The sequence below is a fragment of the Lytechinus pictus genome, chromosome 3 (assembly GCF_037042905.1).
Source record: "Lytechinus pictus isolate F3 Inbred chromosome 3, Lp3.0, whole genome shotgun sequence".
NCBI lineage: Eukaryota > Metazoa > Echinodermata > Echinoidea > Temnopleuroida > Toxopneustidae > Lytechinus > Lytechinus pictus.
Window position 1 is genome coordinate 22,777,283 of NC_087247.1, and position 72,089 is coordinate 22,849,371.

The 72,089-nt window shown below is 35.0% G+C and overlaps 3 protein-coding genes across 5 annotated transcripts; 1 reads left to right on the top strand and 2 right to left on the bottom strand.

Moving 5' to 3' along the window:
- Positions 1 to 475: 475 nt before the first annotated feature.
- On the bottom strand, positions 476 to 16,809 carry LOC129257603 (juxtaposed with another zinc finger protein 1-like). Of its 2 annotated transcripts, none has more exons than XM_054895973.2 (5): positions 16,233 to 16,809; positions 13,443 to 13,515; positions 12,286 to 12,386; positions 11,512 to 11,747; positions 476 to 10,392 (listed from the first exon to the last, which is right to left on the bottom strand). In XM_054895973.2, the coding sequence occupies exons 1-5, from the start codon at positions 16,342 to 16,344 to the stop codon at positions 9,907 to 9,909; spliced, it is 1,008 nt and encodes a 335-aa protein (XP_054751948.1). In that variant the 5' UTR covers positions 16,345 to 16,809; the 3' UTR covers positions 476 to 9,906. The 2 variants fall into 2 exon arrangements, with proteins under 2 accessions (XP_054751948.1, XP_054751947.1); XM_054895972.2 differs by having other exon boundaries at positions 11,512 to 11,750.
- Positions 16,810 to 28,418: 11,609 nt separating this feature from the next.
- Positions 28,419 to 36,758, top strand: LOC129257602 (ATP synthase F(0) complex subunit C1, mitochondrial-like). Its single transcript, XM_054895971.2, has 5 exons — positions 28,419 to 28,606; positions 28,813 to 28,904; positions 33,461 to 33,528; positions 34,423 to 34,510; positions 35,845 to 36,758. Exons 2-5 carry the CDS (start codon positions 28,860 to 28,862, stop codon positions 36,109 to 36,111), a joined length of 468 nt encoding a protein of 155 aa, XP_054751946.1. The 5' UTR covers positions 28,419 to 28,606; positions 28,813 to 28,859; the 3' UTR covers positions 36,112 to 36,758.
- Positions 36,759 to 46,597: 9,839 nt separating this feature from the next.
- LOC129256451 (ileal sodium/bile acid cotransporter-like) lies at positions 46,598 to 59,471 on the bottom strand. Of its 2 annotated transcripts, XM_064096652.1 has the most exons (5): positions 59,375 to 59,471; positions 59,097 to 59,182; positions 57,595 to 57,908; positions 50,662 to 50,872; positions 46,598 to 49,780 (listed from the first exon to the last, which is right to left on the bottom strand). In XM_064096652.1, the coding sequence occupies exons 2-5, from the start codon at positions 59,166 to 59,168 to the stop codon at positions 49,262 to 49,264; spliced, it is 1,116 nt and encodes a 371-aa protein (XP_063952722.1). In that variant the 5' UTR covers positions 59,169 to 59,182; positions 59,375 to 59,471; the 3' UTR covers positions 46,598 to 49,261. The 2 variants fall into 2 exon arrangements, with proteins under 2 accessions (XP_063952722.1, XP_063952723.1); XM_064096653.1 differs by lacking the exon at positions 59,375 to 59,471 and having other exon boundaries at positions 57,595 to 57,931.
- Between the last annotated feature and the right edge of the window lie 12,618 nt (positions 59,472 to 72,089).

Sequence of the window (72,089 nt, forward strand, 5' to 3'; positions counted from 1 at the left end):
GGCTGAAATTCCACCCCAAAAATGTGACGTCATCACTTGGGTACTCTACATATGAAATTATCTCCACACCCTGTTTCTGTCCGTTTCTCTCTCTCCATCTGTCTGTCTCTTTGTCCCCCTCTATCTCTCTCTTTATATGTACATTTATCTACCCAAGATCTATCTCTATATTTTGCTCGTAGATCAGACTATTTATATGGATTATACTGTAATTCATACTTGTAAACTAACAAAAAAAAAATGCAATATATAAAGTTATTGATAAAAATATTTAAATCTTACCTCTGTTCAAAGATTTTTGTAATGATAATTTAATGAGGTTATATTATACCCACATGCCCAATGTGAGACGTAGCATCCAAAAATCTTCACTTTAATTTTGTTGTCTGCAAGATCATACATTTTACAGAGCGCCAACTAGACATGAATAGACAAGTAAGCAGAACACGCATTGATAATGAAGAACAATAAATAATTTCAGGGTAAATTTATCCTCTTTAATTTACTCAAGTAAATACATGTACAAATACATATACAAATAAATCCATCTTGTTTCTCCCTATGATTATGCCTTGTACATCAACATGTATACAAAGAAACTTCATTCATATTAACAGGCATTGTTTTATCATTTTTATGAAAATAAATATGCTTAAAAGAAGAGGGATCATCAAAGTGCTTTGAGCAGATGAAAAATGAACTGCAGGTGCATGCCACAAATTTTCAAACTCTATGAATGAGAGAGAGAGAGGGGGGGGGGGAGCTTGTCTACTTCACTTTTAAGATTTACCTAAATGGCATGCATTAATATTTTCCCTTTCAAACTCAGTAAATGATAAAAACTTTAACATAGCAACCCCCTCCCCCCACAAAAAAAATGATTTGGTATTGCTCACAAATAAAATGAATAACAGTCAATGTGTTGAGCAAAGAGTTTTCATATTGATCATGTAATTCAAACAATTATCTAAAAAAAAGCAAGAATGGCCTTGGGGATATGATCTTTATCAAAGAGTAATTTAAAACTTATACCTTGGAACTTCTTGTATACAATGTGGAAAGACATCCCTGTTTATGAAGATCTTTTGTTTTTCCTTAGTAGTCCAGGATAGAAGAGGCATAACCTTGTTTTTTTATATATACAATATTTTTTGATGGTTTCTTGTCAATTCGAGGGTGCTGATTACGAATCTGAATGATGCCACTCGTGTAACCTTGAGCATTTTCCACAAATTAGCAAAATCCAATATGGCCGCCAAAATATGCAAATTACCCATGAAAATCATAAAATTGTCCGCACATTGGCTATGAAATTCATGAAATTGTGTGGCAGGAGTGAAATACTCTGTCAAAAAATTATTTTTGACAAAATATTTATTTTCCTGATATTCAAAATGGCCGCCATAGGCCCCTGTATACTCTATTATGTACAATATGAATAGGGAAAACTAATTTTCACAAAAATGAGCACTAAACTGCAAAAAATCGCGATGTACGAACGAAGTAATATATGCAAATCATCATTACTAACGAGATCATTTATTATGTCATATATGGGAACATTGATGTATTTTGATATCTAAAATAGCCGCCACTGGCCCAAACAGTATTGCGTATAATGGCAATGGGGGCCAAACAATTCACAAGAGTGATCACTAAAATGCATATTATTAAGATTAAATGAGTGGAATACTGACTTAAAACATAATTGTTTACGAAATATATTATTAATATGCCATGTATGTGATGAATGTTGTATTTTGATATTCAAAATGGCTGCCAGGCCCTAAAAGTATTATGCACAATGAGAAAGAGGAGCAAAGAAATCACAAGAGTGAGCTCTAAAATGCATGTATATGTGATAAATTAATGGGATACTGTCTAAAAACGTATTTTCTAACAAAATATATCATTCAGGTTTCAAGTTTGTGTTAAATACTGTATTTTGACTTTCAAAATGGCCGCCATAGATATTAACTGTATTATGTACAATGCAAAGTGGGAAACCAATATTCACAGGAGTGAGCACCATAAATGCACGTAATAGTGATCTATGAGTAAAATATTGTCTGAAAGCATAATTTCTATTAAGATATATAATTTATTCTGCCAGTTAGGTGATAAATACTGTTATTGGAAAGTCAAAATGGCCGGTACAGGCCCTTACGGTATTATGCACAATGTCAATGGGAACAAATAATTTCAACAGATTTTGGCTTTGCTTGGCCAAATGGTGATGTATGAGTGAAATATTGTCTGAAAACATGATTTATAACAAAATGTATCATATCTTATGTAATTTAGGTGATAAATACTGTATTTCAACATTCAAAATGGCTGCCATATGCCCTTTTTGTGAACATTATTTGTCTCCATTCAAATTGCATATTATACACTCTAAAAAAAGAAATGATAACTAAACATTTTAAAGGTTGGAGGAGTGACAGCATTTTCTAAATGTTGCATTTACCACTTTAAATGGTTCTACCCAACACTTAAAATGTTTGATTAAGCTTTATACAAGGTTGGATGTAACATTTTGAAAAGGTTGTCACTCCTCCAACCTTTCAATTGTTGATTTAACATTCGAATTTTTAGAGTGTACGATAAGGGCCTATGGTGGCCATTTTCAATTTAAAAATGCAGCATTTATCACCTTAATTACACAACATTATGATATATCTCGTTAGAAACCATGGTTTTAGACAATATTTCACCCTTAGATCACAATTCACAATTATATGCAATATTTAGAGTCAAGCAAAGCCAAATTCTGTCAAAAGTCTATGTCCCATGTTACAATGTACACAATACTTTCATTTAGGACCTATGGCAGCCATTTTGGATTTCAAAGTACAGCATTTATTACCTCCACGACCAATATGTGATGTATTTAGTTAGAAACCATGTTTAAGACAATATTTTTACTCGTACATCACATTTATATGCATTTTATGATTCTCACTCTTGTGAAAATTAGTTTCCCTATTCGCATGTTACATAATATAATTAGGGCTTGTAGAGGTTATTTTGAATGTCAAAATACAGGTTTTATCACCTATATGGCAGAAGAAATGCTATAATTTATTTAAAAAAATATGTTTTCAAATAACATTTTACTCATACAACAGGATTATATGGATGTCATAGTCAAGCAAATCCAAGTTCTTACAAAATTATATGTCCCCATTCACATTGTAGATAATACTGTTAGTGCCTATAGGGGCCATTTTGAATTTCATAATACAGCATTTATCTCATGCATGACAAAAGAAATTATATGTCTTGCTATAAAACATGTTGTCAGACAATATTTTACTCGTAGATCACAATTACATGCATTTTATGTTTCTTACTCGTGTGAAAATTAGTTTCTCCATTCGCATTGTACATGATAAATATAGAGCCTATGGCGGCCATTTTGAATTTCAAAATGCAGCATTTATCACATAAATGGCATAATTATTAACAATTATGTTTTTAGTCAGTATTCCACTCTTTATCTTAATAATATGCATTTTAGTGCTCACTCTTAATTGTCATTTTTTTGGCCCCGGCCATTGCCATTGTACATAATACTGTTTGGGCCAGTGGGCTATTTTAGATATCAAAATACAGCAATGTTCCCATATATGACATAATAAATGATAAATCTCGTTAGTAATGATGATTTGCATATATTACTTCGTTCATACATCGCGATTTTTTGCAGTTTAGTGCTCATTTTTGTGAAAATTAGTTTTTCCTATTCATATTGTACATAATAGATGGCCTATGGCGGCCATTTTGAATATCAGGAAAATAAATATTTTGTCAAAAATCATTTTTTGAGAGAGTATTTCACTCCTGCCACACGATTTCATGCATTTCATAGCCAATGTGCGGACAATTTTATGATTTTCATGGGTAATTTGCATATTTTGGCGGCCATATTGGATTTTGCCAATTTGCGGGAAATGCTCAAGGTTACACGAGTGGCATCATCCAGATTCGTAATCAGCACCCTCGAATTGACAAGAAACCATAAAAAAATATTGTATATATAAAAAAACAAGGTTTGGTCAAGTTTCTATGGGGCCTATCCTGGACTATAGAAAGAGCCATGATTAGTGAAAAAAGTGATGAAAAAAAAGGAAACTGTACATAGCCTACAGACCGCCTGCCTGTAAAGATTGCCTTTTTGAAGTAGTGTCTGATTTGGAAAACTTTTCTTACACATCTCCACAAAAACGAACATGTCCGGCCTCCATGAAGCCATTTCATAATTGATGAAATAATTATTCAATGACCTCCATTATCAAAAGAATGAAAACAATGCAAATAAATCATTTCAGTGGATATGACATATATGTACAATATCAATATACAGTATAAATTGCACAGAATGTTAAGTTGAACACAACTATCAAGCCAATAATAAAGGGCTGCTGAAGTTTTGTAAACATAAAGATGAACAAAAAATACATGAATTTCAAGCTTCTCTCTTTTCATTTGAATATTTCCTTTCCAACAATGTAAGTCAGAATTTATTCAAACTGCACCACTTTGTACTTCTTTTGGGTGTAACCTATAACTTAGATATTGAGAGTATTTTAGTATTTGCTGGAACCCAAAGAAAAAGCTTTAAAATCAATGCTTAAACTAAGGAAAATTTCAGAAAATGTGACGAGCGCCTGTCTCGTTCATATACCTTAATATTTACTTCTAGATAGAGGTATTTCTTTTTAAAATATCTCAACCTGCCCATAAAGACTACGATCTTAAAGTACAGGCTTCCTGTGCAAAGAACCCAGTCAAAAAGTACATGACCAATAACTGCTGTGATTTTTTTTTCATAGTAATGAAACATTCACATAATAAATATATGGTATTACGTAAAGTCAATGTACATGCTGCAAGAACATGAAACACAAACAACAGTGTGTATGTAAAGTGAAGAGATAAATAGTGAAACGGCAGCTTCACCTTTACCTTTGTAATTCAATATGGCTACCTAATTACCCCCCCCCAAAAAAAAAAAACCCTACTTTTTAATGACAATACTTGTTTGGATCGTTGCAATAATAAGCTTAATGTCCTACTATATATATTTTCATAAATACATGCACAGTCAACCCAACAAGATAAGCATAATTAAGACTGTTTTGAGTTAATTGCACTTCTCCCTCATTAGTCTTCTACAGCTTAAGAGGTCTTAAGGTAAATAGAAAAAAAAATAATAAAAAAGTTTGACAAGGTCTTAAACTAATAACAATTATAAACAGAAAAATATGAATAAATAAATTGACAAATTAATCACTTGAATAAATCAATGAATAAACATTGTGAACCGACAAAGTATGTAAATCAATAAAATATGAAAAAATAAATAAATGACATAAATTGATAAATGAATAAATAATTAACAAAAAATTAATAGATAATTACAAATAAATAAATAAATAAATAAAAGTAAAATAATAAGTACATGAAGTGAGTGTAAGAAATTAGTTTACGTTTAAGTTCCTTTACATTAATAGTTTGACACACAGTAATTGTTGAGTGGTAGAGCAATGGCTTTGTCAACTGTCAACATGATATCCCAGGACAACAAAAATCTTTACTTCCAAGTCCATGCAAGAGGACTTCAAGCCATATGTCCCCTGGTTTCTTATCTTTAGTACATACACACAGGTCATGACAGACCAAACTATAAAAAAGTAAATTTCTGCTGGTATGAACTGTACACATATCAACAAAAAACAGTACTTGAAACAGAAACTTAGTGCCCAACATCAGTGTCGCTGTCCAGTATCTGTATATATTACCAATGATATTCCATGGAACATCAAAGATTACTTCCACAAATAAGCCACGTTCTCCATGTTTGAACTGTTACAATTCAATTCACAAACATCCTGAGTCGAAATAAAATACAAATTTGTAATGAATGACACGCATACTTGAAGATAAATAAAAATACATGTAAGACAAAATGACAAAGTAAAGCATATGATACTTGACCAGTGCACAACATTTTCATACATTGTACATCTACGAAAATGCATATCAAATTTTTCTTCATACTAAAAATATATAACTATATTAATATTTACAAAATATCTACATTCATATCTTGCTCTTTCACTAGTGAGCCTGTTGTCGTATGGTTACTTGGTGACATTCTATGAACAATACAATCATATAAATACCAGTTCTGAGGTTGTTATCTATGATATAAGCTGACATGTCTTTATGGTGTAATCCAAGATTTGCAATATGATATAATTATGAGCATCGAGGCAATAATATACATGGCAGTGATAGTAGCCTCTATATTACAAGAATTTATTCTCATTGTCAGACCATGCTAACTAACTTATCATGTAGTATCATTAGCTTTTTCATCTTATCAAACATGACATCTACTTCACATTGTTCATTTGTACAAGCAAGTTTACCAAAGTAGTGTTAGTTCCATTTCTAACTAAAACTATTCATAGTAAATTCATAATGTGTTATTGTTAATTTGTTGCTGAAACGGGAAGCCTGTACAGTTTTAGAAACAGTATTCACAAAGTGCATTGCAAAATTTCTTTGTTGCTATGTTGGGTATCTGCTGAACAACAATTGCGGTCTAAGAAGATAATTCTTTTTCATGAAAAGTTATTACTTTTGATGGTAAAACCTTTTCTTATGCAATTTCACTAAACCAATGGCTGCTGTAAATTGCTGTCTAATCTCCTCAAGAGTTCAAAGACAAAACAGAGGAATCCCTAATTAAAAATTAAAAAAAACCCATAATATGTATAGGAGGTTATGTGCCTATGGTGTAACTGATGAGCCTTACATGCACACAGTGTTCCTAGTCTCTTAACATAGAGCTGACATCCAGTACATGAACTTGAAAGAAAGGCACATACTGAGGCCTGCACTAAAGGAATCTTGCAAGGAATATAAATTAGAAGCATTTGGGTTTGACTTGACCTGTGTACATATGGATCGCTATCACTTTACATAGCCCAGTGTTTACAGAGCAAGCTCTCATTCCATGATAGAAAATGCTGGATGAGTGCAACATGTTAACCTGCTTCTTCTTTCAGGGTGCTTATGAGATGGATCAAGAACGCATGGAGATGTTTTGCTTCTTTGGCAGACAGAAGGATGTTAATTCACCTTGAGCTAGCACTACAGCCTTTGTGTTTCTCATTAAGACTGACTGCATCAGAGACTGCTCAGATTCCCCCCCCCCCCCCCCCCCCGCCAAGATCTCTTAATAGCTATTGAGCATGTAACAACAAAATTTTGGCACACATATCACGTAGGATGTCCTCTCCAAGACTGGATAATCGACTTCCTGAAATTAACTGATACTTAATTATAAACTACTTAATTATGCTAATTTATGCATAAAATCAAAGATTTTGTCAAATTAAGTAAATGAGGCCCCATACTGCTATTCAAATGTTCTATTCACAGACTCTGATTATGATCAAATGTGCTTTTTGAAAATTCGGTATAACAACTGTTTTCTTATGTATTCATTGTTTTTAAATTCATGTATTTCTTTGTTTTTTTTACTTTCTGTTTTTTTTTTCCACGAAAATTGTCAGCAACTTTATTCAGATCATAAACAAGACAAAATCAATTAAGTTTAATCAGTAAAATTAGAAATGATAGATTTAGGAATTTGGCTGAAAATCCCACAATTTTCATTGGATTTGTACATGAATTCATGTTTTTGAGCAATTTTTAGTCTGACATAAACTTATGAAATGTGGAATTTCAGGACATCGCAAATATGATCTCAAAAATTGTTCGAGACTTGAAAGAAAAAAGTCATGAAAGGATGAGGCACCAGCTTTATGCATTACAGATTATGAAAAATGTTGGAGTGGATCCACCCCTCCCAGTCTTTTTAGAATTAAGTATGAATATCATGGTAAGACAAAAGTTAAAGTTGTGTGAAAATAAAGTTTTTTTCAAAAGCTTTCCTTTGAAGGACAAGTACATCCCAACAAAAAGTTGACTTTCATAAAAAGAGAAAAATACAATAAGTATAACACTGAAAATTTCACCAAAATCGGATGTAAAATAACAAAGTTATTACATTTTAAAGTTTCGCTTAATTTCACAAAACAGTTACATGCACATCCTGATCGGTATGCAAATGAGGAGACTGCATGACGTCATCCACTCACTATTTCTTTTGTATTCTATTACATGAAATATTCTAATTTTCTCCTCATTGTCAAGTGAAACAACGATTAATTCCTCCCTCAACATGAGGAATTAGCATTCTCAAGTTGGTCCTTATTGTCAATTCTGCAAAAAATGAAATATTTTATCATTCAAATAATATTAATAGTGAGTGAGGCACATCATCGTCTGTCTCATTTGCATGTCACTGAGTTGTGCATATCACTGTTTTGTGAAAAATAAGCGAGACTTAAAAGTGTCATAACTTTCTTATTTTTCATCGGATTTTGATGAAATTTTCAGTGTTATGCTGGTTTGATTTTTTTTTATTTATTCAAATCAAGATTTTTCTGGGATGGACTTGGCCTTTAATAAAAAGACAAATTAAGTAAAGCAATAATTAACAAATATTTGGATGTAATTGCGAATTCAAAGGTACACATTAAAACTATGGGAAGAAAATGACTTATATTTTAAATGCAGGTATCAATATATGTTGAAATTTGCAGACAATAGCAATTAAATGTGCCTTGGCAATATTTGTACAAGTGAATGTAAACAAATAATGACTTCAATTTGTTACTTAACCATATGAATTTTGTCCAATATATCTGATTACTGAACTAAATTGCACTATAACATAATTTGTTTTGGAATATCAGCTCGGTGTAACATTTTTTAATGGTTATATTTCACTGTAGTTAGAAATGCAAGTTTGATGGCACCATACTCTATCAACACATATTGATTCAGGACCACATGTACACAAATTTAAATGAGATGTCTATGAACCTGTATTTGATGGTTAATGGAGAAAATCGCCACCTGTTAAACATGCTATTAAATATCGCTCAGTTCTAGATACATCTTTAATTTCATTTTCTACATGTAAGTAGATTATTTTAAGCTCTTAGGATAGACCTCCAAAAAAAAACTCTAAATATTGCATATACCAACGTCTCATATGCAATTTCTAGTAGTCTGAAGAAAAAAAATACCCTCGACTTGAAAATTTATACTACCATTTTTACCAAGTTAATATTACTATCAGCCATGCTAACTGCCCATAGATCATCCAAAACCAAATCATTAGACAAAATAAATATCATGAATAAATATAGTTTATATATGTACACTGCATATTAAAAAACAAAACATGTGCATCTTCTGATAATCAGTGTTTCTGTTTCTGATACATCCATCAGTGAGGTATGATTTCATAAACTCTCAATTTATTGTTACCCATTAGGTGTTTCATATAGATCATTTCTGAAGTTGTATTTCTCATAAACAATATCACAAAGTTGCTGAAGGAGTTGTTGCAAAAACAGAATGTTGAAACGAAAATGGTGGCAAGATGAGGTACAGAAATTTGATTTGAGATGTATTAATGGAGATGATAAGTGGAGAATGTCCCTGCAAAAAAATAGCCACATAATATGGAAAACATTCCCTTGAGACTATACTGAAGATTGATTGTGATTGATTATACTGTATACAGTAAGCAGCAATAAAAGCTATAAATGTTCCTCCTTGATGACCTCAATCTCCTTCAAGAATTTCAGTGAAAAGTCTATCCCGTCCAAATAATGGTGAAATGAATGTTGCACAAAATGAAAATGTACATATAGCTACCCTCTGTCAGCATTGCAAGGCATCCAATTGCATTCCCAGTTCATAAATGCTCTCCTATCCGTCAAGGTCCTCAAGAATTTCATATTGCACGATTCAGTCTTTAGCATCCCCCTGGATGTGGATCTGTTTGAATTTGACCTTGTTGGCAGCGGCCAGCGAGGCCTTGGCGAGGTTTATGCTTGTGGGTTCCACTCCAGAGGGTAAAGTCACTATAAGGCCTGTCTGCTGGGCCTGGGCCATACTACCAAGAGCTGCAGATGCCGTGGACACCCCAGGTTCCATGATGATGCTGCCCGATGAGATTGGGGTGATGGATTCCAAGACGATGCTTCCGTTGGCAAGGGACATCCCAAGGGGACTGGCAAGGAGAGGAGTGGCCTGCTGGATGATGGATGCTGGTACCGTTGACGAAGCCAAACTACTGAGGGCGCTGCTTACTTTCGATGTTTTAATTTGTTTGTTACTGGCAAGAGAACTGAGAGGCAAGTCTAGTGAGTTGGTGTGTGTCTGTCTGTGCTGCCTAAGGCCCTGGGCAGTCTTGTAGCTCTTACCACACTGACACTTGAAATTCTTCTTCACCTGAGTTCAGAACAAAAACAAAATTCTTTGATTACTATGTATCCAATGGCAACTTCACAGTGGCTTCCTTTACTTGGTCTTACCAATTTACCATAGTTAACAATGTGTAAATAAATGTCCCTATATTGCCTGAAACTTCTTGACAAGGCTAAAACTTTGCATTAAATATATTCTCTGTGTCATACATATCTCCAATCTTCAATAAATATATATTTCTCTCAATTTTTGGAGATCCTTATTCAAAGAGTACCATAAAAAACAGCAGTCAAGTATAATACATGTGTACTATATAATACTATATCTAAACAGCCAGGAAGCTGTTTTAAAATTGACCATAAAGTTACACTTGATTTTAGATATAATGATAGGAATATGAAGTATTGTTCCTCAATGGTGACTTTCCCATTGATTTTAATATTTTGGCAAAAAAAAACAAAATTTTACATTAAAAATATTAATCTGAACAGCACATTTCAACTTATTTGAATGCAACTAAAATGATGAAGAATTATGTTTGGCTTGACATGTTCCCACTTTTTGTAAAGTTATGCAATATGCATGACATTATAAACAGCTTTATGAAACATTTTTACACTTAATTGAAACAGATATTGGCAATAAATGTTATTGAGACACAGAGAGAATACAGCTTCTTCCTAAAATGACATGTTCTGATTGCAAGATAAATTTATGCAACACCATGATTCAAATGTATGCTCCAAGATCTATGGAATTCATCTACTTGAAACAAAAAATTGCCCCTTGGTCTAAACCCACTTTCCATTTGGTCCACTCTCACCCCACATGGTCTAATCTTACAGTTTGTCTACAACCACTTTGTCGACTAACCATTTGGACAATTGTCATTTAGCCCATCAATCATTTTATCTGATTTCCGGCTGCGCTATAACCATTGGTCTAACACCACATAATCCATATGACGAGATGAACTGTTTATTAACCAATTTTGATAAATTGTAAAATAATGTAGAGAAAGTGGAAATTACACACCTGGGCATTGGAATCAATATGTTAGACCAAGTGAGTATTAGAACCAGTAATAGTTGGACAAAACTCAAATGTTTAGTTAACCAAGTAGATACAGACCATTCAACATACCTTTTTTTCATTCCGATGTCCATTCTTTGCATGATACTTCATCCCATTGACGTTCTTATATCTCTTCTTACATCCTGGTACAGGACAGAGAAAGGGTTTATCGTCCCCCACCTGGGTGGCCATGGTGCGAAGGATAAGCTCATAACTAAACTCATCTTGTGTCGTCCAGGAGTTATCGCTGTCTGAATCGCTCTTGTCGTTGTCATCATCAAAGTCCCACTCGCCGCTGTTGACTGCTGCTTATGGTATAATAAAGAAAGAATTTCATAAAAACTTGAAAATTATATAAGACGTAATGTTAGTTTGATTTCATTGTTAAATTGTCCCGTATATTATTAAGTGTCTTTACCAAACTAAATTGATTTAATGACATCTGTTGAGAAAACTTGAAATAAAACGACAGATCAAGAATATGTTCAACAAAAACAGACAGCAACATTTCTTTCAAAATACATGTACCTAAATATTAACACCTCAGGTTAATTGTTTCTTCTAGGGAGATTTTCATCAACTTTTTTGTCTGACAATTTGTTGGATCTGATAACTTTCCTTGATTTTGATTGGCTGAGAAGCACAGTTACTATGAAAGTGTCGGATAAAACAAACTTTGTCAGATCAGATAAAACATCCAGCAATTCCTTTCATGAAACGCTCTCCTGAAAAGACAATCAAAATACATCTAAGCCATTCACTACATTCAAGTTGCATTTAGCTTTCAACATATTTTAAGTGTTCTTGAATGTAAAATCAGCAAATTAAAAAACCCAGACTTACCTACAAGAGTCTGTGCAATAGTCCTTGGACTTGATGTTGATGAACTGTGAACACGTGCCTTCTTCTTCTCATGTTGATGTTTTGCTGCATCAGTCACAAACCTTTCATTGCAAATAAGATTTGTAAAAACAATAAGAATATGGAAAGGTAAAATTGGTGATAAAAAATGAAAATGTTGGGAAACTGTACATGTACCTTGTAGTACAAGGCTTGTACTTTCTCTCTCACTAATTTTAATTTTAAAACGACAATTTTATCATTGCGATAGTTAGGTAAAAATATTCAAGTCAAAGGATGTGCATGTATGCAACGATAAAAACTAAAAAATTATTTTGTGATGATGGGACACATTATCACTTGGGAGAGATACCATTATCTCTCTAATGCAAAGATGAACAACCATCTAGCATATAATTAGTATTGGCATGTGGACGGGAGCAATAGTTTTCATTTATACCTAAAGCTGAAACCAAAATGATTATATTCTTAAATTACATGTACATTCAATAAATGAAAAAATACTAAATATTTATAAAAATATAAATGCATTTTTTCACTGATGTGAAGGTCCAGGCCAGGGTTTTTTATCCAAGAAAACCTTCTTCTACCTAACTATAGCGGAGTTTTTTTTCAAAATGATATTTGTCAAATGAAAAATGATGGCAATAACTACCTTGGTAAGGCATCCATGGGAATTCAGAATGTACAGAATATCTCAAACTATATCATACATGTAAAAGTAAGAAGAAATACATTCTTCCACGGTCCACTATAGGCCTACCTATCCATATTTTAAAAAGATCAGTGTATCATCATTTTTTTTTCTTATTGGGTGTATTTTGTCAAATAATAAACATATAGCTATACTTTGATTAAGGGCCCTACACTAATAGCATAAATTAAGTTACTATTATGGTATATTTGCCATACAATGATAACTTCTCTAAAATCCTTGATTTGGTTGGCTGTTGAGCATCATTACCATCAGTGGCGGACCGTGACCAGGAGGAGACAAAGCATTGGGGGGCACAGCATTGTTCACAAACAATACAGTGCCCCTCCAATGCTTTGTCTCCTCCAGGTCACGGTCCGCTACTGATTACCATTGTATGGCAATGTTACCATGATTGCAACTTTTATGCAGATCTTTTTCTCACTTGATCACATAGCTGAGAGGCAAAGATGATGGCTGCTGCAACTCTTGCTTCTCAAGGAACTTGGGATCATTGTCTAAAAATTCAACACAAACAAAAATAATACTTGATTTCATTCATCACATTATATTCCAATTAAACTGTTTTAAAATGTAATTGCATGATCACCCAATATGTTGCGTCCTAATGTATTTGACTTCGGTTGCTTTCTTTTACAATTTGTTCATTTCTACCTACTGTTTTTTACAATTAAACAAAGGAACAGTCTGAAATCATTTAACATTTAAAGAAGAACTGGTACTCTTTTTCTTTTTGCTTTGAGGCTATCATTGATTTCTTCTTCCTTTTTTTTTTTTTTGGGGGGGGGTTGAATTCCTATTTCAAGATTATTTGTTTGTAGCACATTGTGCAATTAAGTATGAATATACATGTATCAGGTGCTGGTATACAGTTTAAATCATGAAATAGATTAAGATTGTAAAGAATCAATTTTGTGCATGATTTTGTGACAGATGTAGAAGCACCTCTGAGGAAAATGGTAACTTAACAAATTATACATGGTTATACTTTATCAACTTTATATCCAAATTTTATTAGAACAAATTTCAGAATTATCTTGAAAATTAAAAATCTTGATCTTTGGTTAATTTTTTTTCAGGATCATACCAGTGTGTTGGGCTTAACAGGACCTTTGACCTTCACTTAGTGACCTGAAAATAAATCAATGATTTATTTGCCAATAACCATCATAAACAAGTCTCATGGAATATGAAATGATACTTACAGAATCTTGAAAGTAAAATATCTAAATCTTAATTTTTTTTTATTGATACCACACCATAGTCAAAAGTTCATTGAACTTGATTGACCTTTGACATTCATCTTCTAACCTGAAATCCATGCCACATAATAAATGACAATATCAGCTTTCAAAAAGTTCCAATTGCACATCTTTTTCCATGCTCAATATTTTAGTTACTTGGAAATTAAAGGGAAAAGCTCAAAAACTAACAAAATTTTACCATATTCTGTTATTTTGCGAAAAAACAAAGACATTGAAAATTATTAATACAATGGCAAGCCAATGTGATTGATACACAATAGTGTGTGATGATGAGGAGCCAGAACTATTAATTGAATGTGGTTGGTGGCTGGTGGGATAATATCAGATCTTACTGTAAAATTTACATAATTTTCCTTAATTACTACACATGAGATTAGGCATATTTTCATGCTCAAACTTTGCTGAATATATACCATTACTTATATACACTGTAACTACGTAAATTCCTCAAGTATACTACTGTATATGTCAAGATGAGATTTGAGAAATGCTATATCTATACATTATAGTGTATAAATTGACGAAAACACATACGTGAGCATATACACTTCAGGCAGTTCAGAAATTTGGTGTAGGATATCCCATATTCATGAACCAGTGTAAATCATCTGAAAAGCACTCTTAACAAAGATTTACAATCCTTGTGTATAATACAGTAGGAGGCAAACCAATCAACATCTACCCTTACTGAATTGCCAATTTTTGAAAAGCACCCCTACAACCCATAGTTCATTTTGAATTCTGATAATCATGTTCTCATCACCTCAGTGAATGTTATACACTTCTTGATTTTCAGTATTTTTCATATTTGTATGCATCATCCAGATTATCCCATCACTGACATGAGAAAAAATTATATTTTCTTTTCAACGAATATAACAATATACAGGTCTACACTACTGGCCAAAAGAACAGATTATTGATCACTAAAAAAAGAAACCAGACAATTAATAAGGGTACTTTGAATAAACTTGGGGTAAGTCATGTCACAATTCAATTTAGTGCTATGGGGTGGGGTGAGGGGCATTGCCCCTGTACTCTGCTCCCCCCCCCCCTGGACACCTTTCCTTTAGGATATTTTTTCTGCACCTACTGATCAAAATACAATTCACAATAATGACTAAAATACAAAATGCATACAAAATAATTGATCATATTCCAAATTATGACATACAAATAGATAATAGATGAAATCAATATTGTAAAATACATAATTAGAATGCAGGTGCCAGCTTTTTCATGAATAAGCCATTGCAGCCAGGCCAGGCATATATTTGGGTCTCATGGTCAAGGTCAATGAATGAAATAATAATACCAACTAGACTTTCTTTAAATTATTTTACCTCATGGATGGTGGTTAAAATAATGCTATTTTCTCTGAGCAAATCATCATCTGCCCAACTTCACAATAAATACGTTCCTATATAGGCTTATTTTGATATTCATTCAGAAAAGGTCGATTATCAAAATTTTCTTTAAAAAGTTTCATGCTCTGGATAAAAACAAATAGAATTAAATCTAATTTAATTGAAAAAAATGTTTGAAAGTAATAATTTCAAACAACCTTACCTCACATGAAAACCCTGACTAAAATACACCTGATCTGTCAATTATGTGTCAAGAATTATAAAATCCCCAGCTATTCATTTCATTGATCTCGAAATTCCAAATATCACTCTCAATCTCCAGTGAGATATACCGGTATCAAATTGTCATATTTTCCATTATTATTTTTCATATTGTTGCTTGTAGATTCTGACAGCTCAACATACACACAGAGGCTAGACACTCAACAAAGGATTTTGTACCTGACCCGAGTTCTTTGTTTTGTAGAATGCCAAAAGGCAATGCCTCAATCCTAAACATTCGCCTGCCTTGTCCCGTTAGCTTTTGTTTGGGATACCAACAAAAGAATCCTCTGTGTGTGTTTTAACGCACGATCAACTCACCAATATGTGCATCCTCTATGTGTTCGATCAGCTGACGAAGGGATGGGAAAGTCAGGCCACAGTCACTAAATTTACACACATTTGTGAAGAAAACGGCCATTATTTCCGTCATCCATTTAGCAGAATAGTCGTTCGTGGTAACTGCTCAGATCAATGATATAAATTCATACCTAATGTACCTCAACTACGGCAATATTTCCATGGTTTATTTAAGTTCTATTCCGCATCCTGCATAGCATCTCCACATATCTAACGTTACACTGCCTCCCCGTATAGCGAGACGCGCCCCGGCCGAGCTACAGCGGCGTCCGATTCCGTTCGTACAGTACCGGTGCCGGGCGTGGTAATTGCCTTTTCAAGTTTAGATTTGCAAGTTGAAATTGCAGCAGGAAATTCCAATTAGAATTAGCCAGGACCGAGTGCGTTACTTCAATAGTATCCGTGTATTAAACCAGCTTAAAACTTTCTTCAATCTAACTGTGTATTCAGTTTGCCTTTGCATAATTCTACTCCAACTTCGTCTGCTTCAGTTAGCTGACTCGCTCGCGCCACACATCTCCACTGCATGCACAATGACAATACCGGTTGCATGCGATAATACCGTACCAACTTGACGTAGGCGCTGGCAATTGGGCCAGCTGAGCGCCGCATAAAGTTTCTGAAATAGCAACCAACGAGGCAACAACCTGTATAAATTAAGCCTATAGACTTTATTTATTTTTCTAAATCGTACGGCTTCTTCCATCAAAAGCAATAGCCAATATACAGTGTCTATAATTGAATATGACTTCTCAATTGTAACACTGTGATACATCTCCCTGATGGATGTATCCCATATCTATCTCCATATTTTAAACTACTGTCTTCATAAGATAGCATTTTTGTGAGTTTGTTTTAAGAGTAGGCCATTTCTTTTTTTTTAAAGGACAAGTCCACCCCAGATAAATGTTGATTTGAATAAATAGAGAAAAATCAAACTAGCAGAATGCTGAAAATTTCATCAAAATCGGATGTAGAATAAGAAAGTTATGACATTTTAAAGTTTCCCTTATTTTTCACAAAACAGTGATGTGCACAACTCAGTGACAGGCAGATGAGTCGGTCGATGATGTCCATCACTCACTATTTCTTTTGTTTTCTATTGTTTGAATTATACAATATTTCATCTTTTACAGATTTGACAATAAGGACCAACTTGACTGAACCATATATTAATAAATAATGCTAATTCCACATGTTCAGGGAGGAATTAATCATTGTTTCACTTGACAATGAGGGGAAAATTAGGATATTTCATATTTCATATAATAAAATACAAAAGAAATAGTGAGTGGGTGACGTCATCAGTCTCCTCATTTGCATACCAACCAGGATGTGCATATAACTATTTTGTGAAATTAAGCGAAACTTTAAAATGTCATAACTTTCTTATTTTACATCCGATTTTAATGAAATTTTCAGCGTTAAGTTTGTTGGATTTTTCTCTTTTTATTCAAATCAACTTTCGGTTGGGGTGGACTTGTCCTTTAATTCATGCCTCGTTCTCAATCTCATTGCAGATGGCGATTTTATAGGCCTACATGTATGAATTCCCTATACCACAAGGAAAAGGTGTGATATGTTCGAAAGTTCGCAGGAAATTTATTAAATACCCCCCCCCCCCCCGGCATGATGCCGGAGCTGGCGATATTAAAAACAGCATGATGAGCCTTGAAACAAAATAGTGGGGAGGAATGTACAGGTTCTTGTATGATTATGTAAACATTAAAAAATATTTAAAACTTTTGTGTTCGGAAATTAGATGCACCGACTTCAGTAGTGTAGCCTAGGTCTTGATAATCGCAAAAATGGGTATTCAGTACATTATAATTTCAATAAAAGCGACACAGTATGGTTATTTTTTATTGTATAATCCTGCGCACGTTTGAATGTCAAGACATGCAGTCAAAGGTATATGTATCCAGTAAATCAGCAAGACGTTTGGAGGTAATCATCGACATGAGTAGGGGTAATATTTGTAAAAAGAATTTGCATGACTGTAAACATCATTTTCAGCAAAGTTAAAACTCAACGCAGATGAATTTTAGAAGCGGAATAATTCTGGGTTTGGGGTGGGGGCAAACAGTCCAGTGGGCTCGCTGTTTTCGGCTGCACCTAGACTGTATAGGCCTATTTTAACCAGAATTTTTCCAGGGGGTCGGTGACGAAATCAAGCAAGTGATCCGACCGAGCTTAATTTATCATAATGGCTGTTTGCATTGTTAATAGTAAAATGAATGATTTTTTGGGATTTTGATAAAATACTCAGAAAAAAACCGTGATTATTGGGGAGGAGGAAGAAGGAAATTGTCTTCCTGTCCCTAGATCAAACGTTTGTGTATGGGCTTGGAGGTAGCCTTACAATATTGCATAAAATAAAGTACCCCTTTTTAAAAACAATGTTGTAGATTGATGCCACCTCGATCCCCAACACATATATTACCAAAAAAGGGGCATATCCAGCATGGGGGTGGGAATTTCGGGAGGGGGGTATCCATATTTTGGCCGATCGGCTGCCAAATAAACTAAAAGCCGGGTTCAGAAGGAGGTATATCCTGATTACTACATCCTACTTATAGTTGTATTTCTACAAACAATAGGTATTTAACTATTATAGAAGGCCAGAAAATCTATAATGTGCTCGAAGCGAGAGCTGATTTGTTTAAATTTTGAAATGAAAATTTGATATTTTAGAATGAAATATAGGATGAAATCTCCACTAAAGACAGTTTGAATCAACATTATTGCCAAACTTTTGGGGAGCAATTCAATTCGCACAACCATCCTCGAGCAATATTAAGCAACGCGAGTACGGCGTATATACGACCTGACAAGTGACATTATTAGTAATTTTAAGCACTTTTATTGAAATAAAAACTACAAAATTACTAACTAAAATACGAGCGCGAAGCAAGAGGTGTTGGTAGTTATTTGTTGGTTCGTTAATGATTGGTAGTTTTGGAAAATTTGTCAATTTTTGCCTTCTAGCTTTTATGATTATTTCTTTTAAAATTCTGACCTGTAAATGGCACTTTTTTATAATAATGAACTTTCTTCTTGTTTTACTGCGGATCCATGGAGGTCGAAACGCATATAGGCGGTGGAAGCGGGGGGCAGGGGGACACGTCCCCCCTAAATTTTAGGAGGAGGGGACGCCCCCCTAAAAAGTAAGAGAGAAAGAAAAAAGGGAAGGGAGGAAGAAAGAGGAAAGAAAGAAAGAAAATAAGAAGGAAGAGGAAAAAGATAACAAGTAATCTGAACAGCTGAAACAAAGAAATATTAAAACCTATGTATAGAATAATACTTTAAAAAAGGCAGTTTTTACTATGGAAAATACACAAATTTTAAACTCGCTCCCAATGCGATTTTGTTCAGAAAAACTTTGGACAACCAACCAAAAAAGTTTTTTCGCACCACGAAGAAGAAACTATGTAAAAACAAGGCAAACGCCAAGCGTTGTCTCGCCTGCATATATATTGCAGTCATGAAGAGACTGCATGTCAAAACTACATGTATGCTATAAAATTATGACTTAGATGGACCTCTGTTACGAGTTTGGTGATCCCACCTCGAAGCCATAGAAAGTTATTATGTGTACAGTACAACACAGCACAGTGCCAGTCATGCAAGTTCATTGACCTTTGACCTTAATCAAATTCAACTCACATTCGAACTTGACCTGCACCTTCAAGAGATGGACCTCTGGTATGAATTTGGCGATCTCACCTCGAAGATATAGAAAGTTATTATGTGTACAACACAGCACAGTGCCAGTCATGGAAAGTTCATTGACCTTTGACCTTTGACCTTATTCAAATTCGACTCATATTCGAACTTGACCTGTGCCTTCAAGAGATGGACCTCTGGTATGAATTTGGTGATCCCACCTCGAAGATATAGAAAGTTATTATGTGTACAACACAGCACAGTGCCAGTCATGGAAAGTTCATTGACCTTTGACCTTTGACCTTATTCAAATTCGACTCATATTCGAACTTGACGTACTGTGCCTTCAGGAGATGGACCTCTGGTATGAATTTGGTGATCCCACCTCGAAGCAATAGAAAGTTATTGGGTGTACAACACAATTGTTGACGACGACGACGCCGACACCGGAAATAGTGATACCTATGTCTCGCTCCGCTACGCAGGCGAGACAAAAAATGGAGAAGAGAGCAAGATAAGAAGAAGAAAAAAATGTGAATAAAATAAGGGGAGGGGATAATTGGAAAATGAAAATAAATATCGAGTCCCAACATAAAAAATACAGTAACCTGCTCATTAGGATACCATGGAGCTTAGAATAGGCCAATTTTAAAGTCAATATGCACAAATTATCTTGCTTGCGATTCGAGTTTCCATTGCATTCTGTTCATGCTTACAAAAGTACTGAATATCAAAAAAAAATCAGCTAGCGCTACGCGCTGGCATTATTTGACAGGCAAAATGTAATGAGATACGTATTCTCTTCATGTATTACAGAAAAAAAGTAATTAAAGTGTTACCGTTTTAAGTCAGTATATCACTTATTTTCATCTCGCTCCTCGCGTCAATTTTTTAGTTACATGACCATCAGTGGCGTACCTAGGATTTTCCACAGGGGGGGCAAAACCGTCCACCCAAAAATTTGACAAGCAAAAAAAAAAAAAAAAAAAAAAGTCTTCGATCACAAATAAAGGATTTCGTACCAGAAAAAAATTGACAAGCAAAAAAAAAAAAAAAAAAAAAAAGTCTTCAAGCTCGTCAGGGGGGCATTAAAGGTCTTAAAGCTCGTCAGGGGGGGCAAAAAAAGGTTTCTCAAGCCCGTCAGGGGGGGCAAAGATACGTTTTGCATGGGTTGTGACTCGTCAGGGGGGGCAGAGTGCCCCCCTGCCCCCCCCGTAGGTACGCTAGTGATGACCATTCTATTCATCGTTTCAAAAAGTGCTTAGAATCCGAGGTTTTAGGTCACAATATTTTTTCAGCTCGCGCTTCGCGTTCGAATTAATCGTTTAGATAGATACCCAGCCAGTTCATGGTCACAATAAGTGTAACTAGAATTTTAAGGTTTGGATCGGAACATCAAAAATGTTTAGCTCGCGCTTTGCCCTCACATAAAATGTTAATTTAAAGGTCAAGTCCACCCCAGCATAATGTTGATTTGAATAAATAGAGAAAAATCAAACTAGCATAATATTGAAAAATTCATCAAAATCGGATGTAAAATAAAAAAAGTTATGACATTTTAAAGTTTCGCTTATTTTTCACAAAACAGTGATATGCACAACTCAGTGACATGCAAATGAGACAGACGATGATGTCCCTCACTCACTATTTCTTTTGTTTTTTATTGTTTGAATTATACAATATTTCATTTTTTACAGATTTGACAATAAGGACCAACTTGACTGAACCATATAGTATTAAACAATGCTAATTCCAAATGTTTAGGGAGAAATCAATCGTTATTTCACTGGACAATGAGGATAAAATTAGAATACTTCATATTTCGTATAGTAAAATACAAAAGAAATAGTGAGTGGATGATGTCATCAGTCTCCTCATTTGCATACCGACCAGGATGTGCATATAACTGTTTTGTGAAATTAAGCAAAACTTTAAAATGTCATAACTTTCGTATTTTACATCCGGTTTTGATGAAATTTTCAGTGTTATGCTTCGTGGATTTTTTCTCTTTTTATTCATATCAACTTCTGGTTGGGGTGGACTTGTCCTTTAAATAGCCATTCTGTTAATGATTACCAAAAGTACTCAGAATGTCCCAATTTTAGGTCAGATTACCAAAAATTTTCAGATCGGGCTTCAAGCTTAGTTTTAGATAGATACCCATTCCATTCATGGTAACAAAAAGTGCTTTAGGATATCAAACTTTGGGCCGGATCGATATAAAAAAACTTCGCGTTCGCATTATTGTTTAGATAGATACCCATCCTGTTCATGGTCGTGCACACAAGTGCTTAGAATGTCCAGTTTTGGGTTGGAATAACACAAATTTTGAGCTCGCGCTACGCGCTCGCATAAACTGTTTAGTTAGATTCCATCCCTACTCATGATGACCAAAAGTGCTTATAACAATTTTAGGTCAGAAAATCAATACTTTTTTAGCTCAGGCTTCACGCTTTCATGTTTAGATAGATACCCATCCCGTTCATAGTAACAAAAAAGTGCTTTAGAATTATATTGAATTTTGGTCCGGATCTATATAAAAAAAAAATTCAGCAATATACTGTATATACATATATATATATATATATATATATGGTAGATATTCCATGTGTTGGAGTAATATTAAGAGAAACAAGGTTGAAACTTTTATGCTTTAATCCAACAGAATTTATTGAAGTCCACAAATTTTCGACGAGTACATACCGTCTTTATCAAGTCTTTATTATATATATATATATATATATATATATATATATATATATATATGTATATATATACATATATATACATATATATATATATATATGTATATATATATATATATATATATATATATATATAAATATATATATATATATATATATATATATATATATATATATATATATATATATATAAGAAAAATAAAAAAATAAGCTTGTGCTCCGCGCTAGCATTATTTGATTGTTAAGGTATGAAACAAGGGCGGAAATCTCTCCCCAAAGGTAGGGGGGACCAGGGGCTGGAAAATTTGACAGGCAAAAAAATAGGTTATCACCCCCAAATGTCAGGTCATTTCGACCAAAATAAATTTGACAAGCAAAAAAAAAAAAAAAAGTTATAACCCCAAAAATAAGGTCATCTCGTCCATAATGTTTTATTTCGATTTCAAATGATATATTTCTTTCCATCATAAATAGACCAAATAGACCAAAAAAAATAGGGGGGACATTATTTTGATATTGTGTTCCCCTACTACTTTGGGTAGGGGGGACGTGTCCCCCTTGGGATTTCCGCCCATGGGTATGAGTCCCTGCAAACAGTCCTTGAATGTCCCTAACGTCAGAAACTCAGTATAATACAAATTTCAGATCGTGCTCGCATTCATTCCGTGTTTATACTTCTTGTTTAAAACTTTATGATTAGAAAAACTGTTTAGAATATTCAACTGTCAAGGTCTAAATACAGGTAAAAAAATCACCTTGCGCTCCTCGCTTGCATAGGCCTTTTTTGAGATACCCTTATTTTGTTTGTAATGACTAATATACCTAGTTCCAACTTTCACTATTCTCCCAATGATTGAAACGCTGACCTCAATCGTGAAATAATCGTACTGATCGTATCAGGTCAGTCGTGGCAATCGCACTGATCGCAGACAAAAATTAAATGGTTCAAATATTCTCGCGAGTAAATCGTTCATACAGAAGTATAGGCCTACTATTCGGTATACGATGCATCGATTATTCACTTTTGATATTAGTTCATGCTGCAAAAATAGGAATGTTAAAATAATTTGGAAACATAATCACAGTATTTCCAATCACACACCCCAAAAAATGAAATGAATAAGTAAATAAAATTTTAGTTTTTGGTGTGTAAAAATGACTCATATTACTCTATCTCGATCAACTATAACCACCTTAATAGATCATTTAAAGCTGTATTCAACAGAAGTTCAATAATTTGCAGAGGTGATTTCTCTGCTTGGAGTTATTTTAAAACAATATTTTATTTTCGAATATCAATAAATTATGTAGAAATCGGTTTTTTTCCTTCTTTTTTTTTTTGCAGAAATCAACTTTAGGCAAGACAAAATAAATGATAGCTTTTTTATTTCCTTTTTTTAAATGAGACGAGAAGAGTCAAATCTTCGTGTCCATTTTGATGGTGCCAAAAGCATATAAAAGTATACATGTATCACAGCATGCTATCGTATTAAATAAAAAGATACAATATTTCTATCAAATTCTATGAAACTTCATGTCATTTCCTTGCACATTCATTTCCTGTCTTGTTTTGCGCCCTCAGTTTGAAATTTTGAATGACTCTTAAGTTTCTTAATCATTCAAAATGAAGCGCTTCGTGATGAGTCAAAGAAATTATACATCATCACTGTTTTATGTAATTTCAATAAATGACAGAAGTTTCAACTTTTTGCGCTTTATTTTCCTTGTAATAAAGTTCAATAATCTTAGACAATCAATTAAATCAGAGCCGATGGGATATTAGATATCTGCATTTGATGAAACGTCCGCCCTTTGATATTTAATAATAATAATAATTGGCATTTATATAGCTCTTTATCAATCTACGACTGCTCAAATATTTCAGAGATTCATTGCTCTGCACGTGGAGGAATATCTTCCTCTCGGCATACCCTGCTTCTCCTCTGTTTTGTGAGTTAAATATATGCACTGTTGCTAAATTGTTTGTAATCAAATCGGATCTTTCCAAGAAAAGCATTCAATATATCTTAGAGAATATCTTTTACTTCCCCCCCAAAAAAAAAAAAAAATGATAAAACGCTTTTGCTTCGGCCCCTTCGGCACTTCGCGCGGGGTAATTAGGCCTTTATTTTATCCCTTTAAATCTCGTGCGTTCACAATTTTGAAAACAAAAATTACTGAATTGGAGCTGGTATAGGTACGAGAGACTAAAGAGACGGCTCCTTTTCATTTTGGGAAACTCCCCCTCCTGCACCACCCATTATAGGGAGCGCGCTTCGCGTGTATTTACCGTCTCCTCAATAATGAAACCCTACGCCGTTGCCAGTTGGTCCAATAGCCATTTAGTCCACATACCATTTGGTCTAATGCTATTTGGGCAAAATGAATGAAAATAAAATTGATATTAGACCCCGGGATTAAAGACCAGCTGGTTATGAGACGAAATTGTCATAGACGAACTGGTGATTGTAGACGAAGTGATGATCGATGGTGAAGAGTGGACGAGTTGGCAATTAGACGACTTCGCAATAGGTCAAGGGGGCACAGAACCGGGGGCTCTTCAGCCCTTCCCGGCCTACATTTCTTTTAAATCAAATTAATGTGTGTATATGGTGCAGTGTCCCCCCCCCCCCTCCTTTCATAAACGTTCCGTGGCCTCGATAAGAGGCTGGAATATTTTAGTAGATCCCATTCTCAGAATGGCATCACTTTGCATCACTAAGTCATGAATCCCAACTAAAATAGAGATCAAGATCTTTTTTTTTAAAACACTATCGTGCCCAATTCGTGACAGAGCAGTAAGGAACCCCCCCCCCCCCCCCGGAGGGCAGTAAAACTATATTGCTGTAAACATGCGTGACCCCCCCCCCCCCCAAAAAAAAAAAAAAAAAAAAAAAAAAAAAAAAAAAAAAACGCGTTTAAAGGGGTGTTGTTTTGTCAGTTTTGTATCAAAAACACCGATTTTCAACAAAAAAGGGGGGTGCCTTTGAATGGTCAATCGTATTTAGGGTGAGGTTTTTTTAAGACTAGCCAAACGTATGTGTAGTGTATATATGTTTTTTCCCCGGCCGGGGCTTTTTCCTCCTCGTTTCTGTAGTGTTCGGGTTCTTCCCGAGTGTAAGCAATAACCCTGGGAATGGGCCGGGGAAACGGGAAAATGGTTATTGTTAGAAATTTAGACAAAACTTGTTTAGGGGTCATATACTGGCGACAACTCCTAGGGGCCAAAATGTGTAATGAAGCCCGCGAAAAACTTGTTTAGGTGGTTAATTTGCACACAAAGAAAAACTCGTTCAGGGAGTGTTTGGAAATAATTTGGTCACGCATGTGTACAGCAATATAATTTGACTGCCCATCCCCCCCCCCCCCCCCCCCCCGGGTCAGAAGCCAGTTTTTCGAATGTAAACGAGGTGACGTGCATCGAAATGTATGCCACCGCGCCAGTTCATTGCATTAATTCCTATCTCTACTCTTTGGGTACTAAAGTTACAATCGGTCTCATTGGTGGAGCAAACCCTCATTTGCAAATAGTCTTTTACCAGTTGTTTCTGCTAAATTCGCAAATACCACAAGCTGTTGTGTAATTCAAAATTGTATAGATCGAGAAGGTCAATCATTTTTAGATAGTCTAAATCAAGGCATTTTAGTATTTAAATGTCATAAAATATCTGTATTGTTCATATTCCGGAAGGTGTCGCTTGGGAGGAAATACAAGTTTGTTATCCCTCCATAACTGATCTAGAGACATTGTTTTCACGGCTTCATTATTTTCTTTTTACTAAGTAGTTGATTTCGGCCAATGTTGTTGCAAAGGCATATGTGCTGATGCCTGGGCCGGAGGGTATAGTAGGGGATATAACGACCTTCTTTCAATTAACTAACATATTATATTTATAGAGTGCTCTTTGTTTATTCTAACTTTCGTTTTCAAGGGCGGGGGGGGGGGGGGTGGTAAGTAAAAATCACAGGGGTGGTCGATTCCCTGTTCTCACATTTAGGATTATACTCTTCATCATCCTTTATTGAGTAACACCCGACAAAAAAATAATAAATGAATAAACAAATAAATAAATGGATGAATAAATAAATAAATAAATAAATAAATAAAAATAAATAAATAAATAAATAAACAAATAAGTAAGTAAGTAAGTAAGAAAGTAAGTAAGTAAGTAAGTAAGTAAGTAAATAAATAAATGAATTAATGAATGAATAAAATAATGACTGAATCATGAAAATGCATGGCCGCGGGGCTTAAAGGCCAAGTCCACCTCACCTCAGAAAAATGATGATTTGAATCAACAAAGAATAATCAGACAATGATAATGCTGTAAATTTCATCAAAATCTGATGTAAAGTATTTTAAAAGTTTCGCTTAATTTCTCAAAAGAGTTTTAATTCATGCACAATTTAGTCACATGCAATGAGAGAATCGATGATGTCCCTCATTACCTATTTTCTTTTGTTTTATCGTTTGAATTATACAATATTTTATTTTTTACAGATTTGACAATAAGGACCAACATGACTGAACCATATAATGTTCAACAATGGTAATTCCACAAGTTCAGGGAGAAATGAAACTTTGTTTCACAGGACAATGAAGACTTTTCGACTATTTCATATTTCATAATTATAATGAAATACAAAAGTCTAGTGAGAGAGTGATGTCATCAGTTTCCTCATTTGCATACCGACCGGGATGTGTCTATAACTATTATGTGAAATTAAGCGAAACTTAAAAAATTAATGTCATAGCTTTTTTATTTTAAATCCGATCAGTTTTGATGAAATTTTCAGTGTTATATACTCGTTTTCTTTTTTTTATCAAATCAACTTTTTGTTGGAGTGGACTTGTCCTTTAAATTGGTGGTTCAGTTGCACTCCAAAGTTAAAACAAAATTCTTAACACCTACCCCCCCCCCCCCCCCCATCTATTTGGGTGGCTACAGGCTTGAAAAAATGTTACCACATATAATTATAACTTGGTCTATACATGCACTTGCTTGTCTAGGCCTGCATGAAGTTGCATATAATACTAGGTCGTCTATATAATCAGTTCATCGATCAACTATACAGTATAATCATCTGTTTTTTGTTTTGTTTTGTTTTTTGCCAATTCAACCCATTTATTATTTTGTCTAATTTCAAGTAGGAAACCCATTTCATCTAATGATCTAGACCTATATATAAAAATGAATCACCGGCTTGAATAAATGAATGAATAAATAAATAAATAAATAATTAAATTAATAAATAAATAAATAAAAACTTACTGACGTACGGTGGGAGGGGGCTTGGGGACCATGCCCCCAAATGTTTTTTTTACACTCTTTAAATACCGACAGCTGTTATATTTTGGCATTTCCTCATGTAATCGAATCATTAATTTGATCATGCAGACAGAATTAATTTTAAATTGCTGCCTATTTGATTTAGATGAATGATGCCATGCAGTCTGATTTGTACAATTCTGATCTTGTATTATGCTCATAATGTATAAAATACCGGGATCAAATATCAAACGTTTCACGGCAAAGATAAAAGAGAGAGAAAGCGAAAAGGAAAATAAAATGAAAGGGAAATGTGAAATATGATATCATTTTCTGACCATTATATGATTATAATATCAAAAATTAAAATTTTAAACGTCAAAAATTTGCTCCATCTCCCATATCTGGCCCCCTGCCTCAGACCACTGGGTGAACTACTTATTTGACCTAATTAAACCTAACTGAAAAATCACACTGAATAATAGACGAAGTGGAATTTTGGACCCAAACGGTAAATGACATCAAATGGAGTCTGTCGATCGATTACGTTTGACCACGCATTCTGTTACTTTACTGGATCAATTTTTATCCTCATAACAAACGTTTTGAACGGAACCTAATTTTCCACTATCGAAATTTGTCAGGCAAAGGTCATGCGCATGCGTAGCCATCCAGGAACGCCGGTAACCCTCAGGTAAGAATCATTTAGTCCCTAAAAATCGACCAAAATCTTTGGAATCGCACTTCTGTTTATCTTCTCAAATACTTTAAACGGTTCTTGGAATTACATTTGAAACAATTTGTTAGGAATGAATACTGAATGAAGTGTTTTTTTGCCGTTATTGATATGCAGTAATTTGAATGTCTTATCGACTAGAACATTTTCTTATTTCTTCACAGTTTTTCTCACAAGTTCTTGGCCTGTCTGCCGACCAAAAACTATCAAAATGAACAGCTGTGCAAAGATCTGCTCTTCTGCTTCACAAGCTCTGGTTTGTATTTTAATAATTATGTGTTTGAAGTAGTAATTTTTTAAGCAAGCGATGCGAGATCGAGTGTGAGCAGAGGGTATTTTGTGAGGCATGTAAGTTTGTGGACGTCTGTACCGGTACACGTACGTGCGCAGAATCTCGAGACTTCCAGACCTAAGACTAAGTCACGTCTAGATTTTGGTAGGGTTGGGGCGCTAATAAATGCAGTTTTGTACTGGCCGACTTCGCCAAATATTCCCACCAGTAGTCCAATTATTTGTGAATATCATAGTCCCTCAATCACAGTTAAACTTAAAGCTAAAAAATGCCCACCGGCGCGGCACTGCTTTTCTCAATATCGGAAACGACAGTAGGACTCTAGACTAGTCTAGGAGAATTTTTCCCAGATGAGTTTTTCAACATTTTTTCTTCATTTTTTTGGTCCTCTTTCACCTTTTTTTTGGTCCTCTTTCACCAGTAGAGGTGCACAGCCAATATGGGAGACTGTCTCCCAGTCCCATGAGAGAGATTGAATTAGGTTTATCGCTAATCAGAATACCGCATTGTGTTATGGCCATGGGACTGAAAAGGGGGCAAGCCAGCTCCGCGCATTGTGGACCGTACGCGGAGCTAGCTTGTTTGCCCCCTTTTTGATCCTGTAATGGATTGTGGTTCTGATTCAGATTAGCAACAAACCTTATTAATAATTATGTAAGAGACTTTTGTATAGAATTGTGACGTGATGTTTTCGATTTGACTGAATGGAGTTGAGTGCAGTTATGTTTTAGATTGTCTAGCTCTAGCGAAGTGGGGATGAGATTGTGATTTGTCGCTAGTAAGTATTTTGTCAAGAAATTTAGACTTCTCTTGGAAAGTTCATTCAATTGTCGAGTGCAGACACATGGCCAACACAAATCAAATGTGCTAGTCATTGTAAACATTGGATTTCATAACAAGAATGCTGCCAATCAGCTATCTTTAACTCACTATTACCTGTAAAAAAAACAGAAGAATAGATAGGTCAGAGAACCTATTTTTAGCACTCAATCTCGTAATTGCGATTATTTCCCGTAGGGAAAAGTGAAAAAATCAAAGTAATCTCACTTAATAAAGACGTGATTTGTCCTGGTTAATGAGAATATCCTTTTTTTCTTTCTGGGACTCGTTTAAGACCGGCACCTCTACTGTTCATGTGACCAAAAAATATTAAGTACCATAAAAACATAAAATTGGGCCAAAATGCCAGGAATCTGGACAGATGTATGTCTCAAGTCAAGGATAGTAAAGCAAGTATATACTACCGCCAGAGGAGCCGGGGGGTTCAAAACCATGAACAATGAACAACCATGAACAATGGATATCATAGTGACACATGCTAAAACTTTTTGTGGGGTGTAGCCCAATGAAGGAAAATGGTGACATTCATGTCTCAGGGAACTGTAGTTCAAATTTTCATCAAACCTCTGATGGCCAGTGGTCCGTTGCAGAAAGAGTTGCATTTAAACGCAAGTCAAAAAATCAATCGAAAGCCCCAAATGCGCGCTGTTGATTGGTTGAAAATAAAGTTGCGATTGATTGCAACTCTTTCTGCAACGGGCCCCAGGTCTTATTCAGGCATGATATTCTCTCATGTTTTTTATATATTTTCAGATTTGTTCTTTTAAAAAAAAATAAAGATATTTTTTATTTTATTTTTGTTTACCTTACATGAAATCTTTTGTCCAAGGACATTCTCATGCTGTTTTTTTTTTTACTGCTTTTTAAAGTCAAATGATAAAGCTATCACGCAGACTCGCCTTGAAAAATCACTTTCGGTTTCTTTACTATGCAAGAGCTTGTAACCCTGATCGGGGCATCTCGGAATTCGGGGGGGGGGGGGGGGGGACTAAGCCACCCTTGGCTGCTTTTCAGATTTTTTTTTATAGGGGAATATCATGCCTGTCTTATTATGTCCATCATTAGAAGAAAAATCAGATTGGAATAGTGATTCAATGAATTACAATTTTCCAGTCTTTTTGTGAGATGAAAGTATCACAAATTATTCACAAAATCTGATGAAGTTGCCTGATCACTATGTGCGTGTGCATAGTCATAAAAAACAAACTCTACGTTCATGTGTTGATGTAAGCTATGCCCATGCGGTAAATAGTCTGGACTTTTGCAACTCATCATTTTCTAGTATTCTTCACCCGTGACTGCTCATTATTTACCATTCTCTGCTCGTGATGTCAGATGTCTGGGGTTCATGGCATTTTTGCCAAAGTATGTGACGTAGTTTGGAATTATCTTTGGTCACATTAAAGTGTTCAGACCAGTCACATGTTTAAAGTTTTTAATGGATATAAGACCTGATGAAGTGTAAATTAACATTATTGTTTCATTCATTTCTGAAACCACCCAGTCTGGGAGTCTTCGGAACACAATATACTATAAAAAAAAAAAAAGTCTTTAATTCAATCATTCTTGTAACAAACACACTGAAAGCTAGTCCAAATCTTTGGTTTAAGGTCAATATTGTGAATTGCACTCAAGTATCATCTGATATTCCAATATAAAATGACAAAAGGAGTGTCCAAACAAAGCCAAACACATTTCACCAGTGTTGGTTTGCGAGAACAAGGTCAAAGTTTAACCTCGTACATTGGATTACCTAAGAGGCTTTTGAAGAGTAGCAGTAATTTGCATATCTGCAAGTCTTTTACTCTCCATAAGCAAAGCTGGTTTTACTATTTTTAAATGGTGCTACAGCTCGCTCATTGTATCCCCTCCAGATGCCATTTTTACAGTTTCCAATGTTTTGACTTGATCATGTGAAAATATATTCACTGAAGTCTCGGCACTTTTGGCAGATCTTATCATGAAAAGATTTTCTTAAAAAGTGGAGACAGACCTTTGTTTACCAGAACAGCTTCTCATCATTTGTCATGATTGTAATGTATATTTACCTATAATGTTGTTTGGGGATATGTGATCGTGATCGTAAATAAAGAAGACAAGACACTTGACCATTTCGTGCACACCGATGAATGCGAATTTGCTGAAATGTCCAGTCTTTCCCTTTTATTATCAGAGCTTGTGATCTTATGTGCTGCCAACAAAGATCTAGTAAAACCACTTATTGCCTCTGAGTGCCAAGTGTTTTTCATTTCATAATAAATAAAATGGGAAAATAATTAACACCCTCAAACTTTTTGTTGACCATGCTTTACATTCAAGAATAATGTGGTCTGATGTTGATTTCTGGAGGCCCTTTGGCATGCACTGCTTGCCCGATTGGGCAAGTGGTTGTTTTGGAAAAAAAACATCAGTAGACCCTCTAAATTTCAGTACCTTTTGGATAATCACAACTATCTCTCATATTTTGTCAAACCAGTAAAAAAAAAAACAGTGGAAACTGATGAAAAACAGCGCCAATTACCAATAATTTATCGCCAGGTACCTCGTTCGAAAAACCGTGCCATCGCATCTTACGTTCTATGTGTGCAATGACTGCGCATGCGCTACTATCTTGCGCAATTTGCTGATGCAAAAAAAAAAACACAAAAAGTGGCTAAAATTTCACATTTTGCAAACATCCATGAAATTGCCATCTATTTTCCATATTACTTTGAAATTGTTTTGATTTAGTTGGAAACTACCAAAAAAATAAAGAATATTCAGCTCTTTCTTGACTCAGATTTATGATGATGTTACACTCGGTCAATGATCTTTATTACTGTTGGTCCCACATGTAAACTTTCATGGTGTTGAACAAAAACCCCATGAAAGTCTACATGCTGGACTACAATAAAAACATTGACAGAGTGTAACATCATTAAATTATGAAGAAAAGACAAGAGAGAGGTGAATATTCTTAATTGTCTTGATAGTTTCCAACTAATTTTTAAAAAAATCAAGGAAATATGGAAATACATGACCTTTCATGGATTAACAGATGCAAAATGTGAAACTTTAGCCACTCCACTTTTAATAATTTTTTTTTTTGCTTTTACATCATAAAACAAACCTTTTCAGAGTCAATAAAGAGCTGAATATTTTTCACTGGCTTTCTTTATAGTTTCCAACTAAATCAAAACAATTTTAAGGATCCATGGCAAACAGATAACCATTTCGTGGATTTAAAATGCAAAATATAAAATTTCAGCAACTTTTGGTGAAGGTTTTTTTTTTTTAACCTTAAACGCCCATTTATAAATAGCGAAAAGTTTTCTTCAAAATAAACATAATGACTCAGGCCTGCGTTGCTGAAAATAAACTTTTAAATGTGTGTTCTTTTATACTGTACATGATTCTCAATCGTTATTTTGTATGACCTTTAAAAATCAGAGTAGTGCCGTCATAATAAAAAAAATATATAACAAATTGGGCAAGCAAATTTTTTTATCACAAATTTTTTTATCACTTGCCCGACAGGGCAAGTGACAAAAACAATTTTTGTAGAGGCCTGTCTTTATTTTGATCTTGCTAATTTATGGTGATGTCTTTCATTGCTACTTTCAATCTATTTTTCCTGTTAAGATTGGGAGCCTTCTTTGATTCGGTGTATTCACCTTATGTTTATATCTCTCCACATTCAGATCGCAAGGAATTCAAGAGCAATTGTCAGACCCTTGAGTGCAGCAACTAGCAATAATACAGATGTCAGGTAATACTTAATTGCTTGAATGATATGCATGTATTTCAAAGTTAACAAAAAATATGAAATGTAAACTTTGGCTGATTTTGGAGTACATTTTGGGGTGACACTGTTTGATTTATGGAATAAAGTTATTAAACCCAAATCAGTTTGATTTGTTATGGATTCCATGGTATAAAGTGATTCTACCCAAATTGATTTATTTTCTGGAGTCCATTGATGATCGGAATGTGTCATATGACCAAATGGTTCACAACTTACAATAATTTGGATGAAATTTTAATTGGCACCTGGGCAAAACAAAGTTGTGCAAGAGTTAAAAAAAAGGTTGTGGAACAATGCAAAGCTCTCTTGTTATGATTGTTTAGGAAAGTATAGCGGCCGTTTGAGTTTAGATTTAGTAGGCTTTTTTAGTGCCCTCTATGTGGAATGATTATATTTTCCTTTTAAAAGCCACCATTTGAGCACTTGGAAATTTAGTCACAGAAATCTAGACTGATATTGTTTGACTATTCCATGCTTTATAAATGGTTTGATAAAATACTACCAGTAAATTGCCATGTAAAATTACAAAATTCATAGAGAACTCTTTTTTTAATTTCATATCCCTAAGAACGGTTCTAGGGGTTACTCGTACATGCAATCTAGTAATGAATTTGGATAGTGACGATATTTGGGAGGATTAACCGAAACTGAAGATAGGTCTCAATTTTATTTTATGTGTTTGATTATTTTCTCCATTCATTAATCTTATTATCAGGGCCTCGAAAAAGGCAATCGCTTTTGATCATAATAGTCTACTTTTCCAAACAATGTATGTACATTACCTTCTGTATGAGCACAGAGCAAAGAGAATTGTACTATTGATATTGATATTTTTTTTTTTTTTTTTTTTTTTTTCAGTTCAAAGAGGACACTAGCCTCATACAGCAGCCTAGCAGGGCTCAGCAGTGTTACAAGTGTAAAGAGTCCAGAGACGCTTGTTAGTCAAGTAAGTTAAAGCAAGCATACTACCTAACATGAAGTGAAGGAGTCTTAAAGTTACTTAATGAAAGCTCATCAGATGTTCATGTAAATGAAATTTTGCTGAAAGTTAGGGCCTAGTCAAAGCAGATGGTCCACAATATCTTCTACACTGGTGCACCGCTAGGATAAAGAAATGAGAAAGTCGGTGCTAATGATATGATTCATGGGAGAGTGGGGTAAATAGGCCCTGTTTTGCATAATTCCAATCATATCTTTGTAATGCGTAGCAGTAGAAACGTCTAATACTAGGTCTACAGTAGACCTACCTTATCCAATAAAAATAGAACTAATTTCATTTTCATATTAATGAGCACTACACATTGTCAGGGGGCCTTGTTTGCCCCATTAAAATGGGGCAATTGAGGCCCCTTGATTAAAAATTATTTTGTGTAAAAATATATCACTTGGTTTGATACAATTACTGAACATTTTCTATTTACATTGTGACAATCACAGGATTAATATTTGATTATTTTCTCAAAGGCACCCATTTAAGCATTTATTTATTAATCCTATCCTATATTAGGAAAAAAAATGATTGTTGGATTGTTTTCTCAACTGTCACAGATATAAGATATTGGGAGATGTCTACACTGTATTTTAGTGTTTTAACAGATGTAACCATACAGTGTTATTATGTTTTAATCTAGGGGGCCCTCATTTGCCCCATCAGGCTTGCTGAGTTCTTATGCTTTCCAGTCAGAAAAAAGGAGCAAAAGTGGCGAATTTTTGTTTACAAAGTGTGAAAGGGGTATATAGGGATTGGCACTCGGGCGGGCACAGTCCATTTGCAGTCCACAGGTTTTTTTTCAAATTCTATTGAAATTTAGAACACATAGGTCTTGGAACAAAGATGTGCCAAACACGTTTTTCACGTTTCAGAATGTGTGTTGCCATGGTAACATTTTGGCAAAAATTTGGTAAAAAAACTTGTAGTTCAAACTACACTTTTTAACCGATTCTCCTGAAGTCTGAAATGAAATAGAAAGATGCTTAATGTCACAAAGCAGTTGCCAGTATGCACTGTTCATTTTGTATCATTTTGCATAAAAGAGAAAATATTTTCATTCTTGAACTTGAAGATTTGACAAGCACCCCTTGATTGATTTGATCATAATAAGTTATTTATGACAAGTTCACATAGGTCTCAAGATAAAATCAAGTTGTGCTTCAAGACATTGCAGGAAAAAAAAATGTTTTGTTAAGTATTAATAGGTTTAACATGGTCACTGAAACCTTGATTGTAGCAGTTTAATGATAACCTTGTTAAGTAAATTCTTAAATTCTATCATTTTCCAGATTGTAAGCCGTGGCTTCCAGACATCAGTACCTCAACGTGATGTAGAGGCCGCAGCAAAATTCATCGGTGCAGGTGCTGCCACTGTAGGACTCGCTGGATCAGGAGCTGGTATTGGAACAGTTTTTGGAAGCTTGATCATCGGCTATGCCCGCAACCCATCCCTCAAGCAACAGCTATTCACATACGCCATCCTGGGTTTTGCCCTTTCAGAAGCCATGGGTCTCTTCTGTCTTATGATGGCTTTTCTGATTCTCTTTGCATTGTGAGCAATGCTTTGTTGTACACAGTTTAGCCATGCCCTCTTGTTTCATAAGTATATAAGATTTTAGAGACCATATTGTGAATTACATTTTGCTTGATTGGTCTTCAAAGAGAGAGAGAGTTCTAATGAATATTCTGTTAAGGAAAATGTGAGTTCTGTGTAAATTTTATAGCATTGGTTATTGATGAAACAAATATATGATTCCCCCCAAATATCTACTGAGGCCAAGCCTTGTTGACCAATCAATGCACGGATGTCCTGCGCGTATTTAAATTGACACTTTCTGGACATGCAGTGCTTCATAGGACTGTTGACTGCATGGGCAGCAAGAGGTTCAAAGCATCTTCAATGAATTGTGTTCTGTGATGTCTCATTCTTTACAGTTTCTTTACATTGTCGTAACATCAATTTTCACTCTTGTTGGGAAATGCTCGGACAGGGAGGGGGGTCAGATGGGACATATGTATACATGTATAGCCAGTATATTTCCGGTATGATTCCTTTCAAACTCTACTGCAGTCCAAATACCTTGTGCGGTGGTACAGCTTGCAAGTGCAGTACTGCCTTTGTCAGAAGACGGTTATAAAAAACTTGTCTAAGAAATGTGGTCTTGGTTTATAAAGACGATTAAAGAGTGATTATAACTTGAAACAGGAATTGTTTGAGTTTTTTTGTAAGATTCTCTTGGTGATATTTTGGAAGTGATACATTTATTACATGATGTTTGATATGTTTTGTTGTGTTCAGTGCTTTTCCACTATTGAACTGCTTCTGCTGGCTACTTATCAAAAAGAAATTGTAGACTTCATAAAAATATTGGTTAATTTACAATGGTGGACATTGTTGTATCAGAGTGACAGAATAAATTAAAAAAATGTTCCATGAATAACAAATATTTGATAGTTCATTATATTTTGAAATCAATTTTGTGGTCAAGCCTTGACCATTGTTTGCAGTTGGCTTCCCCACCATGCCATTACAACTCCCCCTTTTATTTTACCAATTTAATAATACCCCTGTTGACCTGAGCACCAGCTTGGCTTCATATTTAATTTTAGAAATCTATTTCTGGACCATGGCACAATGAACAAATCTTGTTGGGGTTTTAACTTCCATCCCTTTCAAGATTTGAAGGGAACGTGATGCATTTGAATATAATATAGGAAGGAGCAACGCAAGGAAAAGAGAGAGGGGCAAGTCCATCGGGTTAGGTCAATTTTTGTGACATACCAAATCTAACAAATTGTCTCAAACTAGGAAATATCTTCCATTGATTACTTCAGCAAAAACTTGTGTCCCACAAAGGTTTGATCTTTGCTGTGAAATAGAATAGTTTATAACTATGTTACATGGACATCTTGTATTTTTAAACCCAACCCGATGGACTTTCCCAGAGATAGAAGGCAAGTTAGAAAAGTGCAAGAGGCAATATTGTGATGGGGGGGGGGGGGGGAGTGATGAGCATGTGTAGCTGATGAATTTTTTTTTTTAGTTCAAAGACCGTGTATCTTGGTGGAGGGCGTCAAGAAATGGATTTGAATAAACTTCATGCAGAGTAAAATAAGCATAACACTTGCAGTTTCGTCAAAATTTATCAAGTAAGGTGAAGTTGCACTTAGTTTCTCAAAACATGCACGACACGGGCGGTTTTCAAATAATGGAAGCGATGTTCGCCACTACTGTGATTAATAATATGAAATTATTTTCTTTTTTACTTTTCGCCATTATGAAAATAAAAGTAGATTCCTCCATGAACATGATGGAAGTGCCATTGTGATCCTATCAAGAGCCCCGCTGTCCAATCTACCAAAACTCGACTATAATATAATTCTTTATAAAAACAAATACAAAGCAATGAGCGTGTGTAGGAGGTGCCAAAATGGCTCTCCATTTGCATATTGCCCTTGTGCATTCAGTGTTTTTTCATCAGATTTTGATGAAATTTGTTACACTTGTTTATTTATTCAAATCCACCTTTTGTTGGGGTTCACCTGACCTTGAATGACAACCACATGAGCAACATGTCTGCCTCGGTTCATGTAGTAGGGGGATGGGAGAGAGATCTGTACTGGGAATATTCCTTTCTTGATGGGTGTTTCATAAAGCTGTACGCAGACTGGGCTATTTCGACGCCTATTAAGACTGACTCAACCCCCTCCCCTTATGATCTAGGCGGTCGATCGCGACGAAAATTGACACGCGCGTTACCCATGGCATAATCTGATCTATAAGATCAGATTTTACGAAAAACCTCAGGGGGGCAGGGATACGTCCTTTGCATGAGTTGTGACTCGTCAGGGGGCATTTTGCCCCCCTTAGGTACGCTTGTGGGAATGGGGGGGGAATAATATCCCCCCATTTTTTTTTTTTTTTTTTTTGGAAGGGGGTGGCATGTATAATCATCCCTCCACTTTTCAAGACAGAAAATATACTGCTGTTAATGCGTTGATTAATCTCTAAGTGCTTATATTTGCCAAATTTTGCATACTAAAAATGCAAAAAAAAATTACCCGGTCGCTCCGCTCCCGTGCTCGATCTAATCTTACAAGATTTTGGCCTTGACAAATCCCGATGTTTAGCTTATTGCGAATGTTATATCCCCTTAATCATGATAATGAGTCAATTTATGAATAGTATATGATACCATGGACCATGATTATACCAATGACTTTGAATTATTATGGTCATAACTTTGACAATAAACAAATCAAAACATCCTTTCAATTCACTGGCGTGAAGGGGGGGGGGGGGGGGTCATATCCTAACATCTTTGTGGAAGCGGAAGGGTATTTGTACAAAAAATATAGGCATGCCTAATACTTAAAGTTAAAGTGTACGATAAGTTACTGATGACAGTGACCAAATTAATGCCGTTAATGAAACAAGTGAGGACAGAAATTTACACTTCAATTTCATCCGTTTATAGGAGACTTAAATCACATTAATATAACTATCTGATATTTCAAATATGAATTTTGATCAAAATGGAAGTAACCATTGGATGGAAACAACACCACCATGGGCGTCAGATGAGGGGGCGGGGTACTATCCCCCAACAAAAAATAAGGGTAGGGGACATAGGCCATGCATGTCCCCCAAAATATTTCGAAGTCTTGTATTTATAGATTGGCTTATTTACTGACAAGAGTATCAACTTAATAATTTTTCTAAATGGCTAAAACAATGCTTAGAACCTTCTTTTTCAACACTGAGTATTGAAATGTCGGCTCGCGCTTCGCGCCCGTGTCATTTAGATAGTGAGATGTGCATCCCCTTGATGAATAGTCATAGAAATGTTCCTCCCGCCTACATGACAATGTATATATAATTTTAGCTTATGCATCGCCACCTCATGAAGTTTTTAGTAAGGTAGGCATTTTCATTTCATGATTAAAAGTTAGTGTCTAAAATGCCCAGTTTTTACATATTTATCTTTACAAAATCCTCTTCATGATTTTCTTACAAGTCAAACAGTGTTTTAAACGTTCCTTTTCGGGTAAATGTAGCCTGTAAGACTGTATAAAATTTCTTCCTGCGCTTCGACCTCGAATTGTTTGATCGGTGAGATGTGTATCCTTTCATGAATCACTGCAGACAGTCTTTAACATGTCCCCTTTTCAGGTCACTATATTAAAAATTTCAGCTCGCACTAAGCGCTCGCATTTATTGTTTAGTTAGATACCTGTCCTGTTCATACTATCAAAAAGTGCTTAGAAATCCCAGTTTTCAGGTCGGAGTGTAAAAAAAAATCAGCTTGCGCTTCGCACTCGCATTATTTGATGGTGAGATATGTATCCTCTTTATGAGTCACTGCAAAAAGTCCTAAATGGGGCCCTTTTCAAGTCAGTATATTAAAAAATTCAGCTCGCGCTTCACGCTTGCATTTATTGTTTAGTTATGTACCTATCCTATTCAAATTAACATAAGTGCTTAGAAAGTCCAGTTTTCGGGTCGTAATAATTTTTTTTAAACATCAGCTCTCGCTTAGCGCTCGCAATATTTTGATTGGTGAAATATGTATCCTCTTCATTAATCTTGATTAAACAGTCCAGGGATGGTCCGGGCTGAAAATATTTATATCTAAATAAATAGGGTAAAGTTCACAAACCAAAATGCTGAAAATTTCATCAAAATCGGATAACAAAGTTATTGAATTTTAAGTTTATCAATATTTTGTGAAAACAGTTATATGCACATCATCATGAATATTCATAAGATAGGCTGATGATGCCACATCTCCACTTTCTTCTTATGTTATGACATGAAATCATAAATGCTTCATTTTTTAATACATGTGTAAATGATGTGTCTCCATTATAATGAAATAAGTTACGGCAATAAACAACTAATCAGTTGTCAATCCAATTGTTATAGTTCTTGATAGAAATTTTTTGAATAAACCTAATTTCATATAATAAAATACAAAAGAACAAGTACGTATATGACATCATCAGCCCACCTAATGAATATTCATAAAGACATGCCTAAAACTGTTTCACCGGAATAATGCAAATCTTTAAAATTCAATAACTTTGTTATTTGTTATCCGATTTTGATCAAATTTTCAGCATTTTGCTCTGTGAATTATACTCTAAATATTTATTAAGATATAAATATTTCCAGTTTGGACCATCCCTTTAATAAGTCCTTTCATGTTCGTATTGCCTAGTTCGGCACGCATCTTGTTTATGATTACAGAATCTGCTCAGAATTTTCGATTTTCAGGTCAAATTTTATGAAATATCAAAAGCATTGAGCGCGATTCATGCTCATCACATTATTAGATAGCATATTTTCGGTTTTGGTTTTTTAGAATTTATTAGATGAGTCTTTAGATTAAAAAACCCCTCAAATCCAATAAAAAAAATCAGGTTTTAGCAGCTGATCAGGCAAAATTTGAATGAAAATACCCCCCCCCCCCCAATTGGCGAAAGCTGGATCCGCCCCTGTTATTAGGTAATTAAAATAATATGTAGCTAGAAAGCCGAAGAAGTGTTGCTGCTCAAGTTCTGAGTGACGCCCGTGCATGCATGAATACCACAATACATGTATTCACGTTTATGTAAAGGGTCGTTGCTTTATTTTGGGGCACATTTTTCCATTAATTAATCATACGAGTATATAGGATTAATTAGAGAACAATTAAATTTTATTTTGAAAAATAAACCGGCTTAATTTACCCAGCAGTCAAAATTGGGTAGGGGCTGCGGAACCGAGGAGGGAATGGTGCTTTAGCCCCCATTTTTTTTCAAACCTGCCCAGAAATTGTTTGGATTTTTTTCATTTTCAGCCCCCCCCCCCTATCCTTAAAAAACCTAAATGGGACAATCCTACCTCACCCTTAAGTTTTAAGCACCTCTGAAACAGCTGAGGCTTTGATTGTTAAGATGAGCACTTGTACCAATTTATCGTGAATGTTTCTTTTCTTTTATCCTATCAAGCAAAACCTATTAAATTGATTAAGTTGAATTACCGAAGCGGATATTATACGATTTTCAATTGATTTTTATTGTTGGTTGTATTCAATAGCAAATTACTACGCATATTTCTCTTTTATTTAGACATGTAAGATCCCTGATTAAAAAAAAAACATAATTCTTGTTATCCGATGAATTTGCTTCCCTATAAAAGAGCATTTGATTGCAGGCTGAGTAAAATTTGTGAATATCAGTCAATAATTTTTCGACAATCTCACCGCCAAGGTCATTTAATATCCTCCGTTATTTTCCAGTAAAATGACAAACAGAATGAAATAAAAAGGGGTCATAACAAGAAATGAAAACAGAAAAATCGATGAACGATATGCTGATATCTCACAAATGAATTCCAACTCCATCTCACCCTGTTATATATCCGGTTATATATTCGACCAGCTTCTTGATTCGACTATTCATAAATCCATATTAGACGCTCTCTGCGTACATGTTTGCGAATTCATTATTTCCGAGTATTTCGAGCAATAGGCCTAGTGAGTTGCATGCAAGAAAAACGAATCAATATGTTCATTGGATGATTATAGAACATTGTCGGAGAGTCTACCAAATACATGAATGTACTTGAGAGAGAAACGGATACGCCACTCCTGCTTCTCTCTATTGCTAAAGCTTATATAGTCGACCCCTATTATTGTGCCCCACTATCTTTCATCAGGGGATCGTTTTTTCAACAGTTTAGTCTGACAAGTGGTCAGATCTGACAACTTTCCATGATTCTGATTGGCTGAGAGGCACTATGGTAACTTTAGGATAAAACATGCGACAAGTCATTTCATGAAATGCTCCCCTGACCTTATATACCCTTATCCCCTTGCCCTTTTTTTAACACGCACACACACCCGACACACAAACTGGGGTATAATGGTCGAAAGGACGGAATGCGCGTTTCCAAAATCTTACGCAAAGTCCGGTCCGAAAAATTGTCTTTAAAATGATAAAGAAGGTGATGTTTTCAACTTCGATCGACGTTAAAGCCGGGCCCGGACGCGCCTTTTTTAATGACAAATTCAGTCTTCGATTTTACTATTGTTAGGAGCCGGAGTTGAAATGCAGATTATATTACTGGAATGTTGTACGATGGACATGTGTCGTTTTTCGGACCGTTCATAGTTGTTATGAACTGAATAAAAATCTAATTTAGGTATTTAGGCCTAACAGCTTACATGTATATAGGCCCAGGGGCGGCGTAGCGAAGTTAAAAGTGTGTGGGGGGGGGGGCACAGGGGAAAAGGGCACCTTTTCTTCCGAAAAGGGCACTATCTTAAAACAAAGAAAAAATGGTGTAATGAGCAAAAAAAATTGAGGGGCTATTATTTCATCACGTAAAATTTATAGGTTGCGAGCGAGCAAAAATTTTGACATTATTTTTTCAAACGGAAATCCAATTTTGTGATAGATTTCTACATAATTTTCAGAAAATAATATAATACTTTACCCTTCTCTTTTTCCTTATCTTTCCTTTTCCCTTTTTTTTTCTTGGTCGTGAAAAAATGGGTGGGGGGAGCCCCCCCCCCCCCCCCCTGTGTACGCCACTGCTTATCTACCCCACTCACATGACTCATGAATAAGGCACGTATAATTATTCTTACAATTGTTTTTCCTTCATAAGTAGTAACATCTAAAAATAGGAGAATAGTATTTTCTTGTTTCAAAGGGCACTCGTTAACACATATAACGGGCCATTCTCAGGTGATAGGGGCACAGAACACGTTCATGAGGGGCACTTTTCTTTGGTAAAAAGGCACTGTGATTCGAGAAAGGCACTTGCTCACCCGTAAAACGGGTCCTTCACAGGTCAAAGGGGCACAGTACATGCAGGTTCATGAGGGGGAGGGGGCATTTATCTTGAGTAAAAAGGGCACATTTTCAGTACTTCAAAAGGGGGGGCACTGTGCCCCCGGCCCCAGGATGCCGCCCCTGTATATACCTACCTGAATTTAAGATGGAGGGGGAGTGTGTCAGGAGAGTGTTCTGAGATGTTGGTGTTGGAATGACAGCTCACTAGAGATACGGGTACATTGACCAGTGTTTCAGCTTTTATTTATTTATTTTTTATTTTTTTATTTATGTAATTATTCATTTATTTATTTATTTATCTATTCATGTCTTTATTCATTTTATGTATTTTTTGTTTGGGGGCCTGCAAGGTATCAAAAGCCCGTTAAAATGGGGTAGGGAGGCTGAACATGCATTAATGATAAATTTCATGGTTATATCGAAACGAGTGGGGAGGACTGGGGGCTGAAACCCAGACCCACCCCCCCCCCCTCTCTGTTCCGTGGTCCCTGCTGCTTTCATTCCTTCCCATTTCTCTCCCTTAGTTCTTGGGCAGGCATTCTCTCCTCATATCCCACTTATTTCCCCTACACTTTATTTTCAACGCACACTTTCTTAAAACCCGCTCACTTTTTTTTTTTTTTTCAATATGTTTTTATTAAGGATTTCATTCAAATGAATTACATAAACTGCAGATAAATACAAAACAAAATACAAATCTTCATTTCATATCAACAAGGATATGCAAAAAAGTACATATATATTTACCAAGAACTGAAGCAAATAAGGACGGAATGAAACTCCTTAAAATTATACTTTTATATCTGAAAAAAAAAATAACTCAACTGAGTCCCCAACCCTCTATGTATTTCAATAATAATTAATGTTAAATGGCTATATAAATGATTTGCAGGAAAACAGAAATCAACCTAAATGTATTACCATTGCATCCCATTTTAAATCAAGCTTCAACATAACTTTACATAATTATACACACATACACACACCCACCTTAACACCCATACACACATGCACATACCACACATACGTAAACAAACATAATATATACAAATCTGCATAATGAACGTTTAACATTTTGGATACAGAAAGAAAAAAAAAACCTGCAAATCATATTGATACAAGAGAAGGGGAAATTGAAAAGAACTAGTAAAAAGAAAAAAAAAACATCAACATACACACCAGGATTCACACTCGCACCACACTAGACACATCCCACCTGTTCACATTCAAATCCCTTTTCACCTTCAGTTCATCCCATTTCTGCAAATGTAAACTTAACTTGCCTGACTTCGTTGCTAGGCGTCTTTCTTCTTCTATACAACCCGTTATATATTTGTGTATTTTAATAAATGACGGTACCCGGCCTTCAGCTCTGGATTTAAAAATTGCATATTTAATAAAAAGAATAACAGAATTGACACATTTAATTCTACAAGAATTTCCAGGTAACTCTAAGAATATTTCCCTCCAATTCAAAGTTCTTAATTCAGCTAAACAAAAATGATCAATACAAATTGCCAAAGAGGTTTAACTTTTATGCAATCCATGAGTATATGAAAGTACGATTCAGTTTTTGTACAACCAAACGAACAATAATTATCTCCCACGAAACCAAATCTCATCAAATGCTCTTTTGTATATATTGCTCCATGTAAAAGCATAAACTGAAATTCCCTTTGTTTTCTTATAAGAGTTGTACTCCTGATATATTCAAATAATTTACAAATTTCTACATCAGTAAAATCAAAATCACTGTGACCATCCTTAAGTGTTAACTTGTATAGCTCTTGTAGCTTAGTTATAAACAAGTTATAAATTGTTTTTGATTTAATTACTTCAAAAGCTGTTTCCTGTTTTCCAATATTCATACTTATCCCAAAGTCTACCAAATCAATTTTTTTAAACTTTATTAAACTATTAAAAATTTTCCAGCTTGCTGGTATAACGTGCACAATATCTATTATTTGGAGAAGTTGATTTGCGGTAATACCGAGATTTTGAAAAAAAGTCACAGGCTTCAAGTGGCCATTATCAAAGATTTGATCAACGCTAAATATTCCTTTATTAAAAAGATCATTGTCAAAAATTGTTTTACCTTTTATACAAATATGTTGATTATTGAATATAATAGGGTTAACCTCCTCTTCAGAATAACGAAATCTCCTTAAGTCTTGCCAAGCCTTCATCATTTCTGAATAAAATGGGGGCATTTTTATATTTAATTTTGAAGTGTCAAAGTCACATAGAAACAGAAATCTCCCCCCAACTGATCGAAAACAAAAATCAAAATACAACTTCCATCCTGCATCTCGTTCTCCGTAAAGTAATCGCTTAAGCCACATTAAACGTTGAGACTTTACAAACAACTTAAAATTCATCATTTTTAAACCCCCTTGTGAGTAATCCTGGTACATTATAATTCTCTTTATCCGATCTTTTCCGGACCATAAAAATTCAAATGTGATCTTTTCAACCTCAGCATACAACCACTGAGGAACCACTATTAGTGACGAAACAAAATTTAGCCTTGACAATGCATATGTTTTTAACAAGTGAATTTTCCCCATAAGTGTGAGATCCCTTTGTTTCCACCATCCCAACAGTCTTTTTATTTTACTAAGTATTTCTTTGTAATTCATGTCTTCTTTTATTATAACATTAAGAGAAAAGTAAACACCTAAAATTTTAATATGCTGAACAAAATTCCCAAACAACTGTGTCTGAGGTCTGTCATTATCCCGACCCATCCACAAAATATTAGTTTTTCCTTTGTTTATTTTTAGACCACTAATTTTCTCGAATTCTTCAAAAAGGTATTGAAGACGATCTAAAGAGTGTGTATTTTTAACAAACAATGATATATCATCAGCATACAAAATTTGCTTTATTTCACGGTTCTGAAATTGAATTCCTTCAACCTGTCTGTCTTTCCTTATTGCCAGAGCAAGTATTTCAATACAGAGCAGAAACAAATATGGGGAGAGGGGATCCCCCTGTCTTACCCCTCGCTTTATATTAAAATAACCGGAAGACCTATACCCATCACCCACACCCTCATGCAATCCCCACACAGACCCTTACCCTCACCTTATAGCTCTCTTCTCTCTCTCTCTCTCGTCCCCTAACCATCCCAACCCTCGCACTTTGACCCATGCATGCGCACACAGAGTGACTAACAAAATCATTGCTCCATGCAGGTACGTTTATATCCATGATTTATTGTCTGTCATTAATTTAGCAAAATTCATATAATCCCAAAGCAAAAGAGAATGTATTTACAAAGAAATATAATTGTATAACAACAAACTTAACAATATAGGCAGCAATATGCAGTGTATAAAATGTTATAATTTAGCTTTTGCAATACACAGCATGTGTGCCAATATATCGGAAGCACATTAATTCATAAAAGGCTAAATCATAAAATGTTCCGCATTTTAAAAATCTGTTTCGAATTCTTCCACCAACATGAATACGGCAAGTATCTTTATCACTTCATTCAAATATGAGAGGAGTACGTCAGTACACCCCCTACCCCCTCGCCTTTAATCACAACCAGGCGAACACAATTGTCAACTCCGTAATATGCCCTTTACAACTGATGAATGCTATTTAATTCATTTCCTAGGAACCTCAAATTCCCCACATGCTGGTATTATGCCTCTTTTACACTAACCTTTGTAAACATCTTGAGAGTGATCATTATTTTTTATTAGTGCGTTCATTCTCTCTTTTATATAAAAAAAAAGCCTCTGATATATTCCTAATTACTTTCCTTTCAATTTGTGAGAAGTTCCCAATATGATTATTGTTCTTCTAGTAGCCTACTAGATTGTATTCGTCCTCGGCCCGCTATGCCCCTGTAAGCGTAAAAATAGATAAAATCACCATGTACCCTCGCAGTCAGGGTTAATTTCGAGCCGCGAATTCTTGAAAATTACAATCAAACTTTATATGACATATTATGTAACAATAATTTATCTTATTCAAGTTACACCCATTATTATGTTGCTTGTCGGTTTGCATAAAACTCATAGCACCAAGTAATAACACATTTATCAAGCATATACACGTAGATATAAAAAAGTGAAAAATACACAAACTACGGAATATCATCATACAAGCATCATCACACACCATCCAGAACTCCTTTGTAAAAAAAAAAAAAAAAAAAAAAAAAAAAACACTTAATTGCATTTATATAAAAAAATTCCTCTTCATCTTATGATGAACTTGTTTGTTCTCTTAATGCCTTAAGCCGATCATCATTCACTTTATTATACGCAGTGATTAACCCATAACCAATGTTATTTTCTTTTTAATTATACAGAATCGTAACTCAATATATAACATACCTAGAACATGCATGCGTAGACAAAAATATTATCGTATAAAAAAAGGGGGAGTCCATTACCTTACAGCAAGTTGATTAGATAGAGAGAGAAACAAGAAAGAAATATGAACGTTTAGCTGAAATTCACCATAGAATAACATAAATAATGATGAACTTGGACATTTTAATTTTGTGAAGTCTTGTGAATTTGGTTCTTTGATAGTTTTCGCTAAACATTAATTAATAATTTATTTTTCTTTATTTTTCTGTCTTCATATAAAAAATGAAGCCAGGCTTACTCTTATTATATAAATCTTCAGATAAAGAATAGAATAGAAAATGAAATATGGACCAAAGAAATTACAAAAGAATGCAACACACTTATAAAGTACCCGTTCTTGCCAATGGAACAAACATAGAGGGGTAAAACATTCCACAGTAAAAACGCTGTTTAACTTTTGTTATACAACGCCATTTACTATATGGACCTTACAGTACTATCTGTTTAACAGTTTAAGCAACCATGCTTGATTTATTGAAAATTAAATATTAAAATCAAACTTTGTAGTTTTTAAACACTTTGATTAACTACTGTAAGGTTCGTATAGTACACACTTAAAATATTGGGCAACATACTGTCCACTGTGTTGGGTAATGCATGTTGGTAATATATATATATATTCTGGGCAATTATTATCCAAGTGAGCAAATTTATTACCCAATTATTAGTTTTTATTACCCAATTTGGACAGATTTTAAACAATAGTTGTGTGGACACTATGTTGCCCAGGGTTGGTTAAAAGTTGGGCATTTGTTTTGCCCAACTATTTTAAGAGTGTAAACAACGATGTATATTTAAACAGCGTTTTTACTGTGCATGATGAGGAAGGGGGGGGGCAATGTATATTCAACACAGAATTGCAGTTTTCATATAAAAAGATAACTCTAAGAAAATACCAAATTGAGGGATTTCCTTGACACTGATTATGATAGTACTATTTGCAACGATGAAAGCCAGCAGATAAGGCAGTAGCGTAGAGTATAAATTATGGTAAATGGTCAAAATTTGAAGGGGGAGATGCAAGCACCCGGATCTGCATCTGGGGACCGTTCATATGGCGAGTCAGTGATTTTCATTGACTAATTTGCTCTTAGCCAATCAGATGCAAAGATTTTCAGGAGCTTATAACAACTGTCGCTGAATATCACGAACAAAAATTGTCATTGGGTAAGACTCAGTCGACTATAGGAGGGATTCTTTAGCCGATGGAGTATAGTCCTGGTGTATATGATAGTGTTTTATCATAATCATTGTAATATTTAACATATACATGAATAAACACCCCCTAATGGAACAAAGACACAGTACAACGCGTGTCACACTGATGGTATTCTGTGAAATCTCATATTTGACTGTGATTTGCCCTGTATGGATCATTCTATAAAGTGGAAAGTATCGCCCCCTTCCCTTCCTCCATTCCTCGTTGTCCTGAATTGATTAGTGAGGATGGAAAGTTAATGAAATATGGTTAATATTCTTCATCATCGTCCAACACTTGTCCAAGTATATACACAACTCTCTCTTTCTTCCTCTTCATCTCCTCATCCAGTTCGGTAACTTCCAATTCGTCATCGCTATCGGGATCATCGAACATCATGACGATTTTGGGGTAAATCTTTCGGATGAGCTCTTCGACCCCGTAATAGGCCACGGACCAGATGAACCCCTCGATAGGCATGGATATGCTGAAGATGGACACCAGGGTAAGAACTTCATGGAGAGCGTTTTCGTCTTGCCCAAAATAGTTCCAGGCCATGGCTGAGGCAATGAACCAATTCGGTGTGCCGACAGCGAGCGAGACAGCGCTGCAGGCCTCGTATGGTAACTTGAAGACGGAAGCGAGGATGAGACCAAAGATGAATCCAACAAAGGGTAGAAGACAGCCACCCACCCAAAGCTGCCAGGCACCGATATAGTGATTTGGATGGTTTATGCCGTTCAGGATAGGACCTACCACAACAGTCACCACAAATGCAAAGCTGCAAATCTGAAAAGAATATAAAATCAGTACTATTATTTACAATGATTAAAAAAATAAATCACATTGACATAAAAGTTAAAGTAATTTATGCTCTGTATGCATGTTTATCCATGCTTGGAACAAAGTGACTTCCGGTTAACGAAGAGTTAAAAGTAATACGCCACAAATATATTATTACAGTAGACAATGTTATCAGCACTGTCAGAAGGCGACATATTTTTGGAAATGACAATTATTTTTCTCTTTTTTTTCAAATGTGACGAACAATCAACATGACCAAGATCAAAATAAAGAAATGAAAACTAAAAGACGAATATCAGAAAGAGAGAAGAATTAAAATGGACTAAAAAGTATTCGAGAAAATGTTTCCAATTATTCTATTGGGAGGGGGGGGAGCATAGCGGCTACTGTACGGAATAATTTTGAGTGCCAAACAAATGACGAGATAGGAAAATGAGAAGACGGTTAAAAATGACGAGATGACGAGTTTTTGGAAGACGACAGGTAGGCTTGTTTGGAACAAGCCAAGATGGTGAATTGTTTGAATTCAGAAAGTTAGTCTTTTTGGTTCGGGACAAGAAGACAATGGAATGACGAGTTTAACGAGTTGATGATTTTGAAAGAAGACTTGTTCGGTACAAGAAGAAAGGATGACAAGTTGTTGAAATTTAGTAAGTAAACTTGTTCGGGACAAGACGACGAGTTGTTGAACTTTTCCAGTCGACTTTTATATAGAGCCAAATAAAAGATGACAAGTTGTTAAAAATTTGAAAGTCGACCTGCCGAGTCCCAACAATTCGTCATCTCGTCTTCTAGTCTTCCTATCTCGTCATCTGGCTGGCACTTTTACGTATTAGTGAATAGCAACAAATGAAAATAAATATTACCTTGGCTACTTTCCTTGCCCGCTTCTCCCCTGCCAATCTCTTGAAGAGCACACCTAACCCAGTTGGTATGAAGATGATGACTTCGGTGATGAGGATTTCACGAGGTGTACCTATGACGTAATATGCATTTGACCACGCACTCGAGTAGAAGGAAAACCAGAATGGAATGAGCCCTATCGATAGGGCTGTAGAAAACATTGAAAGGCACAATCTGCAGAAATGGAAGACAAATAAAGGAAAATGTAAAGTCCACCCCAGAAAAATGTTGATTTGAATCAATAGAGAAAAAACAAAGTAGCATAACACTGAAAATATCATCAAACTCGGATATAAAATAAGAAAGTTATGGCATTTTAAAGTTTCACTTATTTGTCACAAAACAGTGATAATTTATGCACAACTCAGTGGCATGCAAATAAGACGGTCAATGATGTCTGTCACTCACTATTTCTTTTGTTTTTTATTGTTTAAATTATACAATATTTCATTTTTTACAGATTTGACAATAGGGACCAACTTGACTGAATCATATAGTTTTAAGCAATGCTAGTTCCACATGTTCATGGAGGAATCAATCGTTGTTTCACTTGATAATGAGGAGAAAATTAGAATATTTCATATTTCATGCAATAGAATACAAAAGAAATAGTGAGTGGATGACGTCATCAGTCTCCCCATTTGCATGCGTATAACTGTTGTGTGAAATTAAGCAAAATTTTAAAATGTCATAACTTTCTTATTCTACATCCCATTTTGATGAAGTTTTCAGTGTTTTGCTTGTAGGATTTTTCTCTCTTTATTCATATCAACTTTTTGTTGGGGTGGACTTGTCCTTTAAGAACTGTAACGGGGGTAGAATAATGTTTGATAATGACACATAGAACAGATGATGGATTTCGATCGGTAGAACTTTTGTTATCACATTTACTAAATGTAACATATTCAAATATGGAATATCTCCACTTTCACACTCGCTCGCTTTAATCGCTCACAAATATTGTTGAATCGTATATAGTGGAGGTTTCGAAATATATATATATATATATATATATATATATATACTTGTATTTCAATCAATGTTTCATGCAAAGCACATATATTAGGCTTTCATTTCAATCAATATTCAACGTAATATCCGGGCGTCATAATATTACTGAAACAGGGGGTATATACTAATATAATCGGAGCCAGTGAAAATGACTGTAGCCATCTACCTTCTCTCCTATAATGCACTCAAACTGCACCCTTCCTCACACATATGCGCCTAAACTCACACACCCATAATCTTCCTGATAAGCATTGTTTCACTTAAATTACTTCTCGTTAACATGGTTAATGTGAATTGAGACTAGCTCCAAACCATCTACACTCCTATAGATGACTGTGATCGATTTTTCTTTTCTCCCTCGATACATGCTCGATATTATGGATATAACAACCACATAATTATAGTTTCTATACTATAGCACAGATCCTCTGAGAGTGTTCATGTTCAAGTGTGAGTTAATGCATTTATAAGATTAAGTATGTTGAATTGCTGATACTACCCTTCACACCCTACAATAAAAATCAAAGGGGAAAAAACTCTCTCTTCATAATGTACTGTCCGACATAATCATCCAACTTTTCTTTCACTGTGCCTCAAGCCATTGAAATCTCGATACGTCAGTGAATCACGATAATATTGATTACGTTTACCAATTACGATTAACAACTTTTGTTGAAATCTGGATTTCTCATGAATTATTCGTTTATATATCCATGATATTCATCATCTAGGATCCATGGTAAAAAGCCTTGCTTCATGAAAAATAGGGACCCTAACCTAAATAACAATCCTTCATCTAAATTCGACCACACATCTGGCCATGATCCGGCCATGACCGACATTTTCTCAATTGGACCTCCTTTAGTTTCTCTGAAGAGCCTAGGGTACGAGTAAAGGTTTGATAGGGTTTGGGGTTCATGATTCTGACATAATTAGGAAGATACACCCTTTTAAGCATTTTAAATGAATCCAATGTGGCTGTGAATTTGTGAGCAGTCAAACATTAGATTTAGATTTAAAGATTGCAGGTTGAATTTAAAAAGCTACATTATTATATTTAAATCATTTGAGAATCCAAAACAAATCATTAGGATTCAAATAAACTCAGATGTCACCATTCATAGCCGTCCTGTATTCATTTTAAATCATTGAATATTTAACCTATATATTTAACCTGCACATTATGTAATGCGCAGTTGCATGGCAGCAATAATGCCGCCGGAGCAACGTCGTGGATTCCTGATAAGACATTTTCTATTATTGAGATCAGTGTTGCCAGATCCAATCAGGAGCCCATTGATTTACTATTATCGTAACTTTGTCATTATGGTAACTATCATGGTAACATGATACAACAGCCAATCACAATCAAGGTTACCATGGTAATTGCTAAAATGCAAAAATGGCAAAGATACCGCAGTTGAAATCATAAAATGAAACAGGCCCTTGAATACTATCATAGCCATACTATCATAAATCATATCATAAAAATGCATAATTCTAGGTCTCATTTAGATCGCAAAGCATATCACAAGGCCATGAAGAGCTAAATATAAGATTATCATATAACACTAAAATAGTGATAGTACTACTACTATACTACTACTACTACTACTACTACTACTACTACTACTACTACTACTACTACTATTACTACTATAACTACTACTACTACTATACTATTATTACCACTGCCTCTTCAATTATTACTACTACTACAATTATGACAATAACAATAATGATAATAATATGATATTTCATGTAATAATGACTGTACTGAATAAAACAAAATGATTTGACGTATCATGTCTACGCAACCAGTATTTTCCATCCAATTAGCATCTGGTCCCCTCACTGTTTAACAAACGTACCAGCAGATAATTGACATTAATATGTTGCATAATGAAATAATATAGTCTCAGCTGTCCATTGCCTTGTCCTGTAAATTTCTACATCATGTATGACTGAAATGAATTATATCAGACAGCTGAATGATATACAATGTGAAGAGGGAAAGCTATTCTCTCTGGTTGCGTTGCAGGGGTGTCGTCACAACCAGAACCGGGAAGTTGTTTGCATCGTGTTAATAATTAATTTCAGCTAAAAAATTTTAATAATAGATAATAAAAATAGGAGACGACAGAGAGAAAACATAGAGAATACAAGAAAGTGTGTTAGGAGGGCGAGGAATTGGGGACAAAGTTTTTCTTCAAGCATCCCAACGTAGTTATTTTTCTATTCATGAACAGTACCCTTATAATTCCCTCTTAACCTTGTTCAATTTCCTTTTAAGTGTCTTTTCCCCCATCCAATGTATTTAATCATGCCCAATATCAATTATAGAAAGCCCCTGTTTCTTCTGATTAGTGCAAGGGCGTATCTTTCTCTCTATTAAGCCCTCTATTTATCCCATCTCGTTTCCAATAAATACCCAGTTCTGATAAGTTCGTCTTTGAACGTAAGATGAAATTCATATTTCAAATGCAACATATGGTTCAATGTTTCCATATCAAAATAGAACTTCCTTATTTAACAATTATAATTTCGTCATTATATTCGAATGAATGTGGAGATGGAGATGATTCGCCATTGTCGATTTGAAGAGCCTACATGTACATGTATATCACTCATGGAATTCAACATTCCTCTCATTCTTTTTCTATTCGAATGCATTAATTTCAGCTAAAAAAAATAATAATAGATGATAACAATAGGAGACGACAGAGAGAATACAAAAAAAGTGTCTTGGGAGGGCGAGGAATTGGGGACAAAGTTTTTTTTCAAGCATCCCAACATAGTTATTTTTATATTCATGAACAGTACCCTTATAATTCCCTCTTAACCTTATTCAATTTCCTAATTAGAGAAAGAAAAATAATATTTTGATATCGATATTTTTAAGTGTCTTTTTCCCCATCCAATGTATTTAATCATGCCCAATATCAATTATAGAAAGCCCCTGTTTCTTCTGATTTAGTGTAAGGGCGTATTTTCCCTTTACTGTCCCTCTACTAAACCCTATATATTATCCCATCTCGTTTCCAATAAATACACGCTCCTAGTTCTCATTAGTTCGTCTTTGAACGTAAGATGAAATTCGTATTTTAAATGCAATATAATTATGATGCTTCAATGTTTCCATATTATCGAAATAAAACTTCCTTATTTAAAAATAATAATTTCGTCATTACATTCGAATGAATGTGGAGATGGAGATGATTCGCCAATGTCGATTTGAAGAGCCTACACGTATATCACTCATGGAATTCAACATTCCTCTCATTCTTTTTCTATTCGAAATCATTTTTTCTGCGATTAAATCAATTTTCTTTATAATTCATGTAGAATCTGCGCTCAAATTTCCCTTAAAACCACAATCTGTAGGTATCATGCATATTTTGCAGGGTCGTATAAACTGGTGGTTTGTGGCGTATACGAACGCCCCCCCCCCCTCCGTCTCTCCCCTCCCCCTCTCTATCCCTCCCTCTCCCTCCCCCCCCCCCTCTCTCTCTCTCTCTCTCTTGGAAAAGTTCAAAACACCAAATAGGTTAATGTTGACTGTTTTGGCGGTTGATAAAGTGAATTATATCTCCATGGTCGACGAGAACCCTTTTCTTTTTACAAAGTGAACCCTTTCCCCAGAAATTTTTTTGTGGGAGCAAGTTAGAATATTTTTATTTTAAATTGCTTAAACTACATTCTTGATAATATCCATAGGGTTAGGATTTTTTCATCATTGGTTTGGATTCCCTTATTTGGGTAGCCGACATTTTCCCAATTACATTTGTAATTGTTTTTGTTCATTTATATCTTTTTCTTTATTCACTTTGGGGGATGGATGAATAATACAATTGCAGGGCGAAGTAAAATCAACAAAGATCCTCTTGATTCTATACGAGCAATCTAATGAATACAAATCTAACCCTTCAACTGCATCTGTGCATGGAAAACAAATCAATTATTGATATCGCGGTCCTAGCTTTTATAGGTATATTTCTATGAATGCCCTTGGATATAATATATTCTTCTCGGTATACTGCATGTTATCGGAGCCTGACTATAGTGAACTTGGGGGAGGGAGCAGCCCAGCCCCCGAAATTTTAAAGAGTTTTACGCTCCATGGATGATTTTTTTTTTATTTACATATAACATTTCCTTCAATATCAACTCGGACGCTTTCCTATGTAGTTTACTTAATCATATATGATAACATTTCATATATTCTGCACCCCCTCCTGAAAAAAAATCATGATTACGGGGTAAGGCCATGCTCATGAATGTTGTTTAAAATCAATTTTTCATAACTTTTAGTTCTTTATTCGTAATTGGTGAATAGTTATGATGGGGGATGGGTTAATGGACGTCAACCTTCGATATATATACATGTATATATAGTTCTCTTTTATTGGAATTATTTCGTTCGTTTCCGTTTCTGTCTGTCTGCCTCACCCCCACCCCCTCTCATTCTCTCTCTCTCATATACTTTTTTCTATCAATCCCTTGGTGGAACCGCCCTCCAGACAGTTATTGATAATTTGACAGTGTCCGATACAATTTTTACTATTACACTGTCAGTGAGGAGAGGGAAATGGAAATGGAGGGATAGAATGCGAAAGATGGGGGGGAAAGGGATATAAAAGAGGGGCACTGAAAATGAATGATGTGTGATAGGGGGCTACATCAGGTCACAGAAATGAAATAGGAAAGCGATAAAAAATCAAAGTATAAAGAACAGAGGGTCTGTCAAATCATGGTCAAACAAAAAAGATAAGACAAGATAAAAAGAAACAAAGAGAAAAAAACGCAGACATAATTCTCAATCAATCATACGACCATATTCATACACTATCTAGGTTCGTATGATAGTCTCCGCCCCTAATATAGCGTAAGTCTCTGAGGTAAACCAAGTTCATGATAAACAATTCAACATCCACTGAAATTTCAACACAATCATAAATCTTATTTTTGTATTGTTTGTATAAATTCCACCCTATCCATCTCCAAACAATTTCCTGTATTGTAATTTGACTCCTGCACGATCGTGGACATTAATTATAACCACACGTTATGGAATTTTTCTCGAAATGAAATAAGTGTTATTGCTTGCTCTCCCAACCGAATCGTCTATACTAATTATAAGAAGTCATAATACCCCGTGGGAAATAATTCTACGCTTGCAATATGTCATGACATACCCTGAATAGATTACTTCATTGTCGAATTTCCGATACTGGTCAAAATACTGGTTCTACAGGTAACCTCAACCGTCAACCACGATGCTGACATGTACCTTCATTTCTACCTTTCTCCATTTCTCTTCCGCAATGATGCGCCTACTTCTCTTAATGTCATCCTACGGTCCTTCTCATTTTATTTAAACCATCTCCTTGCACCTACTTTCACAACCTTAATCATTTTCATTGTCAAGATTTTATTTTTAAATTCAATTCTAATCATTATAATGGGGGATCCGCATGCAATACAACCCATACTGTTCAATGCATTTGGACTTCAATTCAATTTCGTTTTCAGGGACGGAACAATGACCCACATTACCGGAACTACAACATGGGTCATCAGGGGCGGTACCACAATATTTTTATAAGGACAGGGGGGGGGGGGCTTGGTGGCAAGACGTCATATTTTTCTCAATCGAATTAAAGAGATTATATCATAGATTTATACAGCCCAAACCTGTCTTGTCAATAATCTTCTTCCCCCTTACTTCTTTTTCTCAATCTTACTCCTTTCTCCTCTGTCTTTCCCCTTTTTCACTTCTTAAAGAATCATAGGGGCCACGGTCGCCCCTGACCCCCCTTCCTCCCTGCGGCGCCACTTCTGTGGGTCGTCATCAACGGCCAACCTGTGCAGAATAGAATACATACCCGACAGTGACAAACCCTCCTCCGTAGTAAACGAGGACGGAGCAGAATGGTGATACAGGACACACGGCCAGCATGATAATAGACAGGGCATCGAAGGTCTCCATGTCGAGGATGAGAGCCAGGAGATAACCGACCAAGGGCTGGATGAAGTACTGGAGACCTAGACCAATCATCACGCTCTGAGGAAGATGCATTTCTTTACGAGAGAAGTCATCCATCGAGATGAAACAACCCATACCAAACATGACGATGGCTAACCCGACGTAGCTTAGTGTTATTCTTACGATAAACAAAACATTCACATGGGTTTCCATCTAAGAAAATAAACAGAAATCATCTATTAAAATAGATTTAAAAATGATCCATACTTATAATCATTCGAGCACGATTCTTTGAATGATGTTAAATGAGAATGTGGCCACCTAATAGCTTCATGATATTTGTTTTCTTTTCATTTGAACAGCTCCAGCATTTGCTGTTTTCCACAATGATCCCAATGATCAAGATTCTTGTCAATGATTATGGTAACCTTTGCAAAGCACTAAAGTTAGAACCCGGGGGTTAGAATATATTTCTTTTAAAACGATATTGGGATCCATCATGCATGAGATACATCGACACTCATTGGCTCAGTGGCTTGACGATCACGGCAAGAAAGTCAAGTTAGTGCACCAGTGTCTTTGGTAAGACTCTAGCGAGTTTTAGCACCACCACGCACAACGCTTTCAAGAACATAGAAAATATTATTGTCATAATATGCCCTCTATGACAAAGGGCAACCAAGAAGTCTTTGTTGAAAAATAGGAGAATCAAAACAGCAGTTTCGTCCTGGACGAATGACATATTTACAATATTTTGTCAGCTCTAATACTTAGGACGAACTGTTAATTGTTCCAGATCTCCCACCTGGTCATTGTCATTTGACGGGTATTTTCAATACATTCATGGTGTTCTTGAATCATCATGCGTCATGATGCGAAAACTCCCTAATCACTGAACATATGCGGTTCCTATAGACGAAGACGATTATCAGTCCTTATCAGTTAACCCTCTTGCTATGTCTCCTTGGCTTGCGCATGCACAAGGGTTAAAAGCCAGAGGTTAAAGCATTCTTAGCAGTTGACTTCAGACCTTAAAATAGCCTGTTCTCTGTGCCCCTCACACAATGAAATGTATTTTAAATTGTGTTGGTTGAAGACCATCATAATATATAATTATGGATGATTGTTGTGTCATGTGTATATGTCAGGCACAAGAGGTTGCATTAGACTTGTTGGAGTTCAAATTCTTATGGATATGGACTTTTGCCTCTTATGCAGCCAGTAATGACATTTTTCTTGTTAAATAATCCTCCCATATATAGGTCCAGAGCCAGCTTATGGAATGCAATTATCGAGAAAGTATTTAATTGTGTGATGGTGAAAATTTGCCTAAATATCATGGAGAAAAATACTCAGAAAATTACACCCAAACAGGAAGCACTATTTCTGCATTATACTCACTGATTGGGCGAGAAACTCGTTTTCTCTCGCTGTGAGGTTGTCGAAACTGAGTAACTCTCTAGAGACTCCCATTCTCAACGTGATTTCTGCGAAATGAAAAAAAACGATAGATATTATAATCATCATCATTTATTTATACTATATCATTACTGATTCCCACATCAGCAGCATCAGTGTTGTTATACATATCTCATAATGTATAATGCAAAATTACAGTGCACCAACAAAATGATGTTCTTCTCTTGGTCTATTCAAAGCCTATTATGTTAAAGTCTCACCTTTTGCAAAGATAAACCCAACTTTTCTTGACTAATGACGCACTGATAGCAGATCCCATTTTTTTTCTCAGATTGTACAATGATGGTTGAAATATATGATTGTTTTCTTTTATCTATCTTTCTCATTATACCATGCTACCATTTCATAGCGTTAAGAAACTTAATTTATAATTTGCGCGCTATACACTGTTGAATAAATATTGGGTAAAATTTTAACCAGCACGAGGGTAATATGTGTCCAACAAATAATTATGAGCAATATTTTACCCAATGCGGGAAGCATATTGTACATGCTGTATGGTTAAAAAATAAGCAGCAATTACTTTAGAATGGGCAAAATTTTCATCACGCTTGATAAATAAACATGCCCAAAAGAAATGCCCAATGTTGGTTGGACGCATAATTATCCTCATATATCATTTTTACCCAATATTTGTAGAGTTTATATGTAAAACTGAATAAGCTTAATATTTCTTTAATTATTAATATATAGCACCCCACCCTCTTTCTTTCTTATTCTACCATGCTACCATTTCATAGCGTTAAGAAACGTTATCATAATTTGCGCGCTATATTATGTATAAAACTTGATAAGCCTATTATTCTTTTAATTAATATAGCCCCCCAATGCCCACATGTCAAAATACTTGTAAATAGACATCGATTTTATGGATATTTTGTGTTGAAATATTCTCGAGAAATTTCACCTTTCCTTACATTTACTACCCTTCTGCTGATTTAGGAGATATGCGGCCAGCTATATATGTTGTGGCACAATCTTTTTATTGCATGCTACTTTGCCTTTCAATATTAGTTAACATTTAATTTCACATTAACATTAATGTGTCCTTTCTAGTCCAAAGTCACAGACTGCTGATAAACTCGTTTATTGAATTTAGTCGTGGACATAATTTGATTATTTTACTGATATTGTGTATACGTCAATAATATCGTCGTCGGATCCACGAAGTGGCACACGCGACCGTTGGTGCGCGAAATCACTTTTAGAAATGAACGCGAATAAAGATTTTTACATTTTCAACTGCCCGTTGCTATATGATTGTGAAGTTTAAGATAATGAAGAATGCACATACCAAGAGACAGGTATCTACTCCTGCCGAATGAACATCAAATCTTGACATAGAAGTGATTCAAACACAAGCATGACAAGTGTCGTTTTGTGGAATATATATATTACTTCAGCGTGCGTAGAAACGGCGCGCACCTGCGTGCCATTTCGTGGGTTTATATTTTACAAAGGATATAGAGGCTAGTGTCGTTTTTTTTTGCTATTACTGATATTGGTATTTATATTCAATATCACAGTGTTAAAAAAATCAAATTAAATAGATGTACACAATAAAATCAGTGGTATAGTATACCCACTCAGCTTTATATATTACAGAACTGTTCTTCCCTGGGTCCAGACAATGTATAACAAAAGTTACTACAAATGACCTTGAATAAAATTATACATCAAAGTAAGATAATTGAGCTATTATAATGACATTAAACAGCAACAATACAAGAGCATATCCCGCAGCTCGCCCCACCGCCCACTCCCACACCCCCCCCCCCCCCTTGTTGTCAAGTGTATTTATTTTTCTTTTACAGATTAGAGCAAGACAATTCTTTTTTTTTACTTCGAATTTGTCACAATTAATACCACCTAGGCCTAAATTAGTTTTAGTAAATTACATTCACATGTTACAAGTACTTGACACTGCTTCATACCATTGCAAAAAGAAAACCTTATGTCTCCTCAGACAAAGATGACAAAATGACATACAGGGGTATTCTGGGCTGAAAATATTTATACCTATAATTAAATAGAGTAAAATTCACAAAGCAAAATGCTGAAAAGTTCATCAAAATCTGATAACAAATACGAAGTCATTGAATTCTAAATTTTAGCAATGTTTTTTTTAAACAGTAATAATGCACGTCGTCATGAATATTCATAAGGTTGGCTGATGATGTCACATCCCCACTTTCCCTTTTCTTATTTTATCACATGAAATTCCATACATGTGTGAATGATATGTCTCCCTTTTAATGAAATAAGTTGCAGGAATGAATAATGCACTAAATCAGTTGTCAATCCGAATTTTCTAATTCTTGGAGAAAAATATTGAATAAACCTAATTTCATATAATAAAACACAAAATAACAAGTGGGGATATGACATCATCAATTTGCTCATTGAATATTAATAAAGACATGTCTAGATCTGTTTTACCGGAATAATGCAAATCTTTAAAATGTCATGACTTTATTATGCATTGTCCGATTTTGATCAAATTTTCAGTGTTATATTTGTCTGATTTTTATTTATCTTTTCAAATAATATTATCTTCAGCTTGGAGCATCCCTTTAAGTCAGTATCGCAAGCAATTTATATCAAATTGAGTTGATGATTGTATTTTATTATTGACTCATGTAAAAGTATATCAGTGCGTAAAAAGAAAGAGAGTATGTTGAAATGAACTTGTTTCATATCATCTGTACTTTGGTATAGGCATTAGAAGATAATAAAACGTGTAATGATATTCACAAATTGTTTTCATTTTGAGTAAAAAATGAAGTGTGTATGCAATGATCGATTTTTTTTTTCAATAAAGGGGCCGATATTGTCTTTTTGCAAGAAACCTTTAGTACTAGGGAATGTGAGGGTAGATGGGATTCGTCGTGGGACCGCACCAGCTATTTTAGTCATGGTTCAGCTCATAGCAAGGGTGTATTAGTTTTGATTGCGCCAACGGTAGATATGGAGATATTACAAGTCTTAAGAGACAATGAGGATAGATTTGTATTTATACATTGTAAGTTTCAAGGGGTTAGGTTGATTTTAGGAAATGTATATTTTCCTACATGAAATTTTGAAAAAGAACAAATGCAATTTCTCAAAAAAATACGAAATACCCTTGCTAAGTTGAATAAAGATAATACCCTGTTATAATAGGTGGTGATTTTAACATGATTAGGGACAATAATTTAGATTATAACGGACAATCTCAAAATAGGATTTCAAATAGATTAAATCGAGACTTTGGAAAATTTATGGAAGACTTTCAATTTTTTGACGTTTGGAGATGTAGACATCCCCTGAAAAGACAATTTACATACATGCAAAAGAACCCCTTCATTCAAAGCAGACTTGATTACTGGATAATTTCTGAATGTTTAGAGGAAATGGTTATAAGGTGCGATATAATTCCATCTGTGGCCCCTGATCATCATTCAATTTTTTTACACTTATTCGACAAAACAAAAAATAAAGTTATTGCAAGGAAGAGGTCATATTGGAAATTTAATAATAGTTTATGTGAAAATGAAGATTATGTTAAAGAATTAAAGAAAGAAATTCGTGAATTGAGAAATGAATTGCAATCTGAAATAAAAGATAAGAGGTTGTTATGGGATTTTCTAAAAATGAAAATTCGAAGTTTTACACAAAAATTTTCGAAAAAATTGGCTGATAAAAGAAGGAAAATGAAAACGGATTTAGAAAGAGAAATACAGTTTTTAGAAGAACAATTGAAAGATCGTACTGATGCAAATACTTTAGAAAAACTAGAAAATACAAAAGAGAAATTAAGGGAAATTTATAGTTATGTTAATGAAGGTGTTAAGGTTCGATCTCGTGCCTCCTGGTATGAATGTGGTGAAAGAGACTCGCGTTATTTCAACCAGTTGATGCAAAGTAATAAAAGAAAAACCACAATTAAAAAAATTGAAACCACAGATGGAAACATCTGTTGTGATGAGAAAAGAATAAGTGAAGAAATTGGGAAAGTTTACAGTAGGTTGTATGATAAAGTAGAGTGCGTGTGTTCGGATAACCTCTTTGATGAATTTTTTCAAGGATTACCTAAATTGGCGGAGACATCTCGAGAACTTTGTGAAGGGTTAATAAATAACAAAGAATGTCTAGAAATTTTAAAAGAATTGAAACACAATAAATCACCTGGAAATGACGGTCTTTCTTCAGAGTTCTACTATACTTTTTGGCCGGATATTGGAGATTTAGTTAAAGATGCCTTAAATGAGGCATATTGGTCCGGGGAATTAGCATCGTCGCAAAAACAAGCAGTTATTACGTTAATCGCTAAAGATGGGAAAGATCCTCTTTTATTGAAAAATTATAGACCTATATCCCTTCTTAACGTGGATTATAAGATTTAAAAAAAATACTTAATGAAATCGTTGTGGGGGATCAGGTGGGTTACATACAAGGTAGAAGTATTGGTGAGGCCATTCGTACTATAGATGATGTTATTTTTCATACATCCCATTTTAATCTACCTGGTTTTTTGTTAGCTATAGATTTTGAGAAGGCCTTTGACTCGTTATCACATCATTTTCTTCAAAAGGCTCTGACGGCTTTTGGTTTTGGTATATCCTTTCAGAGATGGGTCAAAGTTTTGTATACTGACACTCTAAGTTGTGTTTTAAATGAAGGAAATTCCACCGGTTATTTTGAAATAAAAAGGGGGGTGAGGCAAGGGGATCCTCTTGGTCCTTACCCTTTTTATTTTGTGTATTGAAGTAATGGCTAATAAATTACGAAAAGATAATCTGATTGAAGGAATTAGATTTGGAGATAAAGAAATTAAATTAGCAATTTATGCAGATGATATGACAGTTTTTGCTCGTAATGTAAAATTAGTTGATAGACTAAAAGTTTTATTTGCAGATTTTGAAAAACTTTCTGGATTAAAAATCAAGAATGAAAAAACGAAAGTATTAAAATTAGGCTCATGCCAGCATTTAGATTATGACTTCTCCTTCGGCGAGATCGTTGATTTTCTTAAAGTTTTAGGAGTATTTTTCACCCTTGATGAACATAAGAAAGAAGATCTAAATTACAAAGAAATCTTAAGCAAAATTAAAACACTCTTGAACTTTTGGAAGCTAAGGGATATAACGCTTATGGGGAAGATTCAACTATTAAAGGTGCATATCTATTCTCTTACTCCTGTTCCTAAGTGGGTTTATGAATCATTGGATGAATTAACTTTTGATTTCTTATGGAAAGGTAAGAAAGACAAAATTAATAGGAATACAATGTTTTTAGACTATAAGCAAGGAGGATTAAAGATGTTAAACTTCCCTGTGCAGGTAAAGGCACAGCGAATAATGTGGATTAAAAGACATTTAAATAAAGATGAAGATATGAAATGGAAACAGTACTTTAATTTTGCCACTAAACATATGGGTGGAGATTTGATATTTTCATGTGACTAGATACCAGGTTTATTGAAAGTAACAGCTTCCAAATTTTACATGGACTTATTAGAAGAGTGGGTAAATATAAGACATATTAGAAGTACAGAGTTTGGGAAAGTGGTGATTTTTAATAATAAGCTTATTCGATATAAAGGGAGTTGTATATTTGATAAGATTCTATACGATAAAGAGGTTTATAAATTGCATCATATTTTGGATAATAATGGTAAACTAAAATGTGATACACATTTTCTTAATTTGAATTTAGATGCAAATGATGTTGAAAAGATCAAGCATATATATGCCTGTTTACCCGTTAGTTGGAAGAACAATATTGAAATGAATGCAAAGCATAACTCTGGAATCGATTTCAATTTGGGTAAGAAAACATCTAATTTAATGCTTTTAAAATCAAAAGAAATATACGAACAGCTGTTGAATAAAAATGACATTAAACCTTCTATTTTCGACAAAATTAGAACGAATTATGATCTTACCAATAAGGAAGTAGAAAGTATAGTTTTAAGACTAAGATATTGCACACTGAATAGTCGATTAAGGGAGTTTCAGTATAAACTCTTGCATAATATTATATACACTAACCACCACCTTTTCCGTTTTGGTCTTGTTTCGACCAATTTATGATCATTTTGTGAAAAGGAAGAAGAAACGTATGAACATCTATTTTATACTTGTGAATTTTCAAAATCACTTTGGGATCTGTGTGCAAGAAGTATAATTTTTGAAATAAATAAATTTAGTTGGCAGGAAATTCTTTTCGGGAAGCAGGAGAAAAGTAAAGGTAAATATCAATTAATTAATCATGTTTTTATTTTAGTTACATATCTTACTTACAAAAACCGAGAATTAAAAAAACCTCCTTCATTGAATGAAATAAAAAATAGTATTAGGGGGGATCAAAGAGAAGAAAAGAATTTAGCAACAAAGAGGGGGACTCTTACAATCCATTTCTCTAAATGGGAAAACTTAATTAGACCATTTATTGGAGCCCAGAGCCAGCTCTCCACCGGATAGGGGATGGGGGTGTTTTAGGGAGGGTCGGGGGAGGGGGGTAGGGTCCAGGGCTGAGTTTGTTGTTGAGATTGATTTTATTTGAGTGAAGAGGCCGAGGCGATGGGTTTTTAAAAAAAACATGCTGATGGCTTCAATTCGTTAGGTTTTATTAATGATTTATTTTTGTGTATTTGACACTGAAAAAAAAATTCAATATGTTGAATTTATTGTAGAAGTTTATTATTAATGCATATTATTATTATCAATGTTATTTATAATTATGTTTTAGAAGATGTCTGACATGATTGTGTTTTATTGTAACATTCAAGAAAAAAAATGATGTTAAATTTATAAGTTGTCAAGGTATTTATCAATTTGTAAAGACATCAAACTTCTTTTTGTTATATATATTTTATTTTGTATATGAATTGAAGTTGTCAATAAAAACTACTTAATACAAAAAAAAAATGCTAGTCAGAGTTTGCAATTGCACCTTTAAGTTTTTTTTTGGCGTTTATTTTCGCCTCTGCATCTCTTTTTAGCTATGGAGGTTTTCTAACCAACCTGTAAGCAATTATAGAGGCTTGCTAACGGAAATGAATTCTAATGAAATGGTATTTCTACTCAGCTAGACGAAGGGAAATACAAATATAATGAATCTGTACCTTATCGACAAGGCGTGAACAACATTTTTGACATATCCCGTCGCAAATGAAATCTGGACTCGCTTATCATTATCATGCTCCAGGCAATCATTTTATAGAAGGAATTATTTGAATAGTAAAATTTATGTATAACTTCTAATAGAAAATTGTAAACATGATTATTATTTGAAGAGAGATAATGTCAAATTTTCTCAAAACTAGATACAATTATGATATAATCCGTCATTTTTTTTTACATTACATTATTTTTCTGTTGTCTTTTTTTAAAGAAAAACGACATAATATGGCGGTAACCTTGTGGGTAACTGCCCATAAAAAGGCACAACATAATAATCATCCTTTGGATTTATTTTCCATCCTCAATTTTTTCAGTGGCATCGATTCCCATTATCCTTTCTACATTGTACACCTCTGGTGAATAAGTAGATATATTGATTTATAATTCGAATTTGATCCTTGATTAATCATTGCTATGAAAGATGATTGTAGGCGCGACCTTGGTTGGAAATGGCATTTTATTCAATTCACTTACTGAGTGTATTACCACAATGTATTCCAGGTCAACATTGAACTAAATGAATATGATGAATATACACAGCATCTACAACAATAAATTGAATGACTGAGTTTGACAGACTGCATGGTGATGACTTCAAACGATGCATTTTTTACAGTAACTCCTAAGCAGATTTGTATTTATAAGAAAATGAAAAAAAAAATGCTTTCGTTGATTGCGAACTAAACAAACCCTTTTTAGAAAAATAACGAAATTATTTTGCGAGCAGTTTACAGCGTAAAACAGGTAGTACACGTCAAATAATTATTACTTAAAAAAGAAAATGAGAGTAAAACAAATTTTTGGTCTATATAATTCATAAATTTATTTTGGACAGGAACAAAAACAAAACTGATAAAAGAAGTATACTTTAAAAAAAATTGTCAGGGAAATAAAAAAAAAAGGATAGAAATGTACAGCATTGCTAGAAGAAAAACAAAACAAAGAAAAGGATGAATTGCCTAAGCGCTCGTTAACATTCATGTCAGTAAGGAAACTTTAGGTTTTTTAGGTTGTTTCGTGATTTATAATGTGAATAAATTCCCATCAAAACATGAAATAATATGAAATTGATGACCAAAATGATGACTTCGAACAGCTTGAGTACATGAGCCGTGTTGTATATAATGCCATGCTCAAGCTATCAGAAAATCTATGATTTCTTAATTGGCTAAACTGATCATTGACTATCAGGATAAAGATCTATCTATTTATCTATTATAGGTACATCTTTATCCTGATAGTCAATGTGTAATTACAAACCGGTAAAGTTCTTTCCGCTTTAATCAGTGATCACAATCCGGTAAATTTCTTTCCACTTTGACAAGCGATCAAAATCCGGTAAATTTCTTTCCGCTTTGACCAGTGATCAAACTCCGGTAAATTTTTTTCTGCTTTGACCAGTGATTACAATCCGGTAAATTTCTTTCCGCTTTCAACAGTGATCACAAACTGGTAAATTTCTTTCCGCTTTGACCAACGATCAAAATCCGGTAAATTTCTTTCCGCTTTGACCAGTGGTCAAAATCCGGTAAATTTATTTCCGCTTTGATCAGTGATCACAATCCGGTAAATTTCTTTCCGCTTTGACCAGCAGGGAATGGACTTAATACATGTGTACTTTTGATTATGTAATCTTATTATTGTATATATCTGTATAAATTAATTCAATGAAACCTTTTTTTATTATTTGTAATTAAAGTAATTATAGTAATACTGTAATACTATGTGTGACATTTGTCTTATTGTTTTTATAATTGCGTGACAGAGAGAAAGAGTAGAAGAGAGTAAAAGGGAATCAGGAGTTACAGGCACAGTGTTTTCTCATATGAGGTGTTCTTTGTTGTATGGTATAAATAAATATTTACCATCAAATGGACATGAAATTGGCTAATTATATCCGGATATAATAATATGTTTGGGTCTATTTACCAATTCATTCATAAAATTCAATTTCTTTTGAAATAATTTGCTGTTTATATCATTTTAGCTGAAAAATATAGAAAGGGTGTAAGAGAGAAAGAGAGAGAGGGGCAACGTGGATGGATAGAGACTGCATGTGATATACGGTAGTGTGAGGATGTGACTACGTGTGCGTGAGATCCCCGTGAGATATAAAGAAAAGAGGTAAAAAGAAAGAGTGAGGCAATAATAGGTTTAAATTGTTGAAGGGGTGTGGATGGTACGTTAGAGGAGAGGGAATTAAGAGTGAGATACACCCGTATACCCACACACATTAACCCCTTCTCTCCTATAAGATAGGGGGAGCTACACTGTTAAATAAAATCCCTGATTTTACAGAAAAAAAGAAGATTTTGCAGAAAGCAATAACAGAATCATTCTGTAAATTCATAAAACAAGAATTTTTCTGCAATTTAACAGAACAGGTGGGTGTTTCATAAAACTGTTCGTAAGATAAGAACGACTTTAAGAACGACTGGTGATCCTTTCTTTTGGTAAATGGTATACATATAGGCGATGGTTTAGCGCGTAAGAAAGGATCACCAGTCGTTCTTAAAGTCGCTCTTAACTTACGAACAGCTTTATGAAACGGCCTCCAGGTCTGTTTAAAAAGGGGAAAAGGGTGTTTTATTTAAGGAAATTTGTAAGGTTCCATACACCAAATACCAATTTCCTGTAATTTTACATGATGTAATGTAAGATTACAGGTGTTCTCGAGACTCTGCTGCAGGAACTTCTTTTATTTTAAGGATAAATTTTCTAACAGTGTAGTGTGGAGTCACGTGCTCCTTATACCCCTGGGACCCGTACAGATAAGAATCGTAGCTGAAACATGCAAATGACCACTCACTATTAAACATACACTCTTAAAAACGTTGGGCAACATACGGTCCACACAACAATTGGTTAAAACATTATCCAACTCTGGGTAGTTTTCAACCAATACTGTGTAGTTTTCACCAAAAGCACACATTATTGGTTTAAAGCTACTCAGAATTTGATAAAGTTTTAACCAATTGTTGTGTGGACCGTATGTTGCCCAACGTTTTTAAGAGTGTAGTATTCTGATCACACCGGATTATGATCGGACGGAACTTCCCACAAGTGCAATTTGGCATGAATTTTAAAAAGCTACATTACTAGGTTGTACGAAATGACCGAGAGAAACATTGTATAATCGGATTTCTTCAATGAAGCAATGATGCCATATGTGATGTTAGGAACGACCAGTGAGACATCTCTCCCAACATACCCATTTCAAGCTCATCCTGTATGTATTATCACTTATCCATTCTCAATTTGACTCGAAGCAACCCCTTGGCAATGTCAAGCCGATGAGGAAATATCGATATACTTGCCATAAAGGATTAGGGAAAAATCTTGTTAATCTACCAGCACAGCAAAGTGATTACCCTCTGAGTGACATGGCCAACGTACAAAATAAACTACTGTGATTCATTCCTGCAATGAATGAGATACATATATTTTTGAAGTACTAGTAGTACAAATTAACATCATTATATTAGAGCAATACGGGCGTGTGGTCCACTGGATAGAGCATTGGACTAAATGATTGTTAGGTTGAGAGTTCGAATCCCCGCTCGACCACTATCTCCACTTTAACCCAAAATGACCCGAGAGTAATTTATTCCGTCTGTGAGGTCAGCCACTATAGCCACCTTTCGCAAACATCAGGGACGGTAACATTAGGGTCCCCTAACACAAAAGTTAACGATTAATCATACACTTTATAGTCAATAGAATCAAACGTAGAAAACTGCTCTACAATCATTGCTAAGCTTAATTTGTTGCAAGCCCTATATATCTGCTTTTCGTGTGCAAAATTCTTTCACGCGACACTCGTTTTCATGCATGTGTACGTCTGGTCATCATCGTATATGCCCCCTGAGCCGGCGGCGAGCCTCTACTATGACAGCTGGCTGGAGATATTCGAAATGCATGGCTTACAATAGATTATGACATGGATAAGAAAGTGGTTTTTCAAACAAATCGAGTACATATTGAGTGAGGAAAAAGTTACTAAATTAAGGCTTAGATATAGATCATAACAGTCCATCGAATCGATATTGCATTTAATTTGGATTGTTGGATCACTGGCAATTGATTCCATGGGTCAGATCACCTCTCCAGCCGAAACCATTTCGCATGCGTTGATAATATGTACACAGCATATGCAATAGGCCTAAACGTCTGAACACCGGCCGAATTTGCAGGGTTTTTTCTTTGCTTACTCCTCCTATGCCTCTAGCACACAATGTATTGGGCATTATGTTTTACTTTTCCCAGAAATGGGGATTAGATTCAAATTCCCGGGGGACCACTTCCATTGATGAGTGGATACCAGGCGCGACTATGAGCTTTCGAAAAGCACCCTAAACAAGGGAAGCGAGTCTTTTCCAGATTATGAAAATGCATCTCTTAACAAGTATTTAGCTTGTGAAACCCTACAAGTATTGGAAATACATTATATCCCCCTTTTCAGTATTTCAAACATCGTTTTTGACACCCTTTTACGTTACATAGGCCTATACGTAACGTACTTGCCCACTCTTTCCCTTTTTACGCGTGGTCGCGCCTGGTATCCACTCTTCAATGGAAGTGGGCCCCCGGGTGGCCTCTCAAGCTCTGGGAGGAACCAAATGTGGCTTTGGAAAGTCGTCCTAAATCGCATATATCGCTGTTACCATAGTAGCAACCAGAATTTTGCGCACGAAACGCAGATTGAATGTTTCCGTTCCAGATGCGAAACGAACAAAAAATCTCATGTCACACAATTTGCATTGCAGGACAGAGTTTTACGACCATGACGACGGGCCCAAAAGTCTCTTCCAAAATCAACTACCGTCGTAAATAAGCGTTCGCGTTCTCCAACGAAAGGTCGGGACTGTCGAAGATTATCGACTTGTGCTAGTTGGGGGGGGGGGGGGGTCACACACATTAAAAACTAACCCATTCGTTCATAGCAAATCAGGATGTGATTTGTACTGTCCATATCTCTGATCCTATCTAGTTTGTTCATAAACTCTGTCTTTCTCTGCAATATGTCAATCCTGTCAGTCAACAGGCGGTTCACATCTACTCTAGATTGGCATTTGCCGTTCGCAGCACCAGCCAGTCCTGGTCAATAACAACTGAAGATATTGTGTGAGTGGGGGTGAGTTCGTGGGTGTATACTGGCAAATATCATCTAGAGTAGATAAAAAGCTCGAGCTACCATCACCGGCGCTTATAGTGCATTCAAGGAATATTAATCACTGAATAACCACTTCACATTCCTGTATTGAATCAATCTACACTCTTTTCCAATCCGGGGTCAGAATAACATAAGAATCCGTCCGTTTTGGATTATCCTAGAATTACAAGGAATTGAGCCAGTTTTACCAGGAAACGGTCATATCTTACCAAGAAATTGCCTTCGGATATTACTTGAGTGTTCCATCAAGGGGAAATTTCCCCGGTATTCTTTTAGAGTGTATGATAATTCGCTAGGTGTACTACGGGGAGAGGTGAGGGTCAAGAAGGTGGCATTCCTTTGATGCTTCCTTGTTAAGATAATGTGAATACCATTTGTGATGAATAACGTCACCTCCTGTTTAGACAAGACGAAGATGTGTATATCAAATCATATTTATGTTATAAACAGTGTGGGTTTGACGTATGATTCCCAGAGAGGAGCCACATAATTATGTGCGTGAAGTTTATTATACGATCACTATAATAAATCAGAATCACACAGTTTCAACGTGACGAACATGAGTTACGATAAACA

What these genes read in the sequence shown, in the direction of transcription:
- LOC129257603 (XM_054895972.2), bottom strand. Translation starts at nt 16,344, where the DNA reads ATGACGGAAATAATGGCCGTTTTCTTCACAAATGTGTGTAAATTTAGT. An exon ending in CCTCTCAGCTATGTGATCAA is followed by an intron (nt 12,387 to 13,442) that starts GTGAGAAAAAGA and finishes TTGCAATGAAAG; the next exon opens with GTTTGTGACTGATGCAGCAA. An exon ending in GACATCGGAATGAAAAAAAG is followed by an intron (nt 10,393 to 11,511) that starts GTATGTTGAATG and finishes TTCTGAACTCAG; the next exon opens with GTGAAGAAGAATTTCAAGTG.
- LOC129257602 (XM_054895971.2), top strand. Translation starts at nt 28,860, where the DNA reads ATGAACAGCTGTGCAAAGATCTGCTCTTCTGCTTCACAAGCTCTG. An exon ending in CTTCTGCTTCACAAGCTCTG is followed by an intron (nt 28,905 to 33,460) that starts GTTTGTATTTTA and finishes CTCCACATTCAG; the next exon opens with ATCGCAAGGAATTCAAGAGC. An exon ending in CAGAGACGCTTGTTAGTCAA is followed by an intron (nt 34,511 to 35,844) that starts GTAAGTTAAAGC and finishes ATCATTTTCCAG; the next exon opens with ATTGTAAGCCGTGGCTTCCA.
- LOC129256451 (XM_064096652.1), bottom strand. Translation starts at nt 59,168, where the DNA reads ATGGGAGTCTCTAGAGAGTTACTCAGTTTCGACAACCTCACAGCGAGA. An exon ending in ACGAGTTTCTCGCCCAATCA is followed by an intron (nt 57,909 to 59,096) that starts GTGAGTATAATG and finishes TTATTTTCTTAG; the next exon opens with ATGGAAACCCATGTGAATGT. An exon ending in GGGCAAGGAAAGTAGCCAAG is followed by an intron (nt 49,781 to 50,661) that starts GTAATATTTATT and finishes TATTCTTTTCAG; the next exon opens with ATTTGCAGCTTTGCATTTGT.